We start from the raw sequence: 72,089 nt of genomic DNA on the forward strand, positions 1-72,089 counted from the left end.
CTTAGAATTTATGCACTTCAACCCTTTTTTGTGGTGTGTGAAAATCCCAGGAGATAAGCAGTTTCTGAGATATTCTAACCACCCTGTCTGGCACTAACAACCATTCTCCGGTCAAAATTACTTTTCTTCACATTTCTTCCTCATTCTGACATTTTGTTTGAAAAACAGCCGAACATCTACAACAGCTGCATTTAGTAGCTGCCACATGATTGGCTGATTAAATATTTGCATTAAAAAGCTGGTGTACAGGTCTACCTAATAAAGTGCTCACTGAGTGTATTCTAATCACATTAGTCCTATTATGTATTATGTAAACTACATACTTCAGTATTACTCATTCATTCAAGTTCATGGCACAGAGTCTCTCTGCTACAATGCTCCAGAGTTCAGTATACAGTGTGAGAAATGAGTCCTACCTGGCAGCACAGAGGGGAAGAGGATGGAGAGGAAGAGTATCAGAGTGAGAGCCATATGTGCCTGATGGGTGTGTGTGTCTGTGAGAGACTCCAGCTCCCTTTAGCGTGAGTCTCACTTCCTGTTCATCTCAGTCCCCACCTCTTTGGTCCCTCGTACTCTGTAGTGTGTGCTCTCTCAGTGGCCAGAGCAGGATAACTATTATTATCATTTAATATTTATGTATTCCAGAGGTGGGCAAAGAGCACCATATCCATTTCTGGATTTCATACTAACTTCTGGCCTTAATTACATAATTAGCCTTTTACAACATCTGACATTTTAGCTGCAGTACATTTCTTGATGACTGGTCTTGTGTCCCCCATTTTACTGTCATCAAATCTTTGAGAGAACCAGTGTTGGTGCATTCAGCCAATTAGTTCATTTAGCCAGGGTAACTGGTGGAAACAAAAACCTGCATACACCTTGGCCCTCAAGGACCGGAATTGCCCACCCCTCTATTATACTGTAAACTGAAATGATTCATACAGTTAGATCATTAAATTGTTTTTCAGTGGTAATATTATTGTTCATTTTTAATTAGATATATTTGAATATATTTGAAAATTACCTATATGCTATAGGAAATTTGTAATTGTAATTGTCATTTGTTAGCGCTCCTGGGAAATTGTGTTTCGAATGCTCTGGGGGTTTTTAAATCACCGAGGAAAAATGTGATCGTTCTAATCTGTCCAGCAGAGGGCGATAGTTCTTGTTTTAGTTAGCAAAATTGTGGCGTCTTTTTTTGTCCAGAAATAAAAATCAGAGTCAAATATTTGTAATGTAGTGACTGGCTGTATTTGATGCTCTGAAATAGGAATCCTCAGGTTCCACACGTTGCTGAACATCCAGGCCTCTTCCTTTCGGCTTGTGGACAAAATTCCTGTTGGGACGGCACTCTTTCGTCACGTTGCTGCCCCCTACTGAACAGACAGGGAACATTCACGCAAAGGCATCAGGATAATTGGGGTTCCAATACGAGTACGCTTGAGCGCAACTAAAAAAGGTGCAATAAAAAACAGGAATAGGAATGTTTGTAAATATATGAGGGACTAAAAAGAAATGCCCACAAGTTCCACAAGTCGTAGCACATGGCTTTAATATGCATCCCATAACATTTTGGGTCTTGATATTTCATGATCAGTGAAACATATTTCTTATATAAACCAACTGTAAATCCAGCATAACGTACCTGTGTTTTCTGCCCGGCAACTGAGCTGTAAACCACATCACTACCTGCTGCAGAACGGTGAGACGAGTGTGTGGTCTGTACAGAACAGGACATGCACACACAATATTTCAGTCACTCAAAAAATAACATTACAGAGAGTTACGCAAACATTTCCCATTACATATTCTCTGGGTCAACTGCAGTGCGATTAGGTGGAGGTTAATCCTCAGTACCACAAAAATGCATTAAAACTCGAACAGCTAATCGTTAACAGATTTGGATAGCAGTTCCAGAGTTCTGTGAAGGTTTAGACTGCAGCTACAAAACACACTGCAATTGATCCTGTGTTTTGTGTGTCGAAAGTAAAGAGGCAAATAGTAGTCAATCAACTCAAAAGGGGAACATATATAAATATGTTCACATTTCACTGTGTGCCACTTTAAATTCTGATATTTACTGGCTGTGTAGCTGACTGAGATATGATGAACAATCTCACCTGTAGATTTTTCAGGATGACTGAGCTGTACAGAACCTCATCTGCAGGGTTTTCAGATGGCTGGGACAGTAAAGGGGAACATGTTTCTGTTACTGACCACGGTTAGGGGGTCGGCTCAATTTCATTCAGTCAATTCAAGTTCATGATGTGAAAAATGCCCCATGGAGGATTATCCCATGAATCGATACATAAACCCTTGAATCAAATCTTATCATATCATATGTACATGATGTAAGACAATTATATGTTTATGGATCAAGAATAAAAACAAATATCTTCACCATATTTAAGGCCATTAAAGTCATGGACTGTGCTGTGCAGAACAAACTACAAGTGGAGAGCAATCCCTGCCATAGTACACCAACATAATGCCATTTTACAGGCCTGTTTCAATTGGAGAAGAATAACATGAAGTGGCTGGATAAGTAACACATGCATCAGAGCTGGTGAGAATGTGATTTTGAACAAAGCAAGAGTGTGTATTATCATCTTTTAGACATTTATTACAATAAATGATGCTCTGAACTCAAACTAATATATTAAACAAACACAAGTAATTTATTTCTTGTTGCGATTAACGGTCGTTAGCTAGCTAACTAGGTAGCTAGTCACTAGTCTTCAATTTAGCCAGCAAACGCTAGCTAACGTCAGCTAGCTAGCTAGTTTGATGTTATTTAAAAATGATATTTGTCACCCTGACAAGAGCAAAATAAAGCTTAAAGGTTTAAAAATGTCACCATACAAGCTGTCCTTTTTTTTGCAGTACATTTTCCAGCAAAAACAGATTGACTGGCAAAACAGCCAATGACGTGCCAATGGGGTGGCCAATCATATACAAGAACATGTTATTCTGTGCAGTTTGGTTCCTGAATATCAGAGCTTCAGTGAAGCTTCAGTGAAGTTCTTGCACGGCAAACTCCATCTCGAAACCCTCCACTTATTCCACTGATACTTTAATTTCACACAGACCAGGAGTTCTATACTGCCAATATTTAATACCTTTAAACAGTGCGGGCTTTCAAAAAGAATCACTTAGCGCACTATATAAATAGGTGATCTGACTGACTAAATGCCATTGGGTGTTAATTTGGTAGTAATTAGCATCTTGTTTGGGATTATGGATGAACTAAATAATTTGCAGTCTTGCTCTTCAGCCAAATATCAACACCCTAAATGCTATGGGATACATATCTTAAAGCCCTGTGCTGCGACCTGCGGAACTTGCATTTCACATCCTCATATATTGGCAAACATTCCTATTCCTGTTGTTTATTGCACCTTTTTCTGGTTGCGCTGAAGCATGTTCGTATTAGAACCCCAATTATCTTGACATCTTTGCGTGAATGTTCCCTGTCTGTTCAGTAGGGGGCAGCAACGTGACGAAAGAGTACCGTCCCAACAAGGGAAGAGGCCTGGATGTTATATTACGGTTCAATGGCGCGGAACATGAAGATTTATATTTCAGAGGATCAAATACAGTCCCTAGACACCTTCAGTTTCCCTATTTGATTGCTTACTGCAGTCCTCTGCTGTACAGATTAGAAATGTTCAGATCTTTACATTGAAATAAACAAATAAAATAAAAAATGTATAGGTGACTGGCTCAAAAACACAAATACAAATACAAATAAAATCTTCTACTAAAGGAGGAATTACACTTTTCAGAGGACCTTGTATTTCTCACACACAAAAAAATGACAAACTTTCAAAACTAAATGCAAAGGCAAATTATAACAATTAACCATATTCTTTATATTGTTTGGAATTCCACAAATTCCAGAGCTGGGAAGATTCTGATGAGGCCCAGGTGATGACATCAGAGCGACACTACATCTATAAAAAGTGGAAAACACAATTTCATCATATAATTTCGATGACTATCCATGTACATACAAGAGTGCTTTAGTTTGTCTCCTGGTACACTTCTGCGCTTTTCTTTGCCATTACATAGGCATGCTGAATAATAAATAAATAAATAAATAAAAGAGTAAAAATAAGAAAATGCTAAATACAATGCATTTTGATAGGGGAATAGCTGTAGCACCTCAGAATTAAGTCTTTCAACCATCCAAAGCCCAGGCAGTCATTACAGCTATTTTGGCATGTGGGTTTGAAGCTAGCATGAAATTGAGACATCACATTTGACTGGAGAAACTGCTTATTGCTGCCATGGAAGTTAAGCCATTTTATCTCCAATATTGTGGCTGCTAAACATGAAATAGACTAGATAAGAATTTGTTGTCTTTTATCCCTCAATTTCTTTCTTTCTTAAAACACCCTATAGTTCACCCAGTAATGAAATGTCCCCTGTAAGCTGAAAGAGGAATATGTGGTCAAATTGATGGTGTTACAATGAATCCAGGGTGACAACCATCCCCAGTCTCCCATACTGTACATTGCAGGGCTCACCGTCATCATTTGGTTGCGTAACGTCCTGTGTCTTCTATTCTCTCTTGATTGCATTGCTCCTGACCCAAAAAAACAGAAGGCAGAAAAACATGGCTCAATAAAACCAATGACATGGGGTCACAAAAACCATGTGATTCAAGTAATGATGCTGAATTTCTGATTTTCACATCCACAGTTACTCTATCTCCTCTCTACCCTGACACAAATGCATTTTGTTCTATTTCCTTAGTTTTTCTTGTTAACAAGGATCACAGTCGTGAAAAAATGCCTTTTAGTATCTTTTAGGACACAAATATTCTCTAGAAATAAAATTTAGATTCTCAGTGGGCATGAGGCATTTTTAACAGAAGATTAAGGTAAGATCTGAAATGGAAACTGGACCACATTTCCGTTTGAAGGGCCTCAACAGAAGTGTGCAACTTGTGGTGAAAGCATTGGCCCTGCCCTCTGATACAGTTCTGAGAAGCTGTGCTGCTAGAAGCTCATGGAGTTATTTACTCTTAAACTCTTGCCTGACGATAACACTGATGAATAATAGAACGATCACATACAGACTCACTGCGGTTTTGCCAGATCTTCCAAAAGGCGACGGCGGTGCATATTAGGAACACCAAAACAAGCCCGGCGTGACGTAGCACCCACAGAGTCCTTCTCGGGCACGTCTGTGCACTACACAGAGAAGACTGCTTTGAGTGTCATTCAATGAGTGCACCACAAACAATGCTTTTGCGCAGTAGTGTCAAACTTGGGAACTTATTTCCAAATATGCAGCCAGCAAAAGCCTGGAATGAAGTGCGAAAGATGCTCTGAGATGCATCGCGGGCATGGACATAGACTGGCCTCACTCACTGAAAGGGGAAAAGCTCAGGGGAGAACACAATACTCACCCACAACACAGCTGGCTTCCTTGTTCCGGGGGACTGATCTTATTAAAGGCCCCTTCTGTTGTGGTGATCAGTGTGTTGTTCTTATGGGATTGAAAGGGAGACTTGATGGTATCTGTCAGCAAATACAAAGTCCAGACTGAAATTGAATATGCAACCTTTTGCCAAAGTTATACTTCTAATCAAAACATTTGGTTTCACACCTCAGTCCTAAAGCCCTTACAAAAGTGAGACTAGGCCAAGAGTGGCAGGGGAAACTTCCTAGGGTCACAGAGGAAGAACCCTTAGAAGGGACCAGGCTCAAGAGAGGGAGCCTATCTTCCTGTGGCTGCTCAGGGTAGGGATGCAGACTAGCTGACATGAATGTGAGAGATATTCACCATCCTATTGATGGGGAAATGTTTCACAAATTCATCAGCCACTATCTGAAACCCTTACATTTTATCATTTAAATCATCCGCTCGGTGTTATTGTGTTTGTATATTGTGTTATCATAAAGATTACAAAACTCCTAAACAATGGATCTACTGTTAGCTTAAATGTGTCACTCAAACTAATATTTTGTAAAAACACTGGGAGTACATGAAGACAATTCAGCTCTCTGTTCACATAGATCAAATATATAACAATTGAGGTACGAAAAAGGCTTTATAAATCAGATAATACCTTTTAATTGTCACTTAACACAATTGGTTCTTTTGTAAAAATACAGTTCATGAAATTTCTATTCATATTTCAGCTGTCAATTTAAAAAAAAATCCACATGAAGTTCACACTCCTCTGTTTTTCAACCCTCACTGAGAGAGCGCCAGAAAAGACTAAAGATTAAAATTCTATAGTTTAGGGTTTTCCCCTACATTGATGGAATGCATTCCAATACAGGCTCGTTTTGAGTTCCTTACGTGTGGTGACTGTGGTTGTAGTTTTCTGAGTGATAGTGAGGTGAACAGGGATCTGTAGTTCTCCAACAGCACACCAATACCAGCCTGTGTCCTCCATGTTCAGCTCCATCACTGTCACAGTGAAGACCTTTTTAGAGTGGTCATCTTTCATCTCTGATCTTCCAGATTCACCAGAATTCACTTCCACACAGGAGCCCCCTATCCTGCACCACTTCTTCATGCTGCTCGGTTCATTATAGTGACATGGCACACTGACATGGCCCCCTTCCACACCGGCCACCTCCTGCTGCTTAACCCAGAGTCCAGGATAGTCTGAACACCACAGAATAAACACAAAAATATACAACATTCATTGATACACAAACTCTACAAGTCACTTGCAGATCAAAGCAAATAACTGTCATATTGATACTGACTTGGATACAGACAGGGAATGGTGTTGCAAAAGAATACAATTAAAGCACCACCCTGCTGGAGGTGCAGAGTCCAAATACACCAATAGTTCTGCAGTGAAGCAATGACATGCCTGGACTTTTACTTGTGGAAGAATTCAATACTGCTAGCATAAGGGGTAGGGTCACTCAGTTACCCACAATGCAGCAGTCTGCAGTAGAAAGTTCTGTGCAGCGTATGATTGGATAACACTGGAATAGTGAAGATGCCGTTATTAAGAGGAAGCAGGTCTCACTGAGTGCAGCCATCTTACCTGCAGTGACTGACAGGTGCAGATATGCTCCCTTATCTCGAGCGCCCTGGATGTCGACAGCACACCAGTAATAGCCAGAGTCCTTCATCTTAAGCTTTTTCATGGTAACAGTGAAGACAGGATGGGTGGGGTCATCAGTGATTGATGTTTCACCTTTAACTGTTGGAGAGTCAGTGCGTACTACAGTTTCACAACCATTCCAGTCTGACCCATGACACCAGTATTTCACATGATTTTCATATTCTCTATCATAGGGACATGGGATGGTGACAGATCTTCCACTCTGTACAGCTACTTTACTCATTGTGTACACACCGTCAGCATCTGCAGAGAGAAACACACATCATCAGTGTGGGTGTATTTTACAGAGCACAGTGTGGTGCAGTCTGTAGGGCAGCTGACTCTCAGGCTGAGTGTCAACCCTCCTGTGTGTTTGGGGGTTCAATCTTCTGCACCCAACCATCTCCATCTGTTCCCCTTTTCTCTCTCCTGTTTAAATAAAGTACACAGGGGAACATCACTAATAGTCTAATTCATTCTAATTCAAGGGCAGCCTGTAGCCTAGTGGTTAAGGTAAGTTCCCGGTGTAGCAACGATAAGATTCGCTCAGCTGTTGGGTCCTTGAGCAAGGCCCTTAACCCCACATTGCTTCAGGGGGGATTGTCCCCTGCTTAGGCTAATCATCTAAGTCCCTTGGATGAAAGTGTCAGCTGAATAATATGTAATGTAATGCACCATAACAAACCACTAACACACCAATGCATTATAATGAATGCATCATTGGACAGGTTGTTATGATGTCCTTCTGTGAAAATTGTTTTAAGTTTAAATTTTGTTACTTAACAGCAATGGAAATATTTGATTTTGAAGTGTTCTTTGGATATTAGATGAGATCATTGACTTTCAAAAATGATACTATGGCATCATAAAATGTAACTTTTTCATCACATTGCTACCCAAAAAACCCCAAAAAAATGATATTTGAGAAGAACGTAGTACATGCCATTACAGGTGGTTTTAAATGCAACACTTTCAGCATTATTTCCTGTGCTCAATATCCTTTGCTCACCACGGTAGGCACACAATCCATTTTACATTACATTATGTGGCATTTAGCAGACGCTCTTATCCACGACTTACAACAAAGTGCAAATCAATCACAAGAACAAGTGCAAAAGTAGACCTGAGAGGACAGTACAGTTCCGAGTCCTAGTGTAAACATACAGAAATTCAGAACCCTTGAAGAGTACAATTTTAGCTGGTCTGAAGTCAATTCAGACACTTACAGACAAGATCATCTCAACTTCCTTTTTCGGTGAAAATAATCACAAAAATGAAATTGTTATCAGCCAATCCTCATGAAATGAAGAAAAAAGGAGAATGCAGTGCAAGAGTTAATTAAAATCTCTCTGAATAAACAAAAAATAGAAACTGCCATTCATGCCACACAAGCAAACAGTTTCTTTTGGGCCTTTTTAAATGCATTTCTAAAGTTAGATTTGTATTCATTATAAATTATTGGTTAAAATAAGTAAACTGCACAAGAGCAAAAACAAAAAGGTGAGCATGAATTCCAAGTCTGTAGCAATGGTCTGCTTATATTTATGATTCCCAAAAATATATTTTACCCACATCATAGCAGTTTGATGTACTGTTAACAATCTTCAGTATTACTCATTCATTCAAGTTCATGGCACAGACAGTCTCTCTGCTACAATGCTCCAGTGTTCAGTATACAGTGTGAGAAACGAGTCCTACCTGGCAGCACAGTGAGGAAGAGGATGGAGAGGAAGAGTATCAGAGTGAGAGCCATATGTGCCTGACGGGTGTGTGTGTCTGTGAGAGACTCCAGCTCCCTTTAGCGTAAGTCTCACTTCCTGTTCCTCTCAGTCCCCACCTCTTTGGTCCCTCGTCCTCTGTAGTCTGTGCTCTCAGTGGCCAGGACAACTATCATTACCATTTACTAAATATTTAGGTATTATACTGTGAACTAACAGGATTCATAGTTACATACAATTTATACTGATTTTCCACACATTAAATGGATTTTCATTGGTAATATTGTTGTTTGCAATTATATTTTTTTGAAAGTATACAGGTAATTGGTAATTGTAATTATAATTTGTTAGTGCTACTGGGAAATTGTGTTGGGAATGCTTTGAGTTTATTTCAATCACCGAGGAAAAATGTGATCGTTCTAATCTGTCCAGCAGAGGGCGATAGTTCCTTTTCAAGTTCGGAAAATGAGACGCACCAGTGAGGTGACTTCAGCTAAGCGACTGAGATTGGTGGTTTTAGCCGACAAGTGCGAAATAACATGTTTTCCGAGCAAGTTTGAAAATAAAGTTGTTATTGGAAAACGAGCGACTTGTCTTTTTCCGCAAAACCCCACATCCCATAACATTTTGGTGTTGATATTTCATGATCAGTGAAACACATTTCTAAAATAAATCAAATGTCAATCCAGCAAAACGTACCTGTGTGTTCTGCCTGGCAACTGAGCTGTAAATCACATCACTATCTGCTGCAGAATGGTGATTGACCATGTGTACTGTGTATCTAAAGTAAAGAAGCAAATCGAGGTTAAAAAAACTCCTGATCATACATATACAGTATGTTCACCTTTATCAGTGTGCAACTCTAAATTCTGATATTTACTGGCTGTCTAGCTGACTCTGAGATATGATGAACAATTTTTCAAGACGAGTGAGCTGTACAGAACCTCATCTGCAGGGTTTTCAGACGGCTGGGACAGTAAAGGGGAACATGTTTCTGTTACTGAGCACGGTTAGGGGGTCAGCTGAATTTAATTCAGTCAATTCAGTCAATTCAAGTTCATAATGTGAAAAATGCCCCATTGAGGATTATCCCATGAATCGATACATAAACCATTTAATCAAAAAAACTTTTAATGAATGAATTTAATGTCATTTCATTGCCTGACTGAACAGAAAGTGGAACTGACTCCAACCCTGTCCATGCTACCAAAGCAGAGGAGAACACACTAAATAAACTCCCTAGTAAACATTCTCGACCATTTTCCCTCAAATTGAATGCTTGTTTTCAAAGCTGTTTGAGAGCAGGATAATATTTCAGCATTTAGTGCCTGTGAGTTCATCTCCACTATCACAGCCCATTGCTGCTCAGTGACTTCCTGTTTTGAGTTTACATTACATCACATGACAATCATTTACAGACGCTCTTTTCCAGAGTGGTGAACAGTGGAGAATATCAGTTACTCTCAGGAATACAGAAAAGTGGTATCACCACAGAGGCACAAAGGCACATTTATAATCTCTTATAATCAAGTGTAATATTTGCCAATCAAACTATTTGTATTGTAACAAAATAAAGTTTGATTTCTAAGAAATACAGGATCTCTAAAGATGTAGGATGAGATGAGACTGAATATTAACAGTACGATTCTCTGCAAAGGCACTTTACAAATGTGTGAGAAATCCAGCCACTACTCAACCTGTGACTGATGTGGACTTATTCTGTGTGATGATGACTGTGTGTTGGTGAACACAGTGCTGCAGGTCACTTCATCTTCAGAGTCTGCAGTCTGCCAGGGGAGAGACACAACGTTGAACTCATAACAGCTGGTCTATCCGTACAGACCTCTACCTTACATATTGTACAGAAGGCCATTCAACTGGTGGACCAGAGACAAGCAAGTGAGCCCATTAACAAGTAGTGATACAACATCAAGCTACAGAGAGATAAAAAAAGAAATGTACCCAAATTGTTTTGAACAAAGATTAAAGCTAGTCCTATAGTAAACTCAATCTTGTCCAGACGAAGCTTAGTCTGAGTCTGGTAAACCGTTACTTAGTGTCTACAGACTTGAAGGTGCTGGTACTGGACATCTCCAACCAGAAACTGAGTGTGCCTGAAAGTATTCAACTTAAGATTTTTCTGAATGTAGTTTAGTTTGATAAGTGCAGCGTTTCTGTATGTATGAATAAAGAACTATCACACTTTACTGTAGCAGTCATTTCTTCTACACGCCCACACCCCCACAATCACTGTATGTCCTTCTCCATTCTGCAGTTATGTGTTTTGCGGATCCGCTCAAATTTTGATTGAAGTTTGATGGACATTGATTGACATTGGCTGACATGGACTGGCACTGACTGACAATGACTGACATTGACTGACATTGACCGACACTGACTGACATTGACCACACTCACTAACACTCACTGACATTGACCCTCAGCCTTCTCGGCAGAGTGCAGAGTGTAAAACGGCCGTACCGTCAGCTCGTTGCTCCGGTCCTCTCTTGCTCCTGTGTGAGGCTGGACTCCCTCTGTAAGGAGACACAGGATGAGCTGTGATAAGAGAATGTGATCATGACAGAGCTGAGATCCCCCCTATGAGACCCCTACTGCCTGTGAAACTCCTGTGCTCAGTGTACTGCACTTCACTAATGCTGTGCTGACTGCTCCTACATACAGCACCCGCACTATTCTATCACACTCAGTGTACTTCATGTGGATACTCACTGTGTCTCTTACACAGCTTCCGGGTAACCACCAGCAACAGCTGCCACCAGCAACAGCATCCCTAGTGCCATCAGGATGATAGTGAGATCTGAAAGACTGAACAGCAGCAACAGGGTGTGTGAAATCTTCTGCCCATTTGAAATGCCAAAATGACACAGGAGTCTCTCTGAGTACTGCAGCCTTCTCCATCAGTTCAGAAGAGCACAGACAAGCACAAACATGCACAGAGAGAACTGCTGGACTCCAGAAACAGGGAGTGGAGAAAAAGGAAATGGAAGCACTAGGGGTCATGTGGGACACCAAGTACATGCAGCATCTACCAGAGAGATGTGTGTCACCATTTTTGGCGAAAGGAATCTGCAAACCATATTTGAGCCTTATAATGAAGGTAACACAGCCTATCAAGCCCAAATTAGCCTATCAACATTACTAATAGGTGTAAATGAGCATTCATTAAAATGTTTTACCATACGTGACTACTACATGTGACTGCAGTGGGGTATTTCTGATTATTTGGCTCTTTAACTTTGCGTTTCCATCACAACTTTGCGTTTCGCCTTTCTGCAGTATTAACTCAATTATTTCTTCCTACGGCCCATCACCGTTCATATACCTGCATAGCAGTGTTGTCTGCTCAATATAGTTCACATCGCTTGACTCATCGCAGGCAATTGAGTATGCTGGAGCTGAAATGATGTCCTAAATTTTCTGATTGACGATGTTTGTTGAAAATTCCATGGCATATCGAGAGGTATATCTTTCATTTTCGAACTATTTTGTTTTTGAAGTCTGAGAAAAGACGCGAAGCGGAGTGCCTTTACACCACCTAGCCGTGCCAATATCCACGATTGGTATATTGATATCGATATTGGTTCCACAGGTTCGAGTTCCATAACGCTTTTATACAACGGTTACCACATTTATCTTTCAAAATTTCACAAAAGAAAGACAAGACAAACTTTAATGTATTTTTAATGGAACTATGTTTTATGGTAAAAATGTATTATTCTGCTCAACAGTAGTTAATTGATTGCTAAACAACGGTATTGTGAACTGGCTAGCAATAATGTATCCCCACTCCACTATCGAGGCAACGGTACTAACGTTAGTAGGAACAATATATCCCCACTGCACTAACCTTAGCTAAGCAACGCTATTGCAATAAGGTATCCCCACTGCATTAACGTTAGCTGGCGAGCTAGTTTACGTTACATCAGACGACACTGACACACAATTGATGAGTTTTTGTTGTGGACGTTTATCGGGACACTGCCGGATAACGTGCAGGAATTGAAATAACTCTGTGTTTCAATTCCTGTTTCATCGTCATCGGCATTCGGCAGACGCTCTTATCCGGAGCGACGTACAGTTCATTGGACTTAGCAGGAGACAATCCTCCCCTGGAGCAATGCAGGGTTAAGAGCATTGTTCAAGGGCCCAACGGCTGTGCGGATCTTATTTTGGCTACACCGGGATTAGAACCACCGATCTTGCGTGTCCCAGTCATTTACCTCAGCCACTACGCTACAGGCCGCCCTTAGTTTATTTATTGGTTCCTGCTCTTTTAGAAATCATAGGACACTTTAAACTCACTAATTTTTAATTTACTTTGGTAGGGTACTAGAGGCGTGATGATGATAATGTTTACAAAGTAGATAACCGTAATCTACAAACACTGAGTAATTTTAAACATTCCATTTAGCAGTGCGTAGGCTATATCGTGGATATTGGCACGGCTGGAACGCAAACTGACCAATAGAGACAATGGACCTATCCGTTGTATATTTCCTGAGCTGCCACAGAACTAGCAGCAGCAGTGGAGTTTGGAGGAGGAGGCCTCACTGACTTTGAGACAGGGGGGATTTTGAGACACATTTGTCAGGAAAAGTACCAACTTAAATAAAAAACTAGACTACTATGTTACTAATGTTAATGCTTTTGTTTTTATACTGAACTTCTTGATTTAAAAAGAAACAGATTTGAATATTTTACTGGCTCTTCCATGAATACTACACCTTTTATTGTAATTAGTTGTTGCTGGAACAGGTGAGAGAGGTGTTGAGACTGTTGAATGCTTTGAGGTTGAAGGCTTGGAGGATGTTGCTGCTGTGGTTGCTGTGGTAACCAGAAGAGATGTGCTTCGTGCTGCAGATGCTGAAGAATGGGGTGCTATGAAGAGTGGAGGAAGAAATGATGTTAATTAATAAAGTAAATAATTTTTTATGAATATTTTATGGGGTTATGTATAGTGTTATTGTATCTATGTGTGTGCCTGTGTGAATGCAAATGTTTGTGCTTATGTGTGTTTGTGTGCATGAGAGTTGTGACACTGTTCATGTGAAAGAACTGCACTGGTGTGCACCTGGCAGTCAGTGAGCGAGCACTAGCTAGCACCAAAGGGTTTCACAACATGACATTTAGAACACTCTGTTTCTCTCAACCCTCACTGACAGAAAGTAACAAAGTAAAGTAAAGATCATTGAAAATCTTAGGATAGAATGCATTCTTATACAGGCTCGTTTTGAGTTCCTCACGTGTGGTGACTGTGGTACTTGTAGTTTTCTGAGTGACAGTGAGGTGAACAGGGATCTGTAGTTCTCCAGCAGCACACCAATACCAGCCTGTGTCCTCCATGTTCAGCTCCCTCACCGTCACAGTGAAGACCTTTTTGAGCGGTCATCTTTCATCTCTGATCTTCCAGATTCACCAGAATTCACTTCCACACAGGAGCCCTCTATTCTGCACCACTTCTTCATGGTTCTTGATTTACTATAGTGACACGGCACACTGACATGGCCCCCTTCCACACCTGCCAACTCCTGCTGCTCAACCCAGAGTCCAGGAGTGTCTGAACACCACAGAATAAACACAAAAATATACAACATTCTTTGATACACAAACCGTACAAGTCACTTGTAGACCAAAGTAAATAACTGTCATATTGATACTGTCTTGCATACAGACTGGGAGTGGTGTAGCAAAATAATACAATTATTATGCTGGAGTCCAAATACACCAATAGTTTTGCAGTAAAACAATGACTTGCCTGGACTTTTACTTGTGGAAGAATTCAATACTGCTAGCATAAGGGGTAGGATCACTCATTTACCCACAATGCAGCAGTCTGCAGTAGAAAGTTCTGTGCAGCGTATGATTGGATAACACTGGAATAATGAAAATGCTGTTATTAAGAGGAAGCAGGTCTCACTAAGTGCAGTGTGTGCTGCAGCCATCTTACCTGCAGTGACTGACAGGTGCAGACATGCTCCTTATCTCCAGCGCCCTGGATCTCTACCGCACACCAGTAATATCCAGAGTCCTTCCTCTGAAGCTTTCTCATGGTAACAGTGAAGACATGATGGGTGGGGTCATCAGTGATTGATGTTTTACGTTTAACATTTGGACAGTCAGTGTGTACTATATTATGGCAATTTCGCAATAAGTACCCCTGACACCAGTATTTCACATGATTTTCATATTCTCTAGCATAGAGACATGGGAAGGTGACAGATCTTCCTCTGTGTACAACTACTTCACTCATTGTGTACACACCATCAGCATCTGCAGAGAGAAACACACACATCATCAGTGTGGGTGTATTTTACAGAGCACAGTGTGGTGCAGTCTGTAAGGCAGCTGACTCTCAGGCTAAGTGTGAACCCTCCTGTGTGTTTGGGGGTTCAATCCTCTGCACCCAACCATCTCGATCTGTTCCCCTCTTCTCTCTCCTGTTTGAATAAATGCTAAATGTCTGCATTTATATAGCACCTTTATCCAAAGCGCTGTAACATTGATGCTTCTCATTCACCCATTCATACACACATTCACACACACACCAACGGCGATTGGCTGCCACGCAAAACACAGCTGGTAAGGAGCATTTAGGGGTTGCTTGTCTTGCTCAGGAACACCTTGATACAGCCAGGGTGGAATGGAAACTGCAACCCTCCGTCTGCCAGACGACTGCTCTTTCCACCTGAGCCAATGTCACCACAATAAAGTGCACAAGGGAACATCACTAATACTCTAATTCATTTTAATGCACCATAACAAAAGGTGCAACCAACACACTGCATCTCGGTCAAATATGGTGTACCACACCAATGCATTAAAATAAAAGTATGATTGGACTTTAATGATGATTGGATTTTATGATGTTCTTGTGTGGAATTAAAGTGTTTGATTGTGAAAACCAAGGCATTCCAGGAGAATACAATACAATAGTTATTTTACATGAGACAAATCTTTCACTGGAGTTAATTTTGAAATGTTTCTTGGATACCTCCTTAAAAGCAAAAGTGTGTGAGGGGTTAACTCCAGAAAATACTGTGTACATATGAGCACACACACAGAATTGTCTCTTTCAGTTTTTATTTTAGCAGAGCTACAAACAGCATTATTTCCTGTGGTTAATCCCCTCAGGACATTGTACTGGGGGTACATTTTAATGTGGGGTTGAAGCCATTTCTGTGAAAGCATTCACACTTACAGAAGATCATATCTACTTCTCTTTTAAAGTAAAACTCAGAGCTATAATTTAATGTAATGTCCTCCCTTGTCCAATTGCAAAATGCACAAACTTAAATCCATTTTTTTTATCTGTTAAACAAAAAAGGTGAGACATAAAGGCGTATGAAGTGCAAGCGTTCATGAAAATGTTCAAGAAAAAAAGAAAAGAAACTGATTAATGACACACATGCAAAGCATCTTTTTTAACTTGACTAATCTTTTTTTAAAGTGCATGAATTCAAAGTATGTAGCCATAGTCTATTTTTATTTGCGTTTATTAGTTCTATCTTTGCCCTGCGATGGACTGGCGACCTGTCCAGAGTGTATTCCTGCCTTTCGCCCAGTGTATGCCGGGATAGGCTCCGGCCCCCCTGCGACCCTGTTCAGGATAAGCGGGTTCAGATAAGTATGGAGGGATGGATGGATGGATAGTTCTATTCTCATTATATATACACTCAGTGAGCACTTTATTAGGTATTTATTCCACTAATTATTTTACTTATAGGTCTTCTGCTGTAGCCTAGCCTATCATTAACAAGGCGTTTCTGTCTGCAGAACTGCTGCTCACAGGATATTTTGAAAACTCTCGACACTGTTGTGCATGAAAAACGCTGGAGATAGTCGAACCACTCTGTCTGGCAACAACATTTCTTCCTCATTCTGACATTTTCTTTGAACCTTGACAACAGATGCATCTAGTTGCTGCCACATGAGATTGGCTAATTTAATATTTGCATTAACAAGCTGGTGTACAGGTCTACCTAATAAAGTGCTCACTGAGTGCATTCTAATCACATTAGTCCTATAATGTATTATGTAAACTACATGCTTCAGTATTACTCATTGATTCAAGTTTATGGCACAGACAGTCTCTCTGCTACAATGCTCCAGTGTTCAGTATACAGTGTGAGAAACGAGTCCTACCTGGCAGTACAGTGAGGAAGAGGATGGAGAGGAAGAGTATCAGAGTGAGAGCCATATGTGCCTGATGGGTGTGTGTGTCTGTTAGAGACTCCAGCTCCCTTTAGCGTGAGTCTCACTTCCTGTTCATCTCAGTCCCCATCTCTTTGGTCCCTCGTTCTCTGTAGTCTGTGCTCTCTCAGTGGCCAGAGAAGGATAACTATCATTACCATTTACTAAATATTTATGAATTATACTGTAAACTAACAGGATTCATACACTAACATACGATTTATACAGATTTTCCACACATCAAATGTTGTTTTCAATAATATTTTTTGAAAGTGTACAGGTAATTTCTAATTGTAATTGCAATTTGTTAGCGCTACTGGGAGATTGTGCTCTGAAATAGGAATCCTCAGGTTCCACACATTGCTGAACATCCAGGCCTCTTCCTTCGGGCTTGTGGACAAAATTCCTGTTGGGACGTAGTCTTTCGTCGCGTTGCTGCCCCCTACTGAACAGACAGGGAACATTCACGCAAAGGTATCAGGATAATTGGGGCTCTAATACGAGCACATTTGAGCACAACTAAAAAAGGTTCAATAAAAACAGGAATAGGAATGATTGTGAATATATGAGGGACTAAAAAGAAATGCAAGTTCAACACGTCGTCGCACATGTATCCCATAACATTTTGGGTGTTGATATTTCATGATCAGTGAAACATATTTCTGATATAAACCAACTGTAAATCCAGCATAATGTACCTGTGTGTTCTGCCCGGCAACTGAGCTGTAAATCACATCACTGGCTCTATCTGCTGCAGAACGGTGAGACGAGTGTGTGGGCTGTACAGAACAGGACATGCAAACACAATATTTCAGTAACTCAAAAAATAACATTACAGAGCGTTATGCAAACATTTCCCATTGCATATTCTCTGGGTCAACTACAGTGCGATTAGCTGTAGGTTGATCCTCAATGCCACAAAAATGCATGAAAACTCGAACAGCTAATCGTTAACAGATTTGGATAGCAGTTCCTTAATTCTGTGAAGGTTTAGACTGCAGCTACAAAACATACTGCAATTGATCCTGTGTTTTGTGTGTCTAAAGTAAACATGCAAATTGTGGTTAAACAACTCAAAAGGAGAATATATATACATACATATAAATATGTTCACATTTCACAGTGTGCCACTTTAAATTCTGATATTTACTGGAATGTAGCTGATTCTGAGATATGATGAACAATCTCACCTGTAGATTTTTCCGGACGACTGAGCTGTACAGAACCTCATCTGCAGGGTTTTCAGAAGGCTGGGACAGTAAAGGGGAACATGTTTCTGTTACTGACCATGGTTAGGGGGTTGGCTCAATTTAATTCAGTCAATTCAGTCAATTCAAGTTCATAATGTGAAAAATGCCCCATTGAAGATTATCCCATGAATTCTTGTGTTTGATTTGCACTTTGTTGTACGTCGCTCTGGATAATGTAATAAACCATTTAATCAAAAAAACTTTTAATGAATGAATTTAATGTCATTTCATTGCCTGACTAGCAAACATTCTGAATCATTTTCCCTCAAAATGAATGCTTGTTTTCAAAGCTGTTGAGAGCAGGATAATTTTTCTGCATTTAGCGCCTGTGAGTTTATCCCCACTATCACAGCCCATTGCTGCTCAGTGACTTCCTGTTTTGAGTTTACATTACATCACATGACAATCATTTACAGACGCTCTTTTCCAGAGTGGTGAACAGTGGAGAATATCAGTTACTCTCAGGAATACAGAAAAGTGGTATCGCCACAGAGGCACAAAGGCGCATTTATCATCTCTTATAATCAAGTGTAATATTTGCCAATAAAATAATTTGTATTGTAACAAAATAAAGTTTGATTTCTAAGAAATACAGGATCTCTAAAGATATCTAGGATGAGATGAGACTGAATAATAACAGTACGATTCTCTGCAAAGGCACTTTATAAATGTGTGAGAAATCCAGCCACTACTCAACCTGTGACTGTGGTGGACTTATTCTGTGTGATGACTGTGTGTTGGTGAACACTGTGCTGTAGGTCACTTCATCTTCAGAGTCTGCAGTCTGCCAGGGGAGAGACACAACAATGAACTCATAACAGCTGGTCTATCCATACAGACTTCTACCTTTCATATTGTACAGTCGGGCCATTCAACTGGTGGACCAGAGACAAGCAAGTGAGCCCATTAACAAGTAACAGTGAAGCAACGTCAAGCTACAGAGAGATGTACCCAAATTACTTTGAACAAAGATTGAAGCTAGTCCTATAGTAAACTCAATCTTGTCCAGACGAAGCTTAGTCTGAGTCTGTTAAACTGTTACTTAGTGTCTATAGACTTGCAAGTGCTGGTACTGAACATTTCCAACCAAAAACTGAGTGTGGGCGAATATATTCAACTTAAGATTTTTCTGAATGTAGTTTAGTTTGATAAGTGCAGCATTTCTGTATGTCTGAATAAAGAACTATCACACTTTACTGTAGCAGTCATTTCTTCTCCACGCCCACACCCCCACAATCTCTGGATGTCCATCTCCATTCTCCATTCTTTGATTGAAGTTTAATTGACATTGACTGACATTGACTGACATTTGACCGACACTGACTGACATTGACCACACTGACTGACATTGACCCTCAGCTTTCTCGGCTGAGTGCAGAGTGTAAAACGGCCGTACCGTCAGCTCCTTGCTCCGGTCCTCTTTTGCTCCTGTGTGAGGCTGGACTCCCTCTGTAAGCAGACACAGGATGAGCTGTGATAAGAGAGTGTGATCATGACAGAGCTGAGAGCCCCCCTATGAGACCCCTACTGCCTGTGAAACTCCTGTGCTCAGTGTACTGCACTTCACTAATGCTGTGCTGACTGCTCCTACATACAGCACCCACACTATTCTTTCACACTCAGCGTACTTCATGTGGATACTCACTGTGTCTCTTACACAGCTTCCAGGTAACCGTGGCAACAGCTGCCACCAGCAACAGCATCCCTAGTGCCATCAGGATGATTGTGAGATCTGAAGGACTGAACAGCAGCAACAGGGTGTGTGAAATTTTCTGCCCATTTGAAATGCTCAAATGACACAGGAGTCTCTCTCAGTACTGCAGCCTTCTCCATCAGTTCAGAAGAGCACAGACAAGCACAAACATGCACAGAGAGAACTGCTGGACTCCAGAAACAGGGAGTGGAGAAAAAGGAAATGGAAGCACTAGGGGTCATGTGGGACACCAAGTACATGGAGCGTGTACCCAGCATGCACTGGGCCATGTGCTGCTGATAAGTGCTGGAGAGGCCTGGTTATCTGGACTTTAGTGAGCATGTCTGCAGGAGGAGGCCTCACTGACTTTGAGACAGGGGGGATTTTGAGACACATTTGTCAGGAAAAGTAGCAATTTAAATATAAAGAATTTACTATGTTACTAATGTTAATCCTTTTGTTTTCATACTGAACTTCTTGATTTAAAAAGAAACAGATTTGAATATTTTACTGGCTCTTCCATCATGAATACCACACCTTTTATTGTAATTGGTTGTTGCTGGAACAGATGAGAGAGGTATTGAGACTGTTGAATGCTTTGAGGTTGAAGGCTTGGAGGATGTTGCTGCTGTGGTTGCTGTGGTAACCAGAAGAGATGTGCTTAGTGCTGCAGATGCTGAAGAATGGGGTGCTATGAAGAGTGGAGGAAAAAAAAAAATTAAAAATGTTAATCATGTTTTATGAATATTTTATGGTGTTATGTATAGTGTTATTGTATCTGTGTGTGTGTGTGTGTGTGTGTGTGTGTGTGTGCCTGTGTGAATGCAAATGTTTGTGCTTGTGTGTGTATGTGTGTGTGTGCGAATGGGGGCATGAGTACGTGTTCATGTGAAAGAACAGAACTCAGCACTGGTGTGCACTTGGCAGTCAATGAGAGAGCACTAGCTAGCACCAAAGGGTTTCACAACATGACATTTAGAACACTCTGTTTCTCTCAATCCTCACTGACAGAAAGTGACAGAAAAGATCATTGAAAATTTAGAATAGAATGCATTCTTATACAGGCTCGTTTTGAGTTCCTTACGTGTGGTGACTGTGGTAGTTGTAGTTTTCTGAGTGACAGTGAGGTGAACAGGGATTTGTAGTTCTCCAGCAGCACACCAATACCAGCCTGTGTCCTCCATGTTCAGCTCCCTCACCGTCACATTGAAGACCTTTTTAGAGTGGTCATCTTCCATCTCTGATCTTCCAGATTTACCAGATTTACCATAATTCACTTCCAGACAGGAGCCCTTTATCCTGCACCACTTCTTCATGCTGCTCGGTTCATTATAGTGACACGACACACTGACATGGCCCCCTTCCACATCGGCCACCTCCTGCTGCTCAACCCAGAGTCCAGGAGACCCTGAACACCACAGAATAAACACAAAACACATTCATTGATACACAAACTGTACAAGTCACTTGCACATCAAAGCAAATAACTGTCATATTGATACTGTCTTGGATACAGACTGGGAGTGGTGCAGCAAAATAATGCAATTAAAGCACCACCCTGCTGGAGGTGCAGAGTCCAGATACACCAATTGTTCTGCAGTGAAGCAATGACATACCTGGACTTTTACATGTTCTGGAAGAATTCAATACTGCTAGCATAAGAGGTAAGATCACTCATTTACCCACAGTGCAGCAGTCTGCAGTAGAAAGTTCTGTGCATCGTATGATTGGATAACACTGAAATAGTGAAGATACCATTATTAAGAGGAAGCAGGTCTCACTGAGTACAGTGTGTGCTGCAGCCATCTTACCTGCAGTGACTGACAGGTACAGATATGCTCCCTTATCTGGACCACGGTGGATCTCTACAGCACACCAGTAATATCCAGAGTCCATCATCTGAAGCTTTCTAATGGCAACAGTGAACACATGATGGGTGGGGTCATCAGTGATTGATGTTTCACCTTTAACTGTTGGAGAGTCAGTGCGTACTACAGTTTCACAAGTATTCCAGTATGACCCATGACACCAGTATTTCACATGATAGTCATATTCTCTATCATAGAGACATGGGATGGTGACAGATCTTCCAATCTGTACAGCTACTCTACTCACTGTGTACACACCGTCAGCATCTGCAGAGAGAAACACACACATCATCAGTGTGGGTGTATTTTACAGAGCACAGTGTGGTGCAGTCTGTAGGGCAGCTGACTCTCAGGCTAAGTGTCAACCCTGTGCTCTGTGTGTTTAGGGTTCAATCTTCTGCACCCAACCATTTTGATCCGTTCCCTTCTTCTCTCTCCTGTTTGAATAAATGCTAAATGTTTGAATTCATATAGCACCTTCATTCACCCATTTTCACCCACTCACCCACTCATACACACACTCACACACCAACGGCGATTGGCTGCCATTCAAGGTACCAAGGGAGTTTGTCTTGCTCAGGGATACTTTGCTCTAACCGCCTGAGCCAATGCCGCCACAATAATATACACAGGGAAAAATCACTAATACTCTAATTCATTCTAATACACCATAACAAAAGACATAACCAACACACTGCAGCGAGGTAAAATATGGTCTAACACACCAATGCATTTTATGATGTCTTTGTATGAAATTAAAGTGTTTGATTGTCAAAACCAAGGCATTAAAAATGTTTCTCTATTTCCTGAGATCATGGACTTTTAAAAATGATACAAACGCATTACACAATGAAAACAATGATGTTTGAGAAGAACATGCTCTCTGGATGGCAGTACCATCACAGGTGGAGACTTAAAAGCAACAATTTGTGAGGGGGAGCTCCAGAAAATACTGTGTACCAATGAGCACACAAAGATGTGCATTTCGTCCACTCTTTCAGTTCTCTTTATTTTAGCAGAGCTACAAACAACATTATTTCCTGAGGTTAATACCCTCTGCTCACCACAGTGATAAACATTGTACTGTGGGAACATTTTAATGTGGGGTTGAAGCCATTTCTGTGGAAGCATTCACACTTACAGAACAAAATAATATCAACTTCTCTTTTTAGTAAAACTCAGAGCCATTCTAATCATGCACGATGTGAAGTGTGAAAACGTTATAGTGCAACTCCTTCCGCTTCTTGGGTTCAACATCACACACAAAGCTATGTTCACGCTTTAATTGTGTTTCGACATTTGTATTTGTACTTGTCAGCTCTTAATCCTTGTGTGGTCTTAAGGGTCAAAAATGACTCACCACTATGTTTAATAGCAGACAAAAACCCCATTATGATCTTTTTTCAACTTGAAATTTGATGACAAAGTTTGTGATGAGTGACAGGTTTTTTCTTCATGCTAAATATAATTCAGTTCATTATTAGATTATTTGCTTTAACGGTTCAAGGGTTTTGTGAAGGCATTTTTGACCCTTAGGCCAAGGGGAGTATACACAATGTGAAGACTACACAAGGGTTAAAGCAGAACTGCTGCTCATAGGATATTAAAATAAAAACATAAAATATAAATATCTATCCTGTGAACAGCAGTTCTGCAGAAAGAAATGCCTTGTTAATCAGAGAGGTCTGAGGAGAAAGGCCTGACTGGTCAATACTGACAGGGAGGTGACAGTGATGTAAATAAGCGCGCATTACAACAGTGATACGCAGAAGAGCATCTCTGGACAGACAACGCATCAAACCTCTAAGTGGATAGGCTACAGCCGCAGATGACAACTCAGTCTAAAAAATAATCATCAATCAATACCTAATAAAGTGCTCACTGAGTGTACATATAATCAGAATAGAACTAATGAACTCAAATCGACCATCACTACATACTTAGAATTTATGCACTTCAACCCTTTTTTTTTTTTCTAGACACTGTGGTGCGTGAAAATCCCAGGAGATAAGCAGTTTCTGAGATATTCTAACCACCCTGTCTGGCACTAACAACCATTCTCCGGTCAAAATTACTTTTCTTCACATTTCTTCCTCATTCTGACATTTTGTTTGAAAAACATCTACATCTACATCTACAAAAGCTGCATTTAGTAGCTGCCACATGATTGGCTGATTAAATATTTGCATTAACAAGCTTGTGTACAGGTCTACCTAATAAAGTGCTCACTGAGTGTATTCTAATCACATTAGTCCTATTATGTATTATGTAAACTACATACTTCAGTATTACTCATTCATTCAAGTTCATGGCACAGACAGTCTCTCTGCTACAATGCTAGTGTTCAGTATACAGTATGAGAAACGAGTCCTACCTGGCAGCACAGTGAGGAAGAGGATGGAGAGGAAGAGTATCAGAGTGACAGCCATATGTGCCTGATAGGTGTGTGTGTCTGTTAGAGACTCCAGCTCCCTTTAGCGTGAGTCTCACTTCCTGTTCATCTCAGTCCCCACCTCTTTGGTCCCTCGTACTCTGTAGTCTGTGCTCTCTCAGTGGCCAGAGCAGGATAACTAAAATTATCATTTAATATTTTTTATGTATACCAGAGGTGGGCAAAGAGCGCCATATCCATTTCTGGATTTCATACCAACTTCTGGCCTTAATTACATAATTAGCCTTTTACCATAGCTGCAGTACATTTCTTGACGACTGGTCTTGTGTCCCAGTGCATACTATATTATGGCAATTTCGCAATAAGTACCCCTGACACCAGTATTTCTCATGATTTTCATATTATCTATCACAGAGACATGGGATGGTGACAGATCTTCCTCTCTGTACAACTACTTTATTCACTGTGTACACACCGTCAGCATCTGCAGAGAGAAACACACACATAATCAGTGTGGGTGTATTTCACAGAGCACAGTGTGGTGCAGTCTGTAGGGCAGCTGACTCTCAGGCTAAGGATGAACCCTCCTGTGTGTTTGGGGGTTCAAGCCTATGCACCCAACCATCTCGATCAGTTCCCCTCTTCTCTCTCCTGTTTGAATAAATGCTAAATGTCTGCATTTATATAGCACCTTTATCCATAGCGCTGTAACATTGATGCTTCTCATTCATCCATTTTCACCCACTCACCCACTCATACACACACTCACACACCAACAGCGATTGGTTGCCATGTAAGGTACCAACCAGCTCGTCAGGAGCATTTTGGGGGTTTGTCTTGCTCAGGAACACTTTGATACACTGCCAGACGATTGCTCTTACTGCCGGAGCCAATGTTGCCACAATAAAGTACACAGGGGAACATCACTAATACTCTAATTCATTCTAATGCACCGTATCAAAAGGTGTAACCAACACACTGCATCTAGGTCTGTATGGTCTCACACACCAATGCATTATAATAAAGGAGTTTAATGCTGATTGGATTGTATGAAATTAAAGCATTTGATTGTCAAGGATTGTCAAAACCAAGGCATTCCTGGAGACTACAATACAATACAATTTCATTTTTACATAAGAGGAATAAAAGTCTTTCACTGGGGTTCATTAAAAAATGTTTCTCTATTTCCTGAGATCATGGACTTCAAAAAATTATACAAATGCATTATACAATGAAAACAATGATATTTCAGAAGAACATGCTCTCTGGATGGCAGTACCATTTTAGCAGAGCTACAAACAGCATTATTTCCTGTGGTTAATACCCTCAGCTCACCACAGTGACAGACATTGTACTGCGGGTACATTTTAATGTGGGGTAGAAGCCATTACTGTGACCTTTTGTTAAACACAAAAGGTGAGAAATAAAGGCGTATGAAGTGCAAGAGTTCATGAAAAATGTTCAATAAAAAAAAACTGATTAATGACACACATGCAAAGCATATTTTTTAACTTGGCTAATCTTTTTTTAAAGTACATGAATTCAAAATATGTATCCAAGGTCAATTTGCGTTTATTAGTTCTATTCCTGCCCTGCGATAGACTGGCGACATGTCAATTTTTACATTTACATTTTAGTCATATGGCAGACGCTTTAAATCAAAGCGATGTACAAATGCATGGGTTCTTCCAGAAGTTAAAGCATCACATCAATAACTAGTAAAATAAACATGAAGTGCGGTTCTAAACAAAATTGTCATAAGTGCAATTTATTTTTCTTTTTTTGGGGGGTTAGACAAGAGGGATATCGGGGAGGGGGGGGGGGGGAAAGGGGGTTCAGGAGGTAGGACTAAAGTACAGTTTAAAAAAGGTGTGTTTTTAGCCTGCGTCAAAATAGGGAGGGATTCTGCTGTCCTGACAGTGGTAAATGCTCACTGAGTGTATTTTAATCACATTAGTCCTATTATGGATTATGTAAACTACATGCTTCAGTATTACTCATTCATTCAAGTTTATGGCACAGACAGTCTCTCTGCTACAATGCTCCAGAGTTCAGTATACAGCATTGTAGCAGAGAGACTGTGGCCAGAGCAGGATAACTATTATCATTTAATGTCCCCCATTTTACTGTGATCTAATCTTTGACAGAACCATTGTTGGTGAGACGGGTGCGTGGGGGTTGGACCCAAAATGCACGACTCAGAAACAATAATAGGATAAAGTCCCGTCAGGGCTTTATTCGGGACGAATCCCAGGAGCGTAGTCAAAACAAGCAAAGTCCATACACGTAGATCCAGCCAAACAAACAATAAACAAACAAAAAGCACGGTGCCGAGGGAAGAGGCAAACTCGTAGTCGGTAGACGTGCAGGGAGGTCCGGTAGCAGGAGAGCCGTCAGCGGGGCAGAAGTACAGGCGGACGGCAGGCAGGGTCGTAATCGTGGACGATGCGGAAAACGAAACCATAAAACAAACAGCGATGCAAAGGTACAAAAAGCGGTAGGCGAGGACGTGGTCAAAAACAAGCGATGGTCAACAAAACAGAAATCAATAATCGATGGCCGGTAAACAGGATTGGCTCGTAATCTATGACCGTAATGCTCAAGCGTTGCTTGGACGTACAAGAGGCACACAATTTCGCAACGAACAGAAGCGCGACTGGGCTATAAATGCAGGTGTAGACAGGTGTAGTTAGTTACGAGAGCAGCAAGGAAATGGAAAACAGGTGCGATGGATGACAAGTTTAACAAGGTAATTAGTCATCGTTAGTAATAAACCTATCCTGCCCTAGCATTAGTAAATTAGAAAATGACATGCACGAGAAACGTAAGGTAACATGAACACATGATTAGTTTGTTAGTTCTACCCAATCCTGATCTAGCGGTAGTAATTTTAGTAAATAGACAAATAGAAACAATTAGGGTGTGAATGACAGAAAGAGAGAGAGAGAAAGGCGGAACGCAAGGTTTGCGGAAAGAAATTGACCAGTCTGCGTACAAATAAACATAAATCCAAACATAACACTAAACGAACTAAGACGATAACCACTCAACATAACAAGGTAAAATAATCGTAACGAAACATAACTAGACTTGACGAGAAAATAAATCGTAACTCGAAACTAAATCGAAACTAGGATAAAATTCGAGGATAGAATGCATTCCAATACAGGCTCGTTTTGAGTTCCTTACGTGTGGTGACTGTGGTTGTAGTTTTCTGAGTGATAGTGAGGTGAACAGGGATCTGTAGTTCTCCAACAGCACACCAATACCAGCCTGTGTTCTCCATGTTCAGCTCCATCACCGTCACAGTGAAGACCTTTTTAGAGAGGTCATCTTTTATCTCTGATCTTCCAGATTCACCAGAATTCACTTCCACACAGGAGCCCTCTATCCTGCACCACTTCTTCATGCTGCTCGGTTCATTATAGTGACACCGGCCACCTCCTGCTGCTCAACCCAGAATCCAGGAGGCCCTGAACACCATAGAATAAACACAAAAATATACAACATTCATTTATACACAAACTGTACAAGTCACTTGCAGATCAAAGCAAATAACTATCATATTGGCACTGACTTGGATACAGACTGGGAGTGGTGTAGCAAAATAATGCAATTAAAGCACCAATCTGCTGGAGGTCCAAATACACCAAGCAAGTAGTGAAGCAATGACATACCTGGACTTTTACATGTTCTGGAAGAATTCAATACGGCTAGCATAAGAGGTAAGATCACTCATTTACCCACAATGCAGCAGTCTGCAGTAGAAAGTTCTGTGCATCGTATGATTGGATAACACTGAAAGAGTGAAGATACCGTTATTAAGAGGAAGCAGGTCTCACTGAGTGCAGTGTGTGCTGCAGCCATCTTACCTGCAGTGACTGACAGGTACAGATATGCTCCCTTATCTGGAGCACGCTGGGTCTCTACAGCACACCAGAAATATCCAGAGTCCCAGGTTGTCAGCTTTGTCATGGTAACAGTGAACACATGATGGGTGGGGTCATCAGTGATTGATGTTTCACCTTTAACTGTTGGAGAGTCAGTGCGTACTACAGTTTCACAAGTATTCCAGTATGACCCATGACACCAGTATTTCACATGATAGTCGTATTCTCTATCATAGAGACATGGGATAGTGACAGATCTTCCACTCTCTACAGCTACTCTACTCACTGTGTACACACGGGCAGCATCTGCAGAGAGAAACACACACATCATCAGTGTGGGTGTATTTTACAGAGCACAGTGTGGTGCAGTCTGTAGGGCAGTGACTCTCAGGCTAAGTGTCAACCCTCCTGTGTGTTTAGGGTTCAATCTTCTGCACCCAACCATTTTGATCTCTTCCCTTCTTCTCTCTCCTGTTTGAATAAATGCTAAATGTCTGAATTCATATAGCACCTTCATTCACCCATTTTCACCCACTCACCCACTCATACACACACTCACACACCAATGGCGATTGGCTGCCATTCAAGGTACCAAGGGGGTTTGTCTTGCTCAGGGACACTTTGCTCTAACCGCCTGAGCCAATGCCGCCACAATAATATACACAGGGAAAAATCACTAATACTCTAATTCATTCTAATACACCATAACAAAAGACATAACCAACACACTGCATCGAGGTAAAATATGGTCTAACACCAACGCATTTTATGATGTCTTTGTATGAAATTAAAGTGTTTGATTGTCAAAACCAAGGCATTAAAAATGTTTCTCTATTTCCTGAAATCATGGACTTTTAAAAATGATACAAACGCATTATACATTGAAAACAATGATGTTTGAGAAGAACATGCTCTCTGGATGGCAGTACCATCACAGGTGGTGACTTAAAAGCAACAATTTGTGAGGGGGAGCTCCAGAAAATACTGTGTACCAATGAGCACACAAAGATGTGCATTTCGTCCACTCTTTCAGTTCTCTTTATTTTAGCAGAGCTACAAACAGCATTATTTCCTGAGGTTAATACCGTCTGCTCGCCTGTGTGAATGCAATTGTTTGTGCTTGTGTGTGTATGTGTGTGTGTGTGTGTGCGAATGGGGGCATGAGTACATGATCATGTGAAAGAACAGAACTCAGCACTGGTGTGCACCTGGCAGTCGGTGAGAGAGCACTAGCTAGCACCAAAGGGTTTCACAACATGACATTTAGAACACTCTGTTTCTCTCAACCCTCACTGACAGAAAGTGCTCGAATGCATTCTTATACAGGCTCGTTTTGAGTTCCTTACATGTGGTGACTGTGGTAGTCAGTGCGTACTACAGATTCACAAAAATTCCAGGCTGAACCATGACACCAGTATTTCTCATGATTTTCATATTCTCTATCATAGAGACATGGGATGGTGACAGATCTTCCAATCTGTACAGCTACTCTACTCACTGTGTACACACCGTCAGCATCTGCAGAGAGAAACACACACATCATCAGTGTGGGTGTATTTTACAGAGCACAGTGTGGTGCAGTCTGTAGGGCAGTGACTCTCAGGCTAAGGGTGAACCCTCCTGTGTGTTTAGGGTTCAATCTTCTGCACCCAACCATTTTGATCTCTTCCCTTCTTCTCTCTCCTGTTTGAATAAATGCTAAATGTCTGAATTCATATAGCACCTTCATTCACCCATTTTCACCCACTCACCCACTCATACACACACACACACCAATGGCGATTGGCTGCCATTCAAGGTACCAAGGGGGTTTGTCTTGATCAGGGACACTTTGCTCTAACCGCCTGAGCCAATGCCGCCACAATAATATACACAGGGAAAAATCACTAATACTCTAATTCATTCTAATACACCATAACAAAGGACATAACCAACACACTGCATTGAGGTAAAATATGGTCTAACACCAATGCATTTTATGATGTCTTTGTATGAAATTAAAGTGTTTGATTGTCAAAACCAAGGCATTAAAAATGTTTCTCTATTTCCTGAGATCATGGACTTTTAAAAATGATACAAACACATTATACAATGAAAACAATGATGTTTGAGAAGAACATGCTCTCTGGATGGCAGTACCATCACAGGTGGAGACTTAAAAGCAACAATTTGTGAGGGGGAGCTCCAGAAAATACTGTGTACCAACGAGTACACAAAGATGTGCATTTCGTCCACTCTTTCAGTTCTCTTTATTTTAGCAGATAAAATAAAGATAACTTTATTTCCTGAGGTTAATACCCTCTGCTCACCACAGTGATAAACATTGTACTGTGGGAACATTTTAATGTTGGGTTGAAGCCATTTCTGTGGAAGCATTCACACTTACAGAACAAAATAATATCAACTTCTCTTTTAAGTAAAACTCAGAACCATTCTAATCCTGCACGATGTGAAGTGTGAAAACGTTATATTGCAACTCCTTCCGCTTCTTGGGTTCAACATCACACACAAAGCTATGTTCACGCTTTAATTGTGTTTCGACATTTGTATTTGTACTTGTCAGCTCTTAATCCTTGTGTGGTCTTAAGGGTCAAAAATGACTCACCACTATGTTTAATAGCAGACAAAAAACCCCATTATGATCTTTTTTCAACTTGAAATTTGATGACAAAGTTTGTGATGAGTGACAGGTTTTTTCTTCATGCAAAATAGAATTCAGTTCATTAAAAGTCAATTAAGCTGCTTTAACGGTTCATGGGTTTTGTGAAGGCATTTTTGACCCTTAGGCCAAGGGGAGTATACACAATGTGAAGACTACACAAGGGTCATCAGTGATTGATGTTTCACCTTTAACTGTTGGAACATTTTGGGTCTTGATGTTTCATGATCAGTGAAACATTTCTTATATAAACCTACTGTAAATCCAGCATACCGTACCTGTGTCTTCTGCCCGGCAACTGAGCTGTAAATCACATCACCGGCTCTATCTGCTGCAGAACGGTGAGACGAGTGTGTGGTCTGTACAGAACAGGACATGCACACACAATATTTCAGTAACTCAAAAAAATAACATTACAGAGAGTTATGCAAACATTTCCCATTACATATTCTCTGGGTCAACTGCAGTGCTGGAGGTTAATCCTCAATACCACAAAAATGCATTAAAACTCAAACAGCTAATCGTTAACAGATTTGGATAGCAGTTCCAGAGTTCTGTGAAGGTTTAGACTGCAGCTACACACTGCAATTGATCCTGTGTTTTGCGTGTCTAAAGTAAGGATGCAAATTATGGTTAAACAATCAAAAGGGGAATATATATAAATATGTTCACATTTCAGTGTGCCACTTTAAATTCTGATATTTACTGGCTGTATAGCTTACTGAGATATGATGAACAATCTCACCTGTAGATTTTTCAGGACGACTGAGTTGTACAGAACCTCATCTGCATGGTTTTCAGACGGCTAGGACAGTAAAGGGGAACATATTTCTGTTACTGAGCACGGTTAGGGGGTCGGCTCCATTTCATTCAGTCAATTCAAGTTCATAACGTGAAAAATGCCCCATTGAGGATTATCCCATGAATTGATACATAAACCCTTTAATCAAAAAAAAAAAAAAAAAAAGTAATTTCATTGCCTGACTGAACAGACAGTGCAATCGACCCCAACCCTGTCTGTGTTTCCCACTGCTACCAGAGAAGAGGAGGACACACTAAAATTTAGTGACTAAATTAACTCACGAGTGAACATTCTGGAACATTTTCCCTCAACAAAGAGGCACAAAGGCCCATTTATAATCTCTTATAATCAAGTGTAATAATTGCCAAACAAACTATTCATATAGTAATAAAATTAATGTGATTTCTAAGAAATACAGGATCTCTAAAGATATGAAGGAAGGAAGAGATGAGACTGAATATTAACAGCACGATTCTCTGCAAAGGCACTTTATAAATGTGTGAGAAATCAATCCTGCCACTACCCAACCTGTGACTGTTGTGGACTTATTCTGTGTGATGATGACTGCCTGTAGCAGCCCCACAGCCAGATGGTCCAACACTTTAACTGATGATCTTAGATTCATTGAAAATCCCGAAATCAATGAGCCGGTTGTAAAAAAAAATATGAAAGAAACACTGTTAGCTTCCTATACAGTTTCAAAACTTCAACTACCATAATTAGCTCTTACAAAGCTTAAACTAACTTTGGCTAAACAAAACCTTTAGCAATTCAGTCCTTACGATTAAAACTCATTTATGGCACCAAGCACATATCACTATCACACTATTACAATTGATACTAACCTAGTGCCTCTTCGGGGGGGTGCGTGTGCCATCAAGCCCCTCCAGCTGGTCCAGAATGCTGCAGCCCGCTTGATCACCAGTCAGCCCAGGTCAGCTCATGTCACCCCGCTTCTCATTGGCCTCCACTGGCTTCCTATTGCCGCACGCATCCGATTCAAGGCCCTAGTATTGGCATTTCAGGCTGCTAAGTGGACTGCCCCACCTTACATACAACCCCTGATCACTCCCTACTCCCCAGCTAGACCACTCTGGTCTGCCAGCTCTGGTGGCCTTATGGTTCCCTCTCTACGAGCACCTGGCAGTCGAGCTGCATGTTCACACCTGTTTTCCGTTCTGGTTCCTCAGTGGTGGAATGACTTGCCTACCACTGTCAGGACAGCAGAATCCCTCCCCCTATTTCGAAGCAGACTCAAAACACACCTTTTCAAACTCTACCTTAGTCCTCCCTCCTGATTTCCCCCGCCACCCCTTTCTGATATCCCTATCCTCCTTGTCTAACCCAAAAAAAAAAAAAAGAAATTTGCACTTATGATGACTATATGTTTAGAACAGCATTCCATGTGTATTTTCCTAGTTATGGATGTGATGCTTTGATTTGTGGAAGAATGGTTGGCATTTATATAGCGCCTTTATCCAAAGCACTGTACAATTGATGCTTCTCATTCACCCATTCATACACACACTCACACACCAACGGCGATTGGCTGCCATGCAAGGCGCCAACCAGCTCATCAGGAGCATTTGGGGGTTAGGTGTCTTGCTCAGGGACACTTCGACACAGCCCGGGCAGGGAATCGAACCAGCAACCCTCCGACTGCCAGACGACTGCTCTTACTGCCTGAGCCATGTCGCCCCCTAGAACCTACGCACTTGTAAATCGCTTTGGATTAAAAGCGTCTGCCATGACTAAAATGTAAATGTAATAAACCAACATACAAAATAAAAGCCCTTATACTCAGGAAAATAAAGCAGTATAAGCTTAAAACGTAAATTAGATATTAAAACAGCATCATCAAATTCACTGATGCAAAACATACAGTGGGAGCAATAATTATTTGATCCCTTGCTGATTTTGTAGGTTTGCCCACTTACAAAGAATGGAACTGTGTAGAATTTTAATCATAGGTACATTTTAAAATTGAGAGACAGAATATCACAAAATAATCCACAATAACAACATCATATACATTTTATAAATTTACAATCGTATTTTTGCATGAAATAAGTATTTGATCCCCTACCAATCAACAATAATTCTGGCTCCCACAGACCAGTTAGTCTTCCATTAAGAAGCACTCCTAATCTCAACTCATTACCCAAAACACCTGTGTCAACTCGTTACATTGTTATGCAGCTGTATAAAAGACACCTGTCCACGCAATCAGATTCCAACATTTCCACCATGGCCAAGACAAAGGAGCTGTCTAAGGACATCAGGGACAAAATTGTAGACCTGCACAAGGCTGGGATGGGCTACAAGAAAATAAGCAAGCAGCTTGGTGAGAAGTTAACAACTGTTGGAGCAATTATTAGAAAATTGAAGAAACACAAAGTCACCGCCAATCTCCCTCGCTCCGGGGCTCCACGCAAGATCTCACCTCGTGGCATATCAATGATCATGAGAGAGGTCAGGGATCAGCCCAGTACTACGCAGGAGGAGCTTGTTAATGACCTGAAGGCAGTTGGGATCACAGTCACGAAGAGAACCATCAGTAACGCACTACACCGTGAAGGATTAAAATCCTGCTGCACGCGCAAGGTTACTCTGCTGAAGAAGGCACATGTACAGGCCCGTCTGAAGTTTGCCAAAGAACACCTGGATGATCCAGAGGAGGCTTGGGAGAAGGTGATGTGGTCAGATGATGCCAAATAGCTCTATTTTGGTCTCAACTCGACTCGTCGTGTTTGGAGGAAGAGAAATGCTGAGTGCAACCCCAAGCACACCATCCCCACTGTGAAGCATGGAGGTGCAAATCTTATGCTTTGGGGGTGTTTCTCAGCTAAGGGGACAGGACGACTTCACCGTATCGAGGGGAGGATGAATGGGGCCATGTACCAGGAAATTTTGGGCGACAACCTCCTTCCCTCAGTGAGAGCACTGTAAATAGGTCGTGGATGGGTCTTCCAACATGACAATGACCCAAAACATACGGCCAAGGCAACAAAGGAGTGGCTCAAAAAGAAGCATATTAAGGTCCTGGAGTGGCCTAGCCAGTCTCCAGACCTAAATCCCATCGATAATCTTTGAAGGGAGCTGAGTTGCCAAGCAACACCCTCGGAACCTTAAAGATTTGGAGAGGATCTGCAAAGAGGAGTGGACCAAAATCCCTCCCAAGATCTGTGCAAACCTGGGGAAAAACTACAACAAGCGTCTGACCTCTGTGCTTGCCAACAAAGGTTTCTCCACCAAGTATTAAGTCCTATTGTTCTATGGATCAAATACTTATTTCATGTGAAAATATGATATTAAATTTATAAAATGTATATGATGTTGTTATTGTGGATTATTTTGTGATATTCTGTCTCTCAATGTTAAAATGTACCTATGATTAAAATTCTACAGTTCCATTATTTGTAAGTGGGCAAACCGGTTGGCCCAGAGCGTGCTTAAAGGGAAATGTTTGCGTACCTCTCAGTATTATTATTTTTCTGAGATTCTGAAGTATTGTGTGTGCATGTCCTGTTCTGTACAGACCACACACTCGTCTAACCGTTCTGCAGCAGATAGAGCCGTCATGTGATCTACAGCTCAGTTGCCGGGTAGAAAACAGTGCTCATATTGCCATCGTGGGAATATTCAAGTTACAGTACAATGACACAGGTACAGTAATAAGCAGGGGCGGTTCTAGGATTTTTTTTACTGGGGTGGCCAAAGGTTGTCTGGGGGTGACAACCTTATCTCCTGGCTTCACAGGCAAGAAACCTTTTTGGGGATTATTTATAGTTTTTTTATTTTATTGTTTCACATGTGAAAAAACAATGACAAAACAATCTGCATTACTAGTCTACTAAGACATAAATGAATAGGCTATAGGCTACTGATACACTAATGTACAGGATGACATTAACAATGACAAATAAATAGGCTTTTGTCATCAAGACCCTTCTCTGAGCTCACTAACAAAAGTTAAGGCTATTCAGTGGATAAATGTTCTAAGCAAATGCATAATGCAAACCATGGGTATCTTCCTCTGAATTAACACAATTAGGCACAGTTTTGAGGCTCTTTCTTTGGTGCGCTGTGTGCAAAAACAGGCATGGTGGCAAAAATGTGGCATGGAATAAGGAATAGAATGCTCTGGGACTCATTCTATTCCATATTCCATACCACACTGCCTGAGGACTGAAGAGCCTCAGAATTGCACCAGTTATGACTAAACTGAATTACATAGCATATCATATATACATGATGTAAGACAATTATATGTTTAAGGATCAAGAATAAAAACAAATATCTACACCATATTTAAGGCCATTAAAATCATGGACTGTGTTGTGCAGAACAAACTACAAGGTGGAGAGCAATCCCTGCCATGGTACACCAACATAATGCCATTTTACAGGCCTGTTTCAATTGGAGAAGAATAACATGAAGTGGCTGGATAAGTAAACCATGCCTCAGAGCTGGTGAGAATGTGATTTTGAACAAAGCAAGAATGTGTATTATCATCTTTTAGACATTTATTACAATAAATAAGGCTCTGAACTCTAACTAAGCCTGTCAATCATTTGTGGTGATGGATTTATAACAAATTAACTTAATTCATAATTTTAATCATATTAATTAAAATTATGATAATACATTGTTGCTTTGTCCAAAATCACATTCTCACCAGCTCTGAGGCATGTAACTTATCCAGTCACTTCATGATGGTCTACAGAGAACACAAACTCAACAAGGACAAAAGAAAAATTAGCTTTATTTCAGTTTAGCTCCACATAATTTTAATGTTCACAAACAAATGTAATGTACATTTCGCAATATAAATACATCCTTTAAGACCCCATTAACAATATCAACATGACACATAGAACACTGGAATCCTTGAATTCCTTAATCGCGACGATTAATTAATACAGCACAACAATAAGGCTTCTTGGTTTGCAACCTAGCTAACTTTCCTAATGGCAGTTTTGTTTGTAGGCATGTCACAGTTTTCTTTTGTGGAAAGGCAGTTGTAAATACCTTAATGTTTTGCTGTTTATCGCGCGTAGCAGGTCGATAATACGCGGTGGCATTCGAGCTAAAGTAAATTAGGGACAGTTATTATCTGACTAGCTAGCTAGCTAGCTAGCTAATTTAACATTAACGTTACGCCACCTAAATAACTAGATAAATTAGCAATTTAGTTATAACTACCTTTATAAAAACAGATTGACTGGTAAAACAGCCAATGACGTGCCAATGGGATGGCCAATCAGATTGGCGCTTCTGACAGGCGGGCTTCTGACGCACATTTGGAAGCTTTTATACAGTGGCAGCAAAACGTAAAACTAACCATATTGTTTGGAATTAAGATGAAGATAATATAGAACAGTATTGTATAAATTATATTTCTGTGTTGCTTTAAAATCAGTGATATTTTTACCCAGGCTAAAATTGTCACAGCTGCAAATAAGCAAACAGAACAGGATAATGTTCTATGGTGAGTACCCTTTGTTCACAATACATTTCCCTGTGTGTTTGGAGCCATTCTGTGCAGGTTGTAGATGCAGGCGTCCCCACCTTACAAACATTCGAAATGCAGCGATTGCACCAAGAGAATCGCCATGGTCAAAAGCTTATTTTCCACCGTTGGCTCTCAGCTCATAACAGTATCCAGCTATGTCCCTACAAACCAGCTAACCACGTGCAAAATCGACATTTAAACGTATTTTTTGGTTAAATATTTTTTTCTTTTACCGCCACAAAAAATCGTATAATATCAGAGCAACAGTTGAACTTATCGTAGAAATATACAATGTCATAGACTAGTAACATAATACTCTTTAGCTAACTACCTCCAAAACCAAGACCATTTCACATCCAGAGAATTACTTTTTTCTGTCCTTGAAAATGATCGTTGGGAAAAGACGTTAGGGCTGGGACGATTCTGATGCCCGTGTGACAACATCAGAGTGACACTACATCAATAAAAAGGGGAAAACACAATTTCATCACATAGTTTAGGAAGATTTAGTGAGTGAGTGTTTTAGTATGTCTCCTGGTACACTTCCAGAGCATTTATCTGCCCTTACTTTGGCATGCTGAATAATAATAATAATAATAATAATTGCAAAAGACAATACGTTTTGATAGGGGAATTAAGTGTCACAACCATCCCAAACCCAGGCAGTCATTACGACTATTTTGGCATGTGGGTTTGAATTGAGACATCACATTTGACTGGAGAAACTGCTTATTGCTGCCATGGAAGTTAAGCCATTTTATCTACAATATTGTGGCTGCTAAACATGAAATAGACGATAAGAATTTGGTTGTCTTTTATCCCTCAAATTTCTTTTTTCTTAAAACACCCTATAGTTCACCCAGTAAGCTCAAAGAGGAATATGTGGCCAAATTGATGGTGTTACAACTAATCCAGGGTGACAACCATCCCCAGTCTCCCACACTGTACATTGCAGGGCTCACCGGCATTATTTTGGTTGCGTAACGTCCTGTGTCTTCTATTCTCTCTTGATTGCATCACTCCTGCCCCAAAAAAACAGAAGGCAGAAAAACATTGCTCAATAAAACGAATGACATGGGGTCACAGAAAAACCCCTCACACAAATGCATTTTGTTGTATTTCCTAAGTTTTTCTTGTTACCATGGACCACAGCCATGAAAATATACCCTTTTAGTACCTTTTAGGACACAAATATTCAATAACTTTAAACTTTAATAAAATTTAGATTCTCAGTGGGCACAAGGATGTTTCACAGACGATTAATGTAAGATCTGAAATTGAAACTGTGGACCACATTTCCGTTTGAAGGGCCTCAACAGAAGTGTGAAATTTATGGTGAAAGCATTGGCCCTGCCCTCTGGTACAGTTCCGAGAAGCTGTGCTGCTAGAAGCTCATGGAGTTATTAACTCTTAAACTCTTGCCTGATGATAACACTGATGAACAATAGAACGATCACATGACTCACTGCGGTTTTGCCAGATCTTCCAAAAGGCGACGGCGGTGCATATTAGGAACACCAAAACAAGCCCGGCGTGACGTAGCACCCACAGAGTCCTTTCCAGGCATGTCTGTGCACTACACAGAAAAGATGCTCTGAGATGCATCGCGGGCATGGACATAGACTGGCCTCACTCACTGAAAGGGGAAAAGCTCAGGGGAGAACACAAAACTCACCCAGAACACAGCTGGCTTCCTTGTTCCGGGGGACTGGTCTTATTAAAGGCCCCTTCTGTTGTGGTGATCAGTGTGTTGTTCTTATGGGATTGAGAGGGAGACTTGATGGTATCTGTCAGCAAATGCAAAGTCAAGACTGAAATTGTATATGCAACCTTTTGCGAAAGTTATACTTCTAATTTTTAAATCAAAACATTTGGTTTCACCATGTTTCACACCTCAGTATTAAAGCCCTTGCAAAAGTGACACTAGGCCAAGATTGGCAGGGGAAACTTCCTAGGGTCACAGAGAAAGAACCCTTAGAAGGGACCAGGCTCAAGAGAGGGAGCCCATCTTCCTGTGGCTGCTCAGGGTAGGGATGCAGACCAGCTGACATGAATGTGAGAGATATTCACCATCCTATTGATGGGGAAATGTTTCACAAATTCATCAGCCACTAGCTGAACACCTTACATTTTATCATTTAAATCATCCGCTCAGTGTTATTGTGTTTGTATATTGTGTTATCATTAAGATTACAAAACTCCTAAACAATGGATCTATTGTTAGCTTAAATGAGTCACTCAAACTAATATTTTGTAAAAATCCTGGGAGTACATGAAGACAATTCAGCTCTCTGTTCACATAGATCAAATATATAACAGTTGAGGTATGTAAAAGGCTTTATAAATCAGATAATACCTTTTAATTGTCACTTAACACAATTGGTTCTTTTGTAACAATACAGTACTTGATGAAATTTCTATTCATATTTCAGCTGTCAATTTTTTAAAACATCCACATGAAATTCACACTTTTCAACCTGAAAAGACAGGTTAAAATTCTATAGTTTAAGGTTTTCCCCTACATTGACGGAATGCATTCCAATACAGGCTCGTTTTGAGTTCCTTACGTGTGGTGACTGTGGTCGTTGTAGTTTTCCGAGTGACAGTGAGGTGAACAGGGATCTGTAGTTCTCCAGCAGCACACCAATACCAGCCTGCGTCCTCCATGTTCAGCTCCCTCGCCGTCACAGTGAAGACCTTTTTAGAGCGGTCATCTTTCATCTCTGATCTTCCAGATTCACCAGAATTCACTTCCACACAGGAGCCCTCTATCCTGCACCACTTCTTCATGCTGCTCGGTTCATTATAGTGACACGGCACACTGACATGGCCCCCTTCCACACCGGCCACCTCCTGCTGCTCAACCCAGAGTCCAGGAGGCCCTGAACACCATAGAATACAGACCAAAATAATTAGAATTGCATCACTTAACCCTCTGAAACAAAATAAACTAAAGCTAAATAATTTTCATACTCCCATGGATACAGACTGGGAATGGGGTTGAAAAAGGGCAATTAATGTTGGCACCACACTCTTATTCTTTAAGAATAGTCCAAATTAATGGGTTTGCAGAGTAACCAAGATATTTTTAAACTCACATGCCAGCACTTGGAAATTATTTTCCAAAACTCAATGATAACTGCTTACCCGCAGTGACCATCAAGTACAGACGTGTTCCCTTATCTCCAGCGCCCTGGATGTCGACAGCACACCAGTAATATCCAGAGTCCGTAATCTTCAGTTTTGTCATGGTAACAGTGAACACATGATGGATGGGGTCATCAGTGATTTCACATTTAACTTCTGGAGAGTCAGTGTGTACTATATTATGGCAATTTCCCAATAAGTACCCCTGACACCAGTATTTCACATGATTTTCATATTCTCTATCATAGAGACATGGGATGGTGACAGATCTTCCACTCTGTACAACTACTTCACTCACTGTGTACATGCCGTCAGCATCTGCAGAGAGAAACACACACATCATCAGGGTGGGTGTATTTTACAGAGCACAGTGTGGTGCAGTCTGTAGGGCAGCTGACTCTCAGGCTAAGAGTGAACCCTCCTGTGTGTTTGGGGGTTCAATCCTCTGCACCCAACCATCTCGATCTGTTCCCCTCTTCTCTCTCCTGTTTGAATAAATGCTAAATGTCTGCATTTATATAGCACCTTCATCCAAAGCGCTGTAACATTGATGCTTCTCATTCACCCATTCATACACACATTCACCCACACACCAATGGTGATTGGCTGCCACACAAGGCACAAAACAGCTGGTAAGGAGCATTTAGGGGTTGCTTGTCTTCCTCAGGGAGACTTTGATACACCCAGGGTGCAATCGAAACGGCAACCCTCCGCCTGCCAGACGACTGCTCTTACCACCTGAGCCAATGTCACCACAATAAAGTGCACAGGGGAACATCACTAATACTCAAATTAATTTTAATGCACCATAACAAAAGGTGCAACCAACACACTGCATCTCGGTCAAATATGGTCTACCACACCAATGCATTAAAATAAAAGTATCATTGGACTTTAATGATGATTGGATTTTATGATGTTCTTGTGTGGAATTAAAGTGTTTGATTGTGAAAACCAAGGCATTCCCGGAGAACACAATACAATATAATCGTTTTTTTACAAAAGAAAAATCTTTCACTGGAGTTAATTTTTAAATGTTTCTTGGATACCTCCTTAAAAGCAAAAGTGTGTGAGGGGTTACTGTGTACATATGAGCACAAACACAGAATTCTTTCCACTCTTTCAATTCTCTCTTTCAGTTTTTATTTTAGCAGAGCTACAAACAGCATTATTTCCGGTGGTTAATACCCTCTGCTTGAAAGCCATTTCTGTGGAAGCATTCACACTTACAGAACACAGAAAATCACATCAACTTCTCTTTTAAGTAAAACTCAGAGCCATTCTAATCATGCACTATGTGAAGTGTGAAAAAGTCATATTGCAACTCCTTCCGCTTCTTGGGTTCAACATCAAACACAAAGCTATGGGACATTTTCACACTTTAATTGTTTTTTGACAGTTATACTTGTGTTGTCCAAAGGGTAAAAAAATGAAGTAAAAACTGTTTAATATTTTTTTCAACTTGAAATTTGATGACAAAGTTTGTGATGAGTGACAAGATGTTTCTTCATGCAAAATATAATTTATATAAAGTATAAAATATAAAGGCATTTTTGACCCTTGACAAGGGGAGTCTACTGAATGTTAAGACTACACAAGGGTTAAAGTGCATACATTCTAAGCATATAGCCATGGTCTATTTGAGTTTATTAGTTCTATTCTGATTATATATACACTCAGTGAGCCCTTTAGGTATTGATTAGACTTATTTTTTAGACTGAGTGGTCGTCTGCGGCTGTAGCCTATCCACTTAGCGGTTTGATGCGTTGTGTGTCCAGAGATGCTCTTTTGCGTATCACTGTTGTAATGTGTGCTTATTTATGTCACTGTCACCTCCCTGTAAGTATTGACCAGTCAGGCCTTTCTCCTCACACCTCTCTGATTAACAAGGCATTTCTTTCTGCAGAACTGCTGCTTGCACCATGCTCTGAAAACTCAAGACACTGTTGTGTGTGAAAAACCCAGGAGATAAGCAGTTTCTTAGATAGTCTAACGACCCTGTCTGGCACCAACAACCAATCTCTGGTCAAAATCACTTTTCTTCTTCGACAACTGCTGCATTTAGTTGGTGCCACTTGATTGGCTGATTAAATATTTCCATTAAAAAGCTGGTGTACAAGTCTACCTAATAAAGTGCTCACTGAGTATTCTAATCACATTAGTCCTATTAGGTATTATGCGAACTCCATGCTCCAGTATTACTCATTCATTCAAGTTTAAGGCACAGACAGTCTCTCTGCTACAATGCTCCAGAGTTCAGTATACAGTGTGAGAAACGAGTCCTACCTGGCAGCACAGTGAGGAAGAGGAAGGAGAGGAAGAGTATCAGAGTGAGAGCCATATGTGCCTGATGGGTGTGTGTGTCTGTTAGAGACTCCAGCTCCCTTTAGCGTGAGTCTCACTTCCTGTTCATCTCAGTCCCCACCTCTTTGGTCCCTCGTACTCTGTAGTCTGTGCTCTCTCAGTGGCCAGAGCAGGGTAACTATTATTATAATTTAATATTTATGTATTCCAGAGGTGGGCAAAGAGCGCCATATCCATTTCTGGATTTCATACCAACTTCTGGCATTAATTACATAATTAGCCTTTTATAACATCTGACATTTTAGCTGCAGTACATTTCTTGATGACTGGTCTTGTGTCCCCCGTTTTACTGTGATCTAATCTTTGAGAAAACCAGTGTTGGTGCATTCAGCCAATTAGTTCATTTAGCAAGGGTAATTGGTGGAAACAAAAACCTGCATACACCCCGGCCCACCAGGACCAGAATTGCCCACCCCTCTATTATACTATAAACTGAAATGATTAATACAGTTACATCATTAAATTGTTATTCAGTGACAATATTATTGTTATTTTTAATTATATATATTTAAAAGTCTACAGGTAATTTGTAATTGTAATTATCATTTGTTGGCGCTACTGGGAAATTGTGTTTGGAATGCTTTGGGGTTTTTTTAATCGCCGAGGAAAAATGTGATCGTTCTAATCTGTCCAGCAGAGGGCGATAGTTCCTTTTCAAGTTCGGAAAATGATGTCTTTTTTTGTCCAGTAAGAAAAAGCAGAGTCAAATATTTGTAACGGGGTGACTGGCTGTATTTGATGCTCTGGAATAGGAATCCTCAGGTTCCACACGTTGCTGAACATCCAGGCCTCTTCCTTTGTGCTTATGGACAAAATTCCTGTTGGGACGTAACTCTTTCGTCACGTTGCTGCCCCCTACTGAACAGACAGGGAACATTCACGCAAAAGTATCAAGATAATTGGGGCTCCAATACGAGCACGCTTGAGCAGAACTAGGTTAAACGAAAAACAGGAATAGGAATGTTTGTCAATATAAGAGGGACTAAAAATAAATGCAAGGTCCACCAGTCGCAGCACATGGCTTTAATATATATCCCATAACATTTTGGTGTTGATATTTCATGATCAGTGAAACATATTTATAAAATAAATCAAATGTCAATCGGGCAAAACATACCTGTGTGTTCTGCCCGGCAACTGAGCTGTAAATCACATCACTATCTGCTGCAGAACAGTGAGACGAGTGTGTGGTCTGCACAGAACAGGACATGCACAGATTTGGATAGCAGTTCCTGAGCTGTGTGAAAGTTTAGACTGCAGCTACACACTGCAATTGACCCTGTGTACTGTGTATCTAAAGTAAATAAGCAAATCGAGGTTAAACAACTCCTGATCAGACATATACAGTATGTTCACCTTTATCAGTGTGCCACTTTAAATTCTGATATTTACTGGCTGTCTAGCTGACTCTGAGATATGATGAACAATCTCACCTGTAGATTTTTCAGGACGACTGAGCTGTACAGGACCTCATCTGCAGGGTTTTCAGACGGCTGGGACAGTAAAGGGGAACATGTTTCTGTTACTGAGCACGGTTAGGGGGTCAGCTCAATTTAATTCAGTCAGTTCAGTCAATTCAAGTTCATTATGTGAAAAATTCCCCATTGAGGATGATCCCATTAATCAATACATAAATCGATTGTCAAATATTGAATTAAATATATATATTTTTTAATGTAATTTCATTGCCTGACTGAACAGACAGCGGAATCGATCACAACCCTGTCCGTGTTTCCCACTGCTACCAGAGCAGAGGAGAACAACATTAACTCACTAGTGAACATTCGGGAACATTTTCCCTCAACAAGCAGGTACAGAGCCCCATTTATAATCTCTTATAATCAAGTGTAATAATTGCCAGGCAAACTATACATATAGTAATAAAATAAAACTTTGATTTCTAAGAAATACAGGATCTCTAGGAAGGAAGAGATGAGACTGAATATTAACAGTACAATTCTCTGCAAAGGCACTTTATAAATGTGTGAGAAATCCAGCCGCTACCCAACCTGTGACTGATGTGGACTTATTCTGTGTGGTGATGACTGTGTGTTGGTGAACACTGTGCTGTACGTCACTTCATCTTCAGAGTCTGCAGTCTGCCAGGGGAGAGACACAACGTTGAACTCATAACAGCTGGTCAATCTGCACAGACCTCTACCTTTAATATTGTACAGTCGGGCCGTTCAACTGGTGGACCAGAGACAAGCAAGTCAGCTCGCTCACAAGTAACAGTGAAACAATATCAGTTGAATTTGTACTTCCCTCTAGGGTCTTTCAGCGCACTTATCCCTGGTTATCGGTATGCACTTTGCACTTTGTGCATTTCTGGATTAGAGCGTCTGCCAAATGCCATTAATGTAATGTAATGTAATGTAATATCAAGCTACAGAGAGATAAAAAAGAAATGCACCCATTTTGCTATGAACAAAGATTAAAGTTAGTAAACTCAATCTTGTCCAGACGAAGCTTAGTCTGTGTCTGTTAAACCATTCCGTAGTGTCTATAGACTTGCAGGTTGTGGATTCCCAGAGTGCTGCTACTGGACATCTCCAACCAGAAACTGAGTGTGGCTGAAAGTATTCAACTTGAGATTTTTCTGAATGTAGTTTAGTTTGATAAGTGCAGCGTTTCTGTATGTATGAATAAAGAACTATCACACTTTACTGTCGCAGTCATTTCTTCTACACGCCCACACCCCCACAATCACTGTATGTCCTTCTCCATTCTGCAGTTCTGTGTTTTGCGGATAGGCTGAAATTAACTGACATTGGCTGACATTGACTGACATTGACTGGCACTCACTGATATTGACCACACTCACTGACATTGACCACATTCACTGTCACTGACTGACATTGACCCTCAGCCTTCTCGGCAGAGTGCAGAGTGTAAAACGGCCGTACCGTCAGCTCGTTGCTCCGGTCCTCTCTTGCTCCTGTGTGAGGCTGGACTCCCTCTGTAATGAGACACAGGATGAGCTGGGATAAGAGAGTGTGATCATGACAGAGCTGAGAGCCCCCCTATGAGACCCCTACTGCCTGTGAAACTCCTGTGCTCAGTGTACTGCACTTCACTAATGCTGTGCTGATTGCTCCTACATACAGCACCCACACAATACTTTCACACTCCGCGTACTTCATGTGCTCAGTGTACTGTGCGTCACTAATAGACTAAATCAGAATGTTTGTAAACAAAGTTCGCTAAGATACTTCCTGTTGGCCACTCAGCCGCGGAATGAAGGAACGTCACTTAAAAGTCGACTGACTGTGTAGAAACAGTTAGGTAGTTAACTATGCCGAAATGGTGTTGTGTTTGGGACTAATGCCAAACAGCACACAGTGCTTTTTCCGATTCTTAAAGGGGAGGATAGCCCAGATCAGGGTGGCCTCGGGTGCTTAGCACAGTCAATGACAGTGGACACAGAGACGCCCAACATGAGTTTCAAAGTGTCAGAAACATGAGGGAAAAACAAAACCGGAAATTCCAATTGTATTGCTGATGTCCTTCACAAACATTGCTGGCAGCAAAAAGCTAGTAAACACCAGATGCTCATCGGCGGCCTTACGTTCCGGGCAGTTGATAACAATATTTTTTAAAAATTAAATATGAATAATCTTTAACCCCATTTTTATTCATTGGTAAACCTTCGGAACATCTGCGTGGTTATTAAATTTAAGTAATGACTGCAATGTCAAAATTAAAAAAACAGATTTTGCAACCAAAACATGGCTGCCAACGTTGTGCCTGTAGGCTAATGTGATGTTCCTCTCAGCCACCAGTCACTGTCTAGCAATGAAATGATCAGCGCAACCGCAACGACTGAAAAGTAGAAATTTAAACATCTGCCAAGCGAACTTCAATGTTCGGTTTGTAAATGAAGCCTACCTCTCTTCCATGCTTTAATGTAATCTCCATTTTCATATCGATGTGTCTTTCGCTTTTTGGCTGGAGTAACTGTTAAATTGCGTAATTCGCGGAGCTTCGCCCTCCATTTGAGTTTAAACTGGTAAATGCGCTAATGCAAATTAGGCTACTGTAGATGGTAAAGTGAAAACGTTTCATTCCAGTAAAAACGTTTAAAGTACTAGTGGGCAGCATTGAGTTGGGTCTGTTGCAAAGTCTGCTGACTATTCCTCGCAAAACCGTTTTTCTCCATGTAAAATTTCGTTAAAGTGAACATTCCATTCGTTAAATGAAAAAATGTCCCTAAAATGCCGTTTTCGTTCACCTGAAACGTCTTAAATACAACGTTCGTAAATCGTAAATTTTCATGAATTATTTTGATATTCCAACGTCGACTTTACGTGTTTGTACTTTGGTTAAATGACACTGAAAACACTGCCTGCTATTCACATTCCTTAACCTTATCCACCCGGAACTAAGTTATTTGCTGTTGTGACGTGATGGTGATTTCATCTATACAGCACCGCGCTATTCTTTCACACTCAGAGTACTTCATGTGGATACTCACTGTATCTCTTACACAGCTTCCAGGTACCCGTGGCAACAGCTGCCACCAGCAACAGCATCCCTAGTGCCATCAGGATGATTGTGAGATCTGAAGGACTGAACAGCAGCAACAGGGTGTGTGAAATTTTCTGCCCATTTGAAATGCTCAAATGACACAGGAGTCTCTCTGAGTACTGCAGCCTTCTCCATCAGTTCAGAAGAGCACAGACAAGCACAAACATGCACAGAGAGAACTGCTGGACTCCAGAAACAGGGAGTGGAGAAAAAGGAAATGGAAGCACTAGGGGTCATGTGGGACACCAAGTACATGCAGCGTGTACCCAGCATGCACTGGGCCATGTGCTGCTGATAAGTGCTGGAGAGGCCTGGTTATCTGGACTTTAGTGAGCATGTCTGCAGGAGGAGGCCTCACTGACTTTGAGACAGGGGGATTTTGAGACAAAATCAACTGCATTGATTTGTCTGGAAAAGTATCCACTTTAATAAAAACCTAAAGACACTTTACCATTATTATTATTGTTATTGCTGTTGTTTTTATACTGAACTTATTTATTTAAAAAGACTTGAAGATTTCCATCAAGAATACCACACCTTTTATTGTAACTGGTTGTTGCTGGAACAGGTGAGAGAGGTGTTGAGACTGTTGAATGCTTTGAGGTTGAAGACTTGGAGGATGTTGCTGCTGTGCTTGCTGTGGTAAGCAGAAGAGATGTGGTTAGTGCTGCAGATGCTGAAGATTGGGTTGCAATGAAGAGACAGTGGAGGAAAAATGATGTTAATTAATAAAGTTAATACATTTTAATGAATATTTTATGGTGTTATTTATAGTGTCATTGTATTTATGTGTGTGTGCCTGTGTGTGTCCGTGTGCGTGTATGTATGTGCCTGTGTGAATGCGAATGTGTGTGTGTGTGTGTGTGTGTGAGACAACAACAACCTGCTAGACCCCCATCAGTCTGGCTTCAGATCAGGCCACTCGACAGAGACTGCGCCTCTCCGTCAGTGAGTCACTCCATGCCGCATGAGCAGCCTCCCTCTCCTCTGTCCTCATTCTTCTAGATCTCTCTGCTGCCTTCGACACTGTGGATCACTCCATCCTCCTGTCTGCCCTGTCAGCAATGGGCATCTGTGGCACAGCCCTGGACTGGATTGAGTCCTACCTCTCTGGTCGCTCCTTCCAGGTTGCCTGGGCTGGTTCGGAATCGACACCTCGGCCCCTCGCCACAGGAGTTCCCCAGGGCTCAGTCCTAGGCCCGCTTCTTTTTTCTCTTTACACTCGCTCTCTTGGCCCTGTGATCACTGCACATGGGCTATCCTACCACTGCCACACGGACGATACCCAACTCTTCGTCTCGTTCCCGCCGTCTGATATGTAGGTTTCAGCCCGTATCTCTGCTTGCCTGAGGGACATCCAGAGCTGGATGGACAACCACCACTAAAGCTCAACCCAGGCAAGACTGAAATGATATTCATCTCTGCCAATACCTCTCCTCATCTGGATCTCTCCTTTTCCCTCATATACCACACTCACACCGTCACCCAGTGCAAGGAACCTCGGCGTGGTGATGGACAGCAGACTGTCCCTTTCCGAGAACATTGCGGCGGTGACCCGGTCTTGCAGGTTCTTCTTATACAACATCCGGAGAATCCGCCCCTTTCTCACCCCCTACTCGACCCAGCTCCTGGTCCAAGCGATGGTTCTGTTCCGCCTGGACTACTACAATTCCCTCTTGGCTGGCCTCCCAGCATCTGCCATCAGACCCCTCCAAGTTATCCAGAATGCAGCAGCTCGTCTGGTCTTCAACCTTCCCAAATACTCACACGTCACCCCCCTGCTTACTTCCCTCCACTGGCTGCCTGTCATGGCTCGCATCAAATTCAAAACATTGGTGCTAGCCTTCCAAGCAGTTAAGGGGTCTTCCCCAGCTTATCTACAAAAAATCATCAGACCCTACACCCCTGCCAGACCTCTTCGTTCAGCCTCCACAGGCCGCTTGGCACCTCCCCCTCTCCAAACCTCCACCTCACGCTCACAACTACTGTCTTCTGGCTCCACGGTGGTGGAACGAACTCCCCGTTGAGGTCAGAACTATAGAATCTCTCCCCACCTTCAAGCGCAAGCTGAAGACACACCTCTTCAAGCAGCACCTCTCCCCATCCCTCCCTACCTCCCTGTGAACCTTAATTGTTGTCTCTGTGACTTGCTTTGTGAATCGGTATTTTTAGTTGGCTAGGTAAGCAGTGTTTGGATAGTTAACTTTGGTCACTTTTGCTCTGTTGTTTGTTTGTTTCTTTGTTCAAAAAATAAATAAATAAAAAAGAATAATAATTGGCCCTCGTCCTTATCTTTGTTGTACAGGTAGCAGTTGAAATTGTACTTCCCTCTAGGGTCTTTCAGCGAACTTATCCCTGGTTATGGGTATGCACTTTGTTGTACTTCGATCTGGATAAGAGCGTTTGCCAAATGCCAATAATGTAATGTAATGTAATGTGTGTGTGTGTGAATATGTGTGCTTGTATGTGTGAATGTGTGCATGAGTGTTGTGACACTGTGGTAAGATCAGAACGCAGCACTGGTGTGCACCCTACAGCCTGTGAGAGAGCACTAGCTAGCAGCAGAGGGTGGAAATACATTTCACAACATTTAGAACATTCTGTTTCTCTCAACCCTCACTGACAGAACGTGACAGAAAAGATCATTGAAAATTCGAGGAAAGAATGCATTCTCATATAGGCTCGTTTTGAGTTCCTTACGTGTGGTGACTGTGGTCGTTGTAGTTTTCCGAGTGACAGTGAGGTGAACAGGGATCTGTAGTTCTCCAGCAGCACACCAATACCAGCCTGTGTCCTCCATGTTCAGCTCCCTCACCGTCACAGTGAAGACCTTTTTAGAGCGGTCATCTTTCATCTCTGACCTTCCAGATTTACCAGATTTGCCAGAATTCACTTCCAGACAGGAGCCCTTTATCCTGCACCACTTCTTCATGCTGCTCGGTTCATTATAGTGACACGGCACACTGACATGGCCCCCTTCCACACCGGCCACCTCCTGCTGCTCAACCCAGAGTCCAGGAGGCCCTGAACACCATAGAATACAGACAAAAAAAATCATTTAACCCTCTGAAACGAAAATAAACTAAAGCTAATCATTTTCATACTCACATGGATACAGACTGGGAATGGGGTTGCAAAAAGTGCAATTAATGTTGGCACCACACTCTAATTCTTTATGAAGAGTCAAAATCAATGGGTTTGCAGAGTAACCAAGATATTTTTAAACTCACATGCCAGCACTTAAAAAAAAAATGATTTTCCAAAACTCAATGATAACTGCTTGGAAAATTAATTCATTCTGCAGTAGGAAGTGTGCAGCGTATGGTTGGATAACACTCGAATAGTGAAGAAGACATTATTAAGAGTTTAGGAAGCAGGTCTCACTGAGTGCAGTGTGTGCTGCAGCCATCTTACCTGCAGTGGCTGACAGTCTCAGATGTGCTCCCTTATCTGGAGCGCCCTGGATGTCTACAGCACACCAGTAATTTCCAGAGTCCTTCATCTTCAGTTTTGTCATGGTAACAGTGAACACATGATGGATGGGGTCATCAGTGATTGATGTTTCACGTTTAACATTTGGAGAGTCACTGCGTGCTATATTATGGCAATTTCGCAATGTAAACCCCTGACACCAGTATTTCTCATGATTTTTATATTCTCTATCATAGAGACATGGGATGGTGAAAGATTTTCCACTCTGTACAGCTACCTTATTCACTGTGAACACACCGTCAGCATCTGCAGAGAGAAACACACACATCATCAGTGTGGGTGTATTTCACAGAGCACAGTGTGGTGCAGTCTGTAGGGCAGCTGACTCTCAGGCTAAGGGTGAACCCTCCTGTGTGTTTGGGGGTTCAATTCTCAACCCAACCATCTCGATCCGTTCCCCTCTTCTCTCTCCTGTTTGAATAAATGCTAAATGTCTGAATTTATATAGCGCCTTTATCCAAAGCGCTGTACAATTGATGCTTCTCATTCACCCATTTTCACCCACTCACCCACTCATACACACACTCACACACCAACAGCGATTGGCTGCCATGCAAGGTACTAGCCAACTCGTCAGCAGCATTTAGGGGGTTTGTTTTGCTCAGGAACACTTTGATAGACTGCCAGACGATTGCTCTTACTGCCGGAGCCAATGTTGCCACAATAAAGTACACAGGGGAACATCACTAATACTCTAATTCATTCTAATGCACCGTAACAAAATGTGTAACCAACACACAGCATCTAGGTAAAATATGGTCTAACACACCAATGCATTATAATAAAGGTCTTTAATGCTGATTGGATTGTATGCAATTAAAGTGTTTGATTGTCAAGGATTGTCAAAACCAAGGCATTCCTGGAGACTACAATACAATACAATTTCATTTTTACATAAGAGGAATAAAAGTCTTTCACCGGGGTTCATTAAAAAATGTTTCTCTATTTCCTGAGATCATGGACTTAAAAAAATTATACAAATGCATTATACAATGAAAACAATGATATTTGAGAAGAGCATGCTCTCTGGATGGCAATACCATCACAGGTAGAGATTTAAAAGCAACAATTTGTGAGGGGTTAACTCCTGACAATACTGTGTACCAATGAGCACACACACACAGATGTGCATTTCTTCCACTCTTTCAGTTCTCTTTATTTTAGCAGAGCTACAAACAGCATTATTTCCGGTGGTTAATACCCTCTGCTCAGCACAGTGAAGGACATTGTACTGTGGGGACATTTTAATGTGGGGTTGAAGCCATTTCTGTGGAAGCATTCACACTTACAGAACAAAATCATATCAACTTCTCTTTTTAGTAAAAAAAAGCACTAGTGGGCAGCGTTGTAAAAGTAAAAGTTATATTGCAACTCTTTCGGCTTCTTGGGTTCAACATCACACACAAAGCTATGGGACATGTTCATGCTTTAATTGTGTTTAGACAGTTGTAGTTGTAGTTGTCAGCTCGTAACCCTTGTGTTGTCTTAAGGGTAGAAAATGACCCGCTACTATGTTTAACAGCAGAAAAAACCCCCTCAATGATCTTTTTTCAACTTGAAATTGGATGACAAATTTTGATGAGTGACAGGATGTTTCTTCATGCAAAATATAATTCAATTCATTAAAATTAAATTAAGCTGCTTTATTTTAGCGGTTTAGTGAAGGCATTTTTGACCCTTAGGACAAGGGGAGTCAACAGAATCCAGCTACAAACAGCATTATTTCCTGTGCTTAATACCCTCTGCTCACCACAGTAGGCACACAATCCATTTTAGCTGGTCTGAAGCCAATTCAGAACAAGATCATCTCAAATTCCTTGAAACTAAATAATCACAAAAATGAAACTGTTCTCAGCTAATCCTCATGAAATGAAGAAAAAAGGAGAATGCAGTGCAAGGGTTAAATAAAATCTCTGAAACAAAAAATATAAACTGCCATTAACGCCACACATGCAAAGTTTCTTTGGGCCTTTTAAAATGCATTTCTAAAGTTAGATTTGTATTAATTATAAATTATTGGTTAAAATAAAGTAAACTACCCAAGAGCAAAAACAAAAAGGTGAGCATAAATTTCAAGTATGTAGCAATGGTCTGCTTATATTTATGATTCGCAAAAAGATACTTTACCCACATCATAGCAGTTTGATGTACCGTGAACCACAATCTTCAGTTTAACTCATTCATTCAATTTTAAGGCACAGACAATCTCTCTGCTACAATGCTCCAGAGTTCAGTATACAGTGTGAGAAACAAGTCCTACCTGGCAGCACAGTGAGGAAGAGGAAGGAGAGGAAGAGTATCAGAGTGAGAGCCATATGTGCCTGATGGGTGTGTGTGTCTGTTAGAGACTCCAGCTCCCTTTAGCGTGAGTCTCACTTCCTGTTCCTCTCAGTGCCCACCTCTTTGGTCCCTCGTACTCTGTAGTCTGTGCTCTCTCAGTGGCCAGAGCAGGATAACTATTATTATCATTTAATATTTATGTATTCCAGAGGTGGGCAAAGAGCACCATATCCATTTCTGGATTTCATACCAACTTCTGGCCTTAATTACATAATTAGCCTTGGACAACATTTGACGTTTTAGCTGCAGTACATTTCTTGATGACTGGTCTTGTGTCCCCCATTTTACTGTGATCTAATCTTTGACAGAACCATTGTTGGTGCATTCAGCCAATTAGTTCATTTAGCCAGGGTAATTGGTGGAAACAAAAACCTGCATACACCCTGGCCCTCAAGGACCGGAATTGCCCACCCCTCTATTATACTCTAAACTAAAAGGATTAATACAGTTACATCATTAAATTGTTATTAAGTGACAATATTATTGTTATTTTTAATTATATGTATTTCATATAATTAATACGTAATTTGTAATTGTAATTGTCATTTGTTAGCGCTCCTGGGAAATTGTGTTTGGAATGCTTCGGTGTTTTTTTAATCGCCGAGGAAAAATGTGATCGTTCTAATCTGTCCACCAGAGGGCGATAGTTCCTTTTCAAGTTAGGAAAATGATGGTGTCTTTTTTTGGTCCAGTAAGAAAAAGCAGAGTCAAATATTTGTAACGGGGTGACTGGCTGTATTTGATGCTCTGAAATAGGAATCCTCAGGTTCCACACGTTGCTGAACATCCAGGCCTCTTCCTTTGGGCTTGTGGACAAAATTCCTGTTGGTACATAACTCTTCCGTCACGTTGCTGCCCCCTACTGAACAGACAGGGAACATTCACGGAAAAGTATCAAGATCAGTGGGGCTCTAATACGAGCACGCTTGAGCACAACTAAAAAAGGTGCAATTAAAACAGTAATAGCAATGTTTGACAATATATGAGGGACTAAAAATAAATGCAATTATGTATCCCATAACATTTTGGTATTGATATGTCATGATCAGTGAAACTTATTTCTAAAATGAATCAACTGAAAATCCAGCAAAACATACCTGTGTTTTCTGCCCGGTAACTGAGCTGTAAATCACATCACCAGCTCTATCTGCTGCTGAACGGTGAGACGAGTGTGTGGTCTGCACAGAACAGGACATGCACAGATTTGGATAGCAGTTCCTGAGTTCTGTGTAAGTTTAGACTGCAGCTACACACTGCAATTGATCCTGTGTTTTGTGTGTCTCAAGTAAAGATGGAAATTGTGGTTAAACAACTCCTGATCAGGCATACAGTATGTTCACCTTTATCAGTGTGCCACCTTTAATTCTGATATCTACTGGCTGTGTAGCTGACTCTGAAATATGAAGAACAATCTCACCTTTCAGGACGACTGAGCTGTACAGGATTTAATCTGCAGGGTTTTCAGACGGCTGGGACAGTAAAGGGGAACATCCTTCTGTCCTGTACAGCTTAGTCGTCCTGAAAAATCTACAGGTGAGATTGTTGATCCTATTTCAGAGTGAGCTGCACAGCCAACAGATATCAGTATTTAAAGTGGCACACATTGGGAAAGGTGAACATGTACAGTATGTATGAGCAGCAGTTGTTTAACCTGGATTTGCTTCTTTACTTAAAAAAACTGCAGTGTGCTAAGCTGCATTTCTGTGGTCTTGAGGATTTAAACCACAGGTTTAAACACCAGCTAATCACACTGCGGTTGGCCCAGAGAATGCTTAAAGGGAAGTGTTTGCGTGTCTCTCAGTATTAGTATTATTATTTCTTTTAAAATTTATTTTTTGAGTTTCTGAAGTATTGTGTGTGCATGTCCAGTTCTGTACAGACCACACACTTGTCTAACCGTTCTGCAGCAGATAGAGCCGTCATGTGATCTACAGCTCAGTTGCCGGGCAGAAAACAGTGCTCATATTTCCATTGTGGTAATATGCAAGTTATAGTGCAGTGACACAGGTACAGTAATAAGCAGGGGCGGTTCGAGGATTTTTTTACTGGGGTGGCCAAGGGTTGTCTGGGGGTGACAACCTTATCTCCTGGCTTCACAGCCAAGAAACATTTTTGGGGGTTATTTATGTTTTTTTTTAAAATTGTTTCAATTGTTGTGAAAAAACTATGACAAAACAATATGCATTACTAGTCTACTAAGACAGAAATATAGGCTATAGGCTACTGATACACTAATGTACAGGATGACATTAACAATGACAAATAAATAGGCTGTAAATTGTCATCAAGACCCTTCTCAGAGCTCACTAACAAAAGTTAAGGCTATTCAGTAGATAAATGCTCTAAGCAAACAAACAAAAATGCATAATGCAAACCATGGGTATCTTCCTCTGAATTAACACAAAGGGCACAATTTTGAGGCTCTTTCTTTGGTGCGCTGTATGCTGTATGTGGCACGAATGTGGCATGGAATAAGGAATAGAAAGCTCTGGGACTCATTCTATTCCATATTCCATACCACACTGCCTGAGGACAATGCACTGAAGAGCCTCAGAATTGCACCAGTTATGACTAAACTGAATTACATAGCATATCATATATACATGATGTAAGACAATTATATGTTTAAGGATCAAGAATAAAAACAAATATCTTCACCATATTTAAGGCCATTAAAGTCATGGACTGTGTTGTGCAGAACAAACTACAAGGTGGAGAGCAATCCCTGCCATGGTACACCAACATAATGCCATTTTACAGGCCTGTTTCAATTGGAGAAGAATAACATGAAGTGGCTGAATAAGTAACACATGCATCAGAGCTGGTGAGAATGTGATTTTGAACAAAGCAAGAATGTGTATTATCATCTTTTAGACATTTATTACAATAAATAATGCTCTGAACTCTAACTATTATTTTAAACAAACACAGCATTCAAGTAATTTATTTCTTGTTGCGATTAACGGTCGTTAGCTAGCTAACTAGCTAACTAGTCACTAGTCTTCAATTAAGCCAGCAAACGCTAGCTAACGTCAGCTAAAATGATATTTCTCACCCTGACAAGAGCAAAATAAAGCTCAAAGGCTTAAAAATTTCACTTAGAAGTAAATTGTGTCACGATTTTTGCAACACATTTTCCCAGCCTTGCAAACGGGAAAAACGGTGCCTGAATAAAAATAGATTGACTGGCAAAACAGCCAATGACGTGCCAATCCTATTGGCGCTTCTGACAGGCGGGCTTTTGACGCACATTTGGAAGCTTTTATACAGTGGGAGCAAAACGGAAAAGACTGTCTTTGTAAAAGCAGACTGACAACCTATGGGGTCGCACTGGGGTGGCCAATCAGATTTTAGGGGTGGTACCGCTGGCAAAACAGCCAATGGGGCGACATGGCTCAGGCAGTAAGAGCAGTCGTCTGGCAGTCGGAGGGTTGCCGGTTTGATCCCCGGCCTGGGCTGTGTGGAAGTGTCCCTGAGCAAGACACCTAACCCCTAAATGCTCCTGACGAGCTGGTCGGCGCCTTGCATGGCAGCCAATCGGCGCTATATAAATGCCAACCTTTTAACAGCCACCCCGTTAGAAGCGCCCATGGTAATAAGGGACGGGAACTACTGTCTGACCCCATCTTTACTAACTCAGCTTTCCCCCAAGATTTCTCTCTTTCTCTTTTATTTCAAGGATCACATCAGGAGTGGCTCTGGTAAAGGGTTCACAACTACTATTTTAATTTGCTAAAAATGTTTTCAAAAACATGTTACTCTGTGCAGTTTGGTTCCTGAATATCAGAGCTTCAGTGAAGCTTCAGTGAAGTTATTGCACAACAAACTCCATCTTGAAACCCTCCTCTTATTCCACTGATACTTTAATTTCACACAGACTCAGGAGTTCTATACTGCCAATATTTAATACATTTAAACAGTGCGGGCTTTCAAAAAGAATCACTTAGCGCACTATAGAAATAGGTGATCTGACTGATTAAATCCCATTGGGGGTTAATTTGCTAGTAATTAGCAATTTGTTGGGGATTATGGATTAAGTAAATTATGGGCTAAATAATTTGCAGTCTTGCTCTTCAGCCAAATATCAACGCATTACATTAATGGCATTTGGCAGACGCTCTTATCCAGAGTGACGTACAACAAAGTGCATACCCATAACCAGGGATAAGTGCACTGAAAGACCCTAGAGGGAAGCACAATTTCAACTGCTACCTGTACAACAAAGATAAGGACCAGGGCCTATTTGAATTTGAATTTTTTTTTTAAACAAACAAATAAACAAACAAACAAACCAACAAACAACAAAGCAAAAGTGACCAAACTTAACTAGCCAAACACTGCTTACCTAGCCAAACTAAAATACCGATACACAAAAAAGTAAATCACAGAAAGACAACAATTAAGGTTCACAGGGAGTGGCAGGGGTGTAGGGTCTGATGATTTTTTGTAGGTAAACTGGGGAAGACCCCTTAACTGCTTGGAAGGCTAGCACCAATGTTTTGAATTTGATGCGAGCCAGGACAGGCAGCCAGTGGAGGGAAGTAAGCAGGGGGGTGTGAGTATTTGGGAATGTTGAAGACCAGACGAGCTGCTGCATTCTAGATAAGTTGGAGGGGTCTGATGGCGGACGCTGGGAGGCCAGCCAAGAGGGAATTGCAGTAGTCCAGGTGGGACAGAACCATCGCTTAGACCAGGAGCTGGGTCGAGTAGGGGGTGAGAGAGGGGCAAATTGTATAGGAAGAACCTGCATGACCGGGTCACCGCCGCAATGTTCTCGGAGAGGGACAGTCTGCTGTCCATCACCACGCCGAGGTTCCTTGCACTGGGTGATGGCGTAGGTGTGGTATCCCCGAGGGAAATAGAGAGATCCAGATGTGTAGAGGTAATAGCAGGGATGAATATCATTTCAGTCTTACCTGGGTTGAGCTTTAGATGGTGGTTGTCCATCCAACTCTGGATGTCACTCAGGCAAGCAGAGATACAGGCTGAAACCTGTGTATCAGATGGTGGGAACGAGACGAAGAGTTGGGTCGTCCGCATAGCAGTGGTAGGATAGCCCATGTGCAGTGATCACAGGGCCAAGGGAACGAGTGTAAAGAGAAAAAAGAAGCGGGCCTAGGACTGAGCCCTGGGGAACTCCTGTGGCAAGGGGCTGAGGTGTCGATACCGTACCGGCCCAGGCAACCTGGAAGGAGCGATCAGAGAGGTAGGACTCAATCCAGCAGCAGCAGAGAGATCTAGAAGAATGAGGACAGAGGAGAGGGAGGCTGCTTGTGCGGCATGGAGTGATTCACTGACAGAGAGGAGCGTGGTCTCTGTCGAGTGGCCCGATCTGAAGCCAGACTGATGGGGGTCTAGCAGGTTGTTTTTAGAAAAGAAAGAAGAAAGTTGACTAGAAGCGGCTCGTTCTATGGTTTTAGAAAGAAAAGGAAGAAGAGATACCGGGCGGTAGTTCTGGATGATGGAGGGATCCAGAGTAGGCTTTTTTAGCAGCGGAGTGATGTGGGCCCTCTTGGAGGATGCTGGAAAACAGCCAGAAGACAGGGAGGAGTTGACAAGGGAGGTGAAAATGGGAGAATGTCAGGTGTGATAGTCTGGAGAAGAGAAGAGGGGATAGGTCAAGGGCACAGGTTGTTGGGCGGTGGGAGAGCAGGAGTTGAGAAACATCAGAGTCTGTAAGGGGGGAGAAAGTGGAAAAGGAAGGGATTTCCTAAATGCTATGGGATACATATCTTAAAGCCCTGTGCTGCGACCTGCGGAACTTGCATTTCACTTCCTCATATATTGGCAAACATTCCTATTCCTGTTGTTTAGTACACCTTTTTTTGGTTGCACTGAAGCATGTTCATATTAGAACCCAAATTATCTTGATATATTTGCTTGAATGTTCCCTGTCTGTTCAGTAGGGGGCAGCAACGTGACAAAAGAGTACCGTCCCAAGAGGAATTCTTGCTTCAAGCACAAGGGAAGAGGCCCGGATGTTATATTACAGTTCAATGGTGAGGAACATGAAGATTTCTATTTCAGAGGATCAAATACAGTCCCTATCCCTTTACAAATGTTTGACCTCAGAAATAGACACCTTCAGTTTCCTTACTTGATTGTTTACTGCAGTCCTCTGCCGGACAGATTAGAAATGTTCAGATCTTTACATGGAAATAAACAAATAAATAAAAATTTGATATAGGTGACTGGCTCAAAAAAGACAAACACAAATACAAATAAAAACTTCTACTAAAGGAGGAATGACCTTGTATTTCTCACACACAAACAAACTTTCAAAACTAAATGCAAAGGCAAATGATAACAATTAACCATATTCTTTATATTGTTTGGAATTCCACAAATTCCAGAGCTGGGAAGATTCTGATGAGGCCCAGGTGATGACATCAGAGCGACACGACATCTATAAAAAGTGGAAAACACAATTTCATCATATGATTTCGATGACTATCCATGTACATACAAGAGTGCTTTAGTATGTCTCCTGGTACACTTCTGAGCTTTTCTCTGCCATTACATATGCTGCTGAATATGCTGAATAATAAATAAGAAAAATTAAAGAATAAAAATGAGTAAATGCAAAATACAATGCATTTTGATAGGGGGAATAGCTGTAGCACCTCAGAATTAAGTCTTTCAACCATCCAAAGCCCAGGCAGTCATTACAGCTATTTTGGCATGTGGGTTTGAAGCTAGCATGAAATTGAGACATCACATTAGACTGGAGAAACTGCTTATTGCTGCCATGGAAGTTAAGCCATTTTATCTGCAATATTGTGGCTGCTAAACATGAAAAAGACTAGATAAGAATGTGTTGTCTTTTATCCCTCAAATTTCTTTTTTCTTTATACACTATATAGTTCACCCAGTTATGAAATGTCCCCTGTAAGCTCAAAGAGGAATATTTGGTCAAATTGATGGTGTTACAACTAATCCAGGGTGACAACCATCCCCAGTCTCCCATACTGTACATCGCAGGGCTCACCAGCATTATTTTGGTTGCGTAACGTCCTGTGTCTTCTATTCTCGCTTGATTGCATCGCTCCTGCCCCCAAAAAACAGAAGGCAGAAAAACATTGCTTAATAAAACCAATGGCAGGGGGAAACAAAAAACTTGTGATTCAAGTAATGATGCTGAATTTCTGATTTTCACATCCACAGTTACTCTATCTACCCTGACACAAATGCATTTTGTTATATTTCCTTAGTTTTTCTTGTTACCAAGGATCACAGTCATGAAAATATACCATTTTAGTATCTTTCAGTACACAAATATTCAATTACTCTAGAAATAAAATTTAGATTCTCAGTGGGCATGAGGCATTTTTAACAGAAGATTAAGGTAAGATCTGAAATGGAAACTGAACCACATTTCCGTTTGAAGGGCCTCAACAGAAGTGTGCAACTTGTGGTGAAGGCATTGGCCCTGCCCTCTGATACAGTTCCGAGAAGCTGTGCTGCTAGAAGCTCATCGAGTATCAAGAAGCTGCCAGACCTGGGTCAAATATGTAATTGTTCCGATTCAAATACATTATCTGGTGTATTGGAACCAATGAGATACTCTCAAAAAGTGTCTTGGTTGGCACAAGGCATCGAAAAGTATTTGAAACCAAAACAATTACGTATTTGACCCAAGACTGGAAGAGAATACATTTCATTACAACAGAACAAGTGTTGATACATACTGATCATTTTGCTCTTGCAATAATATCATGACAGGTATAGCTGTGTAAAGATGTGTATAAAGGATAGCTGTCCAAAATGTACTTGTGTTTACCAGTTTAAGAGTTATTAACTCTTAAACTCTTGCCTGACGATATCACTGATGAATAATAGAACGATCACATGACTCACTGCGGTTTTGCCAGATCTTCCAAAAGGCGACGGCGGTGCATATTAGGAACACCAAAACAAGCCCGGTGTGACGTAGCACCCACAGAGTCCTTTCCAGGCACGTCTGTGCACTACACAGAGAAGACTGCTTTGAGTGTCATTCAATGAGTGCACCACAAACAATGTTTTTGCGCAGTAGTGTCAAACCTGGGAACTTATTTCCAAATATGCAGCCAGCAAAAGCCCTGAATGAAGTGGGAAAGATGCTCTGAGGTGCATCGCGGGCATGGACATAGACTGGCCTCACTCACTGAAAGGGGAAAAGCTCAGGGGAGAACACAAAACTCACCCAGAACACAGCTGGCTTCCTTGTTCCGGGGGACTGGTCTTTCCATCATTAAAGGCCCCTTCTGTTGTGGTGATCAGTGTGTTGTTCTTATAGGATTGAGAGGGAGACTTGATGGTATCTGTCAGCAAATGCAAAGACCAGACTGAAATTGTATATGCAACCTTTTGCCGAAGTTATACTTCTAATGTTTAAATCAAAACATTTGGTTTCACCATGTTTCACACCTCAGTATTAAAGCCCTTGCAAAAGTGAGACTAGGCCAAGAGTGGCAGGGGAAACTTCCTAGGGTCACAGAGGAAGAACCCTTCGAAGGGACCAGGCTCAAGAGAGGGAGCCCATCTTCCTGTGGCTGCTCAGGGTAGGGATGCAGACCAGCTGACATGAATGTGAGAGATATTCACCATCCTATTGATGGGGAAATGTTTCACAAATTAATCAGCCACTATCTGAAACCCTTACATTTTATCATTTAAATCATCTGCTCGGTGGTATTGTGTTTGTATATTGTGTTATCATTAAGATTACAAAACTCCTGAACAATGGATCTACTGTTAGCTTAAATGTGTCACTCAAACTAATATTTTGTAAAAACCCTGGGAGTACATGAAGACAATTCAGCCCTCTGTTCACATAGATCAAATATATAACAATTGAGGTACGTATAAGGCTTTATAAATCAGATAATACCTTTTAATTGTCACTTAACACAATTGGTTCTTTTGTACAAATGAAATTTCTATTCATATTTCAGCTGTCAATTAAAAAGAAAATCCACATGAAATTCACACACACAATTTTTCAACCCTCACTGAGAGAGCGTCAGAAAAGACAGGTTAAAATCCTATAGTTTAAGGTTTTCTCCTACATGCATTCCAATACAAGCTCGTTTTGAGTTCCTTACGTGTGGTGACTGTGGTAGTTGTAGTTTTCTGAGTGACAGTGAGGTGAACAGGGATCTGTAGTTCTCCAGCAGCACACCAATACCAGCCTGTGTCCTCTATGTTCAGCTCCCTCACCGTCACAGTGAAGACCTTTTTAGAGCGGTCATCTTTCATCTCTGATCTTCCAGATTCACCAGAATTCATTTCCACACAGGAGCCCTCTATCCTGCACCACTTCTTCATGTTGCTCGGTTCATTATAGTGACACGGCACACTGACATGGCCCCCTTCCACACCGGCCACCTCCTGCTGCTCAACCCAGAGTCCAGGAGTCCCTGAACACCACAGAATAAACACAAAAATATACAACACAAACTGTACAAGTCACTTGTAGACCAAAGTAAATAACTGTCATATTGATTCTGTCTTGGATACAGACTGGGAGTGGTGTAGCAAAATAATATAATTAAAGCACCACCCTGCTGGAGGTGCAGAGTCCAAATACACCAATAGGTCTGCAATGAAGCAATGACTTGCCAGGACTTTTACTTTTAAGCAGGTCTCACTGAGTGCAGTGTGTCCTGTAGCCATCTTACCTGCAGTGACTGACAGGTGCAGATATGCCCCCTTATCTCCAGCGCCCTGGATCTCAACAGCACACCAGTAATATCCAGAGTCCACCATCTGAAGCTTTCTCATGGTAACAGTGAAGACATGATGGGTGGGGTCATAAGTGATTGATGTTTCACCTTTAACTGTTGGAGAGTCACTGCGTACTACAGATTCACAAATAATCCAGTATGACCCATGACACCAGTATTTCACATGATTTTCATATTCTCTGTCACACAGACATGGGATGGTGACAGATTTTCCACTCTGTACAGCTACTCTACTCACTGTGTACACACCATCAGCATCTGCAGAGAGAAACACACACATCATCAGTGTGGGTGTATTTCACGGAGCACAGTGTGGTGCAGTCTGTAGGGCAGCTGACTCTCAGGCTGAGTGTGAACCCTCCTGTGTGTTAGGGGGTTCAAGCCTATGCACCCAACCATCTCGATCTGTTCCCCTCTTCTCTCTCCTGTTTGAATAAATGCTAAATGTCTGCATTTATATAGCACCTTTATCCAAAGCGCTGTAACATTGATGCTTCTCATTTCCCAATTCATACACATGCTCCCACACACACCAAACACACCAATGGCAATTGGCTCCCATGCAAGGCACCAAACAGCTGGTCAGGAGCATTTAGGGGTTGCTTGTCTTGCTCAGGGACACTTTGATACACCCAGGGTGGAATCGAAACGGCAACCCTCTGCCTGCCAGATGACTGCTCTTACCACCTGAGACAATGTCGGCACAATAAAGTACACAGGGCAACATCACTAATACTGTAATTCATTCTAATGCATCATTAGGTATCATTGGACTTTAATGATGATTGGATTGGATTGCTCATAAGTGTACTTGGTACCAGAGCACCTTAGGCCAAAGATCGATGATCGACTTTGTGGTCATATCATCAGACCTGCGGCCGTATGTCTTGGACACTCGGGTGAAGAGAGGAGCAGAGCTGTCAACTGATCACCACCCGGTGGTGAGTTGGATCAAATGGCCGGGGAGGCTGCCGGACAGACGGGGTAAACCCAAATGTGTAGTGAGGGTGAACTGAGAACGTCTGACGGAGCCTCCCGTCCACGAGGTCTTCAACTCCCACCTCCAGAGGAACTTCTCACGCATCCCCAGGGAGGCTGGGGACATGGAGTCCGAGTGGGCCATGTTCAAAGCCTCCATTGCAGAGGCGGCAAGCAGGAGCTGTGGCCAGAAGGTCATTGGTGCCTGTCGGGGCGACAACCGAAGAAGGGAAGCCGTCAAACTGAAGAAAGAGGCAGCAGACAGGTACCGGGTGGCCAGAAGGGCAGCGGCTTCGGCAGTCACTGAAGCAAAAACCAGGGTATAGGAGGAGTTCGGGGAGGCTATGGAGAAGGACTTTCGGTTGGCCTCGAGGAAGTTCTGGCAAACCATCCGATGACTCAGAAAGGGAAAGCAGAGCTTGTCTCAGGCTGTTTTCAGCAGAGGAGGAGAACTGCTGACCCGGACTGGGGATGTTGTCGGGCGGTGCAAAGAGCACTTCGAGGAGCTCCTGAACCCGAACAACGCGTCCTCTGTGGAAGAGGCAGAGCCTGAAGTCTCGGGCAATCTGCACCTACAGTGGGAGCAATAATTATTTGATCCCTTGCTGATTTTGTAGGTTTGCCCACTTACAAAGAATGGAACTGTGAAGAATTTTAATCATTTTAACATTGAGAGACAGAATATCACAAAATAACCCACAATAACAACATCATATAAATTTTATACATTTTATATCATATTTTCACATGAAATAAGTATTTGATCCATGGAACAATAGGACGTAATACTTGGTGGAGAAACCTTTGTTGGCAAGCACAGAGGTCAGACGTTTGTTGTAGTTTTTCACCAGGTTTGCACAGATCTTGGGAGGGATTTTGGTCCACTCCTCTTTGCAGATCCTCTCCAAATCCTTAAGGTTCCGAGGCTGTCGCTTGGCAACTCCCTCCACAGATTTTTGATGGGATTTAGGTCTGGAGACTGGCTAGGCCACTCCAGGAGCTTAATATGCTTCTTTTTGAGCCACTCCTTTGTTGCCTTGGCCGTATGTTTTGGGTCATTGTCATGTTGGAAGACCCATCCACGACCCATTTTCAGTGCTCTCACTGAGGGAAGGAGGTTGTTGCCCAAAATGTCCTGGTACATGGCCCCATTCATCCTCCCCTCGATACGGTGAAGTTGTCCTGTCCCCTTAGCTGAGAAACACCCCCAAAGCATAAGGTTTCCACCTCCATGCTTCACAGTGGGGATGGTGTTCTTGGGGTTATACTCAGCATTTCTCTTCCTCCAAACACGGCGAGTCGAGTTGATGCCAAATTGCTCTATTTTGGTCTCATCTGACCACATCACCTTCTCCAGGTGTTCTTTGGCAAACTTCAGACGGGCCTGTACATGTGCCTTTTTCAGCAGAGGAACCTTGTACTTATTTCATGCAAAAATACGATAATAAATTTATAAAATTTATATGATGTTGTTATTGTGGATTATTTTGTGATATTCTGTCTCTCAATGTTAAAATGTACCTATGATTAAAATTCTACACAGTTCCATTCTTTGTAAGTGGGCAAACCTAAATAATCAGAGAGGGATCAAATAATTATTGCTCCCACTGTATATCCCTGGCGGAAGTTGCTGAGGTAATTAAAAAGCTCCTCAGTGACAAGTCGCCAGGTGTTGATGAGATTCGCCCTGAGATGCTGAAGGCTCTGGACATTGTTGGGCTGTCTTGGCTGACACGCCTCTTCAGTGTCGCGTGGTCAGGGACAGTACCCGCAGAGTGGCAGACTGGGGTGGTGGTCCCCATTTTCACAAAGGGGGACCGGAGGGTGTGCTCCAATTATCGGGGTATCACACTCCTCAGCCTCCCCGGGAAAGTTTACTCTAGGGTGCTGGAAAGGAGGCTCCGACCGACGGTCGAACCTCGGATTCAGGAGGAGCAATGTGGCTTCCGTCCTGGTCGTGGAACAGTGGACCAGCTCTTTACCTTAACGGGGTTGCTGGCGGGGTCATGGGAGTTTGCCCATCCAGTCCACATGTGCTTTGTGGACTTGGAGAAGGCTTTCGACCATGTCCCCTGGGGAACCCTGTGGGGGGTACTGTGGGAGTATGGGGTATCAGGGCTGTTGTTACGAGCCATCCGGTCCCCGTATAACCAAAGTGAGAGCTGTGTCCGCATCCTCGGCACAAAGTCAAGCACGTTTCCAGTGGGTGTGGGCCAAGGTTGGCCCTTGTCACCGGTCCTGTTTGTGATATTCATGGACAGGATCTCAAGGAGCAGCCAAGGTGAGGAGAGTGTCCGGTTTGGTGACCTCAGAATTGCGTCTCTGATTTTTGCGGACAACGTAGTTCTGCTGGCTTCATCAGACCTTGACCTTCAGCGCGCACTGGAGCGGTTTGCAACCGAGTGTGAAGCGGCCGGGATGAGAGTCAGCACCTCCAAGTCTGAGGCCATGGTTCTCTGCCGGAAAACGGTGGATTGCTCCCTCCAGGTTGGGAACGAGTCATTGCCCCAAGTGAAGGAGTTCAAGTATCTCGGGGTCTTGTTCACGAGTGAGGGTAGAAGGGAGCGTGAGATCGACAGGCGGATCGGTGCATCGTCAGCAGTAATGCGGGCTTTGCACCGGACCGTCATGGTGAAGAGGGAGCTGAGCCGGAAGGCTATGGGGCGGCCTGTAGCGTAGTGGTTAAGGTAAATGACTGGGACACGCAAGGTCAGTGGTTCTAATCCCGGTGTAGCCACAGTAAGATCCGCACAGCCGTTGGGCCCCTGAGCAAGTCTCTTAACCCTGCATTGCTCCAGGGGAGGATTGTCTCCTGCTTAGTCTAATCAACTATGCGTCGCTCTGGATAAGAGCCTCTGCCAAATGCCATTATTATTATTATTATTATTATTAAGGCGAAGCTCTCGATTTACCGGTCGATCTACATCCCATCCCTCACCTACAGTGCATCCGGAAAGTATTCACAGCGCTTCACTTTTTCCACATTTTGTGATGTTACAGCCTTATTCCAAAATAGATTAAATTCTTTTTTTTTCTCCAAATTCTCCAAATTTTTGCCAAAAGGCACCTGAAGGACTCTCAGACCATGAGAAACAAAATTCTCTGGTCTGATGAGACAAAGATTGAACTCTTTGGCATGAATGCCAGGTGTCATGTTTGGAGGAAACCAGGCACCGCTCATCACCTGGCCAATACCATCCCTACAGTGAAGCACGATGGTGGCAGCATCATGCTGTGGGGATGTTTTTCAGCGGCAGGAACTGGGAGACTAGTCAGGATTGAGTGAAAGATGAATGCAGCAAAGTACAGAGGTGGAGACCGCGAGGTAGACCCAAAACCCGCTGGAGAGATTATAAATCTCTCCTGGCCTGGGAACGCTTCGGGATCCCCCAGGAGGAGCTGGAATGCGTTGCTGGGGAGAGGGACACCTGGAATACCCAGCTTTACCCAACACCGGATAAGCGGATGAAGATGGATGGATTTTATAATTTTCTTGTGTGGAATTAAAGTCTTTGATTGTGAAAACCAGGGCATTACTGGCGAATACAATACAATAGTTTTTTTTACAAAAGAGGAACAAAAATCTTTCACTGGAGTTCGTTTTGAAATGTTTCTTGGATACCTCCTTAAAAGCAAAAGTGTGTGAGGGGTTAACTCCAGAAAATACTGTCTACAAATGAGCACACACACAGAATTATTTCCACTCCTTCAGTTTTTATTTTAGCAGAGCTAGAAACAGCATTGTTTCCTGTGGTTAATCCCCTCTGCTCACCAGAGTGAGGGACATTGTACTGTGGGTACATTTCACCGTCGAGTTGAAGCCATTTCTGTGAAAGCATTCACACTTACAGAACAAGATCATATCTACTTCTCTTTTTAAGTAAAACTCAGAAGTGTAATTTAATGTAATGACCTCCCTTATCCAACTGCAAAATGCACAAACATACATTTTTTATCTGTTAAACACAAAAGGTGAGAAATAAAGGCGTATGAAGTGCAAGAGTTCATGAAAATGTTCAAGAAAAAAAGAAAATAAACTGATTAATGACACACATGGAAAGCATCTTTTTTAACTTGGCTAATCATTTTTTTAAAGTGCATGAATTGAAAGTATGTATCCATGGTCAATTTGCATTTATTTGTTCTATTCTTGCCCTGCAATGGACTGGCGACATGTCCATTTTTACATTTACATTTTACATTTTAGTCATATGGCAGACACTTTTAATCCAAAGCGACGTACAAGTGCATAGGTTCTTCCACAAGATAAAGCATCACATCCATAACTAGTAAAATACACATGAAGTGCTGTTCTGAACAAAAAATTGTCATTGTATTTCGTCTATTTATTTTTCTTTTTTTGGGGGGTTAGACAAGAGAGATATCAGAAAGTGGAGGGGGCTGTCTGCTGTCTGCTGTCCTGACAGTGGTAGGCAAGTCATTCCATCACTGAGGAACCAGAACGGAAAACAGGCGTGAGCGTGCAGCTCGACCGCCAGGTGCTCGTAGTGAGGGTGTATTCCTGCCTTTCGCCCAATGTATGCTGGGATAGGCTCCAGCCCCCCTTCGATCCTGTTCAGGATAAGATAATGGATGGACGGATGTATGGATAGTTCTATTCTGATTATATATACACTCAGTGAGCACTTTATTAGGTATTCCTAATTCCACTTATTATTTTACTTATAGGTCTTTTGCTGTAGCCTAGCCTATCATTAACGAGGCGTTTCTGTCTGCAGAACTGCTGCTCACAGGATATTTTTTTGTTTTTTGCACCATACTCTGAAAACTCTCGACACTGTTGTGCATGAAAAACCCAGGAGATACTCGAACCACTCTGTCTGGCACCAACATTTCATTCTGACATTTTCTTTGAAAAACAGCTGAACCTCGACAACAGATGCATCTAGTTGCTGCCACATGAGATTGGCTAATTTAATATTTGCATTAACAAGCTGGTGTACAGGTCTACCTAATAAAGTGCTCACTGAGTGTATTCTAATCACATTAGTCCTATTATGTATAATGTAAACTAAATGCTTCAGTATTACTCATTCATTCAAGTTTATGGCACAGACAGTCTCTCTGCTACAATGCTCCAGAGTTCAGTATACAGTGTGAGAAACGAGTCCTACCTGGCAGCACAGAGGGGAAGAGGATGGAGAGGAAGAGTATCAGAGTGAGAGCCATATGTGCCTGACGGGTGTGTGTGTCTGTTAGAGACTCCAGCTCCCTTTAGCATGAGTCTCACTTCCTGTTCATCTCAGTCCCCACCTCTTTGGTCCCTCGTACTCTGTAGTCTGTGCTCTCTCAGTGGCCAGAGCAGGATAACTATTATTATTATTTAATATTTATGTATTCCAGAGGTGGGCAAAGAGCGCCATATCCATTTCTGGATTTCATACCAACTTCTGGCCTTAATTACATAATTAGCCTTTTTCGACATCTGACATTTTAGCTGCAGTACATTTCTTGATGACTGGTCTTGTGTCCCCCGTTTTACTGTGATCTAATCTTTGACAGAACCAGTGTTGGTGCATTCAGCCAATTAGTTCATTTAGCCAGGGTAATTGGTGGAAACAAAAACCTGCATACACCCTGGTCCTCAAGGACTGGAATTGCCCACCCCTCTATTATACTGTAAACAGAAATTATTAATACAGTTACATCATTAAAATGTTATTCACTGATAATATTATTGTTATTTTTAATTATATATCTGTGAAAGTCTATAGGAAATTTGTCATTGGAATTGTCATTTGTTAGCGCTACTGGGAGATTGTGTTGGGAGGGCGATAGTTCCTTTTCAAGTTAGGAAAATGATGGTGTCTTATCTTGTCCAGTAGGAAAAATCAGAGTCAAATATTTGTAATGGGGTCAGTGGCTGTATTTGATGCTCTGAAATAGGAATCCTCAGGTTCCACACATTGCTGAACATCCAGGCCTCTTCCTTTGGGCTTGTGGACAAAATTCCTGTTGGGACGGTACTCTTTCGTCACGTTGCTGCCCCCTACTGAACAGACAGGGAACATTCACGCAAAGGTATCAAGATCAGTGGGGCTCTAATACGAGCACGCTTGAGCACAACTAAAAAAGGTGCAATAAAAACAGGAATAGGGATGTTTGTAGATATATGAGGGACTAAAAAGAAATGCAAGTTCCACACATCGTTGCACATGCATCCCATAACATTTTGGGTCTTGATATTTCATGATCAGTGAAACATATTTCTTATATAAACCAACTGTAAATCCAGCAAAACGTACCTGTGTTTTCTGCCCGGCAAGTGAGCTGTAAATCACATCACTATCTGCTGCAGAACGGTGAGACGAGTGTGTGGTCTGTACAGAACAGGACATGCACACACAATATTTTAGTAAAAAATAACATTACAGAGCGTTATGCAAACATTTCCCATTACATATTCTCTGGGTGAACTGCAGTGCGATTAGGTGGAGGTTAATCCTCAATACCACAAAAATGCATGAAAACTCGAACAGCTAATCGTTAACAGATTTGGATAGCAGTTCCTGAATTCTGTGAAGGTTTAGACTGCAGCTACAAAACACACTGCAATTAAACCTGTGTTTTGTGTGTCTAAAGTAACGATGCAAATTGTGGTTAAACATATATATATATATCTCAATATGTTCACATTTCACAGTGTGCCACTTTAAATTCTGATATTTACTGGCTGTGTAGCTGATTCTGAGATATGATGAACAATCTCACCTGCAGATTTTTCAGGACGACTGAGCTGTACAGAACCTCATCTGCAGGGTTTTCAGAAGGCTGGGACAGTAAAGGGGAACATGTTTCTGTTACTGACCATGGTTAGGGGGTTGGCTCAATTTAATTCAGTCAATTCAGTCAATTCAAGTTCATAATGTGAAAAATGCCCCATTGAGGATTATCCCATGAATCGATACATAAACCATTTAATCAAAAAAACTTTTAATGAATTAATTTAATGTCATTCCATTGCCTGACTGAACAGAAAGTGGAACTGACCCCAACCCTGTCCATGCTACCAGAGCAGAGGAGACCACACTAAATAAACTCACAAGTAAACATTCTGGACCATTTTCCCTCAAAATGAATGCTTGTAATATTTCAGCATTTAGCGCCTGTGAGTTCCTCTCCACTATCATAGCCCATTGCTGCTCAGTGACTTCCTGTTTTGAGTTTTCATTACATCACATGACAATCATTTACAGACGCTCTTTTCCAGAGTGGTGAACACTGGAGAATATCAGTTACTCTCAGGAATACAGAAAAGTGGTATCGCCACTGAGGCACAAAGGCACATTTATAATCTCTCATAATCAAGTGTAATATTTGCCAATCAAACTATTTGTATTGTAACAAAATAAAGTATGATTTCTAAGGAATACAGGATCTCTAAAGACATGTAGGAAGGAAGACATGAGACTGAATATGAACAGTGCGATTCTCTGCAAAGGCACTTTATAAATGTGTGAGAAATCCAGCCGCTACCCAACCTGTGACTGACGTGGACTTATTCTGTGTGATGACTGTGTGTTGGTGAACACTGTGCTGTAGGTCACTTCATCTTCAGAGTCTGCAGTCTGCCAGGGGAGAGACACAACATTGAACTCATAACAGCTGGTCTATCCGTACAGACCTCAACCTTTCATATTGTACAGTAGGGCCGTTCAACTGGTGGACCAGAGACAAGCAGTAACAGTGAAACAACATAAAAAAAGAAATGCAACCATTTTGCTATGAACAAAGATTAAGGCTCGTCCTATAGTAAACTCAAGCTTGTCGAGACAAAGCTTAGTCTGTGTCAGTTAAACCGTTACTTAGTGTCTATAGACTTGCAGGTTGTGGATTCCCAGAGTGCTGCTACTGGACATCTCCAATCAGAAACTGAGTGTGGCTGAAGGTATTCAAGAGATTTTTCTGAATGTAATGTGAATAAAGAACTATCACACTTTACTGTAGCAGTCATTTCTTCTACATGCCCACACCCCCACAATCACTGTATGTCCTTCTCCATTCTGCAGTTCTGTGTTTTGGGGATCAGCTCAAATTTTCATTGAAGTTTGATTGGCATTCACTGACATTGGCTGACATTCACTTACATTGACTGACACTCACTGACACTCACTGACATTGACCACACTCACTGACACTCACTGACATTGACCCTCAGCCTTCTCGGCAGAGTGCAGAGTGTAAAATGGCCGTACCGTCAGCTCGTTGCTCCGGTCCTCTCTTGCTCCTGTGTGAGGCTGGACTCCCTCTGTAAGGAGACACAGGATGAGCTGTGATAAGAGAGTGTGATCATGACAGAGCTGAGATCCCCCCTATGAGACCCCTACTGCCTGTGAAACTCCTGTGCTCAGTGTACTGCACTTCACTAATGCTGTGCTGACTGCTCCTACATACAGCACCCACACTATTCTTT

At 41.6% G+C, this 72,089-nt stretch overlaps 3 protein-coding genes across 4 annotated transcripts; all 3 read right to left on the reverse strand.

Moving 5' to 3' along the window:
* Positions 1 to 3,070: 3,070 nt before the first annotated feature.
* LOC133126888 (polymeric immunoglobulin receptor-like) lies at positions 3,071 to 42,774 on the reverse strand. Of its 2 annotated transcripts, XM_061239351.1 has the most exons (7): positions 42,513 to 42,774; positions 40,227 to 40,544; positions 39,647 to 39,961; positions 38,755 to 38,866; positions 5,089 to 5,198; positions 4,530 to 4,588; positions 3,071 to 3,953 (listed from the first exon to the last, which is right to left on the reverse strand). In XM_061239351.1, the coding sequence occupies exons 1-7, from the start codon at positions 42,565 to 42,567 to the stop codon at positions 3,948 to 3,950; spliced, it is 975 nt and encodes a 324-aa protein (XP_061095335.1). In that variant the 5' UTR covers positions 42,568 to 42,774; the 3' UTR covers positions 3,071 to 3,947. The 2 variants fall into 2 exon arrangements, with proteins under 2 accessions (XP_061095335.1, XP_061095334.1); XM_061239350.1 differs by lacking the exons at positions 3,071 to 3,953; positions 4,530 to 4,588; positions 5,089 to 5,198 and adding exons at positions 36,348 to 38,101; positions 38,546 to 38,655.
* Positions 18,949 to 27,622, reverse strand: LOC133125938 (polymeric immunoglobulin receptor-like). The gene is made up of 5 exons (XM_061237688.1): positions 27,403 to 27,622; positions 21,765 to 22,076; positions 21,038 to 21,361; positions 19,657 to 19,709; positions 18,949 to 19,044 (listed from the first exon to the last, which is right to left on the reverse strand). Exons 1-5 carry the CDS (start codon positions 27,620 to 27,622, stop codon positions 18,949 to 18,951), a joined length of 1,005 nt encoding a protein of 334 aa, XP_061093672.1.
* Positions 42,775 to 44,664: 1,890 nt separating the features above from the next.
* On the reverse strand, positions 44,665 to 50,634 carry LOC133126715 (polymeric immunoglobulin receptor-like). Its single transcript, XM_061239052.1, has 6 exons — positions 50,532 to 50,634; positions 49,818 to 50,141; positions 47,655 to 47,754; positions 47,065 to 47,159; positions 45,444 to 45,549; positions 44,665 to 44,689 (listed from the first exon to the last, which is right to left on the reverse strand). The coding sequence occupies exons 1-6, from the start codon at positions 50,632 to 50,634 to the stop codon at positions 44,665 to 44,667; spliced, it is 753 nt and encodes a 250-aa protein (XP_061095036.1).
* Between the last annotated feature and the right edge of the window lie 21,455 nt (positions 50,635 to 72,089).

Source organism: Conger conger, chromosome 4, assembly GCF_963514075.1.
Source record: "Conger conger chromosome 4, fConCon1.1, whole genome shotgun sequence".
Lineage (NCBI taxonomy): Eukaryota > Metazoa > Chordata > Actinopteri > Anguilliformes > Congridae > Conger > Conger conger.

Bases quoted from the DNA above. Each gene is read 5' to 3' on its own strand.
- LOC133125938 (XM_061237688.1), bottom strand. From the start codon at position 27,622: ATGAAGAAGTGGTGCAGGATAGAGGGCTCCTGTGTGGAAGTGAATTCT. The intron at 19,710-21,037 runs GTAAGGAACTCA...GTCTGCTTACAG, and splicing joins AACTACCACAGTCACCACAC to AGGGAGTCCAGCCTCACACA. The intron at 19,045-19,656 runs GTACGGCCGTTT...CTCCCCTGGCAG, and splicing joins ACCGGAGCAAGGAGCTGACG to ACTGCAGACTCTGAAGATGA.
- LOC133126888 (XM_061239350.1), bottom strand. From the start codon at position 42,567: ATGGCTCTCACTCTGATACTCTTCCTCTCCTTCCTCTTCCTCACTGTG. The intron at 39,962-40,226 runs GTAAGCAGTTAT...TATGGTGTTCAG, and splicing joins GTACTTGATGGTCACTGCGG to GGCCTCCTGGACTCTGGGTT. The intron at 38,656-38,754 runs GTGAGTTTTGTG...TTTTCTGTGTAG, and splicing joins GGAAGCCAGCTGTGTTCTGG to TGCACAGACATGCCTGGAAA.
- LOC133126715 (XM_061239052.1), bottom strand. From the start codon at position 50,634: ATGACAAAACTGAAGATGAAGGACTCTGGAAATTACTGGTGTGCTGTA. The intron at 47,755-49,817 runs GTAAGGAACTCA...TGCTTACCACAG, and splicing joins AACGACCACAGTCACCACAC to CAAGCACAGCAGCAACATCC. The intron at 44,690-45,443 runs GTCAGTGACAGT...CTCCCCTGGCAG, and splicing joins AAGGCTGAGGGTCAATGTCA to ACTGCAGACTCTGAAGATGA.